This window comes from Prionailurus bengalensis, chromosome B4 (genome assembly GCF_016509475.1).
Source record: "Prionailurus bengalensis isolate Pbe53 chromosome B4, Fcat_Pben_1.1_paternal_pri, whole genome shotgun sequence".
NCBI lineage: Eukaryota > Metazoa > Chordata > Mammalia > Carnivora > Felidae > Prionailurus > Prionailurus bengalensis.
Genome location: NC_057358.1, coordinates 107,460,173 through 107,532,261, shown reverse-complemented (window position 1 = coordinate 107,532,261; position 72,089 = coordinate 107,460,173). Strand labels below are relative to the sequence as shown.

The 72,089-nt window shown below is 35.9% G+C and overlaps 1 protein-coding gene and 1 non-coding gene across 3 annotated transcripts; both read left to right on the top strand.

Annotated features, from left to right (window-relative positions):
• The first annotated feature begins 29,189 nt into the window (after positions 1-29,189).
• Positions 29,190-68,548, top strand: SLC6A15 (solute carrier family 6 member 15). 2 transcript variants are annotated; one of them, XM_043561705.1, is made up of 12 exons: positions 29,190-29,707; positions 46,663-47,131; positions 51,369-51,526; positions 51,879-52,005; positions 52,756-52,937; positions 54,315-54,425; positions 57,721-57,962; positions 58,066-58,258; positions 59,335-59,527; positions 62,196-62,355; positions 65,701-65,863; positions 67,192-68,548. In XM_043561705.1, the coding sequence occupies exons 2-12, from the start codon at positions 46,843-46,845 to the stop codon at positions 67,561-67,563; spliced, it is 2,190 nt and encodes a 729-aa protein (XP_043417640.1). In that variant the 5' UTR covers positions 29,190-29,707; positions 46,663-46,842; the 3' UTR covers positions 67,564-68,548. The 2 variants fall into 2 exon arrangements, with proteins under 2 accessions (XP_043417640.1, XP_043417641.1); XM_043561706.1 differs by lacking the exon at positions 29,190-29,707 and adding an exon at positions 30,323-30,430.
• LOC122474191 lies at positions 64,455-64,615 on the top strand. The gene has a single exon (XR_006294871.1). It is a non-coding gene; the product is annotated as a U1 spliceosomal RNA (small nuclear RNA).
• Positions 68,549-72,089: the final 3,541 nt, after the last annotated feature.

Here is a 72,089-nt window from a genome sequence, read left to right as displayed (position 1 = left end):
TTCTTCTCCGAAAATATTTTTAAAAAAAAGAAATTCATCATCTGTCAGTGCAATATAAAATTATATCTAGTCTATCACATTTAATGCCATAATCACTGAAATATTCTTTATAATTGACCCCAGAAGCTACACAAAGATTTTCCTCCTTGATTTAATTATAACCACAGGAAAGGCTCTATCTAGAGTAAGGAGATAGCATCTATGTTTATATCAAATTCCCACTGGAGATAAAGTAGATCAAAGTCCTTCAAAATGGGTGGAACATTGTATTTCTGGAATGGTGCAGTAAAGACAATGGAAATCTATTTCTCCATAAGAGCAATTAGAAAACTATAGGTAATTATTAAAAATCACGTTTTCAATGATTCACTAAAGGCTTGCAGTAATCTGAGGAGTATTTACTCAAGAGAAATTACAGAATCTTGATGAAAAACAGCAAGCTTTGCAGCATTTTATCTTTCCCTTTCCCAACTCCATGGTAGCCTTGAAAACCAACAGCTTCCCAACTATGATAGCTGTTAAAACCAACAGCTTGACAAACATTGGAAGTTGGGAGACCAGGTTTGGGGCACCTCAAAAATCCCTGAGAACAGTCACAAGTTGACCTGGAAAAACTCTAATCATAGGACATGGGGAAGAAATCTCTTCTTTCTCTTCTTCTTCTTTTTCCCCCCTGAGAGAGAGGGGGGAGGTGAGAGAGAGAGAGAGAGAGAGAGAGAGAGAGAGAGAGAGAGAAAATGACGTGGGAGGGGCAGAGAGAGAGAGAATCCCAAACAGGCTCCATACCATCAGCACAGAGCCCGATGCAGGGCTCGAACTCACGAACTGAAAACATGACCTGCACTGAAACTGAGAGTAAGATGTTTAACCCACTGAGCCATCCAGGCACCTGGGAAGAAATCTTAAAATGTATATTTTAAGATTAGGGCTCATCATAAATTAGGCCTCCTCTACTTAGTCTTCCATGTAACTAAGGTATTGTCTTAAAGTCCACCTTACTCTTCTAACTCTTCCTAGGATGGAAAAGGTCGTGTCCTGCGTAAGCATACCTTTCACATCACATCTCTGTCAGGTAAGTCAGCTCACCAAGGAAGAACGCCCATACTGAGGAGAGATATCAGCTGGGATATGTAATTAGTGATGTCTTCTAGTTTTCCTGGTCGTGTCTGGTCATGTTGTTGGCAATACTACAGTCCTTCCAGCTTGTGGGAAGTCCTGAGGGTGGGCCTACCAAGTTATATCCCTCTCCAGCTCACTCTGATGTTCTCATTTCCTTAACTTACAAAACTACCAAATTTGGCTCTAATAAACCATGACATTGGGATCTAAAATGTGAATATCAGATGTATTTTCTAAAAATGTACCTTCACCCATCTTTCTATGTCTTATGCAGTTTATCTGTAGTCACTAAGCCTCACCCACAGACAGTGCATTACAGCTTTCATCTGTAATGGCCATCTGGTCTCTGACTTGCCCAGAGAGACAAAGGGCCATGGTCTAACAAGAACCTACAAATCATATCCAGATCTGAACCAATCCTGATTCCCAAAACACTCACTGGGTAGATTAATAGTATTGTGATTAACTTAGACCAGTGATTCTCATTTACGGCTACACAATAGAGACCTGAGAAGCAAAAGCTACTAATCAGAGGCCATAGAAGTGAGCCTCTAGCATCAGTAGTTTTAAGAACCCTTCCTGTTCATTCTAATGTGCTGGCAGCATTGAGGACAAGTGCTTAGACTAATCAGATCACAGAACTGGAGCTGAGATGAGTCTTACAAACCACTGGGCTAACATTTTGGAAAGAAAGTTATGGATAATTAGAGGTTACCACAATGTCCAATACTGTAATATTGTTGTGAAAACATATCCTTGCTTTAATAGTATGTATTTACCCGGAGAAATGTTTGAAAAACCAAATAAAATGCTACTTTCAATTTCTTTCTCATCAGTAATTCCTACTGCATTTTGTTCAACTACATTGTTCTTAAATTTTCATTTATAAAATGTTGTTTATTTATTTTGAGAGACAGAGAGAGTGTGTGTGCAAGCACGGGAGGGGTAGAGAGAGAGAGAGGGAGAGAGAATCCCCAGCAGGTTCCATGCTGTCAGCACAGAGCCCAACGCAGGGCTCAGTCTCAGGAACTGTGAGATCATGGCCTGAACCAAAATCAAGAGTCAGAGGCTTAACCAATGGAGCCACCCAGGTGCCCCATTACAGTTTCAATTTTTAATCTTATGTTCTCTGAGTAGCCTTACACACAGAGAGTAATACAGTATTCATGTGTTCTAGGACATCTGATTTGTGGATGAAATATTTGTGGAGTTGTTTAGGAAAGTCACCATTGTTTTTCTTTGCATAAGTAAAGTTTTGGAAAAATTATGTTTATAATTTATGAACTACCTATATATGTATAATTATGGGTACTTCATTAAATAATAGAATAATGCCTATTTCTACTATAGTCAAACATCATTTTTATCTTCAATATTTATTAAAAACACTTCAGTTCAAATCTGAAAAAAATGGTTATTGTGTGCTTAAACAGTGTAAATGGTGAAGCAAACATCTGTTAAAATAATATTGTGTAAATTTCATATTAAATGAAATAGTTAATTGCAAAGTTTTCACTTTACTGTCCTTATTTTTAGGTAATATAAGTAAGTAGAGTAATTTAAGTGGAAATTTATTTTCTATTTTAAGAGGCAAATTTGTGAAATGCATATTTTAAGAATACAGTTTATGATAGAAAAAATACTTTTAGCTATAGACCAAAGCATATTGAATAGAAATAACTTTGAATATCTAAATCTTAATTCCATTCTCTGTTTTATCATAAAGAGTTAGGAAATTAACATTTTTGATTATCCGTCAGTATTTTCTGGCCATAAAATGCAAGCAATTTCATAGATGGGAATATAAAAAAAGAAGATTCCACTATTTTGAAGATCTATCTGTCATCGATCTATTTATCTGTTTTTATTGTTTATTTTTTTATTTATTTAAATTTTAGTGCAGGCATTAGCTTCAGGAGAAGTCAGTGACTCTTCACTTACATGCAACACCCAGTGCTCATCACAAGTACCCTTCTTAGTACCCATCTAGCCCATCTCCCACCCACCTCCTTCCATCAACCCTCATTTTTTTCTCTATTGTTAAGAGTCTCTTGTGGCTTGCTTCCCTCTCTCCTCTTTCCCCTTTTCATATGTTTACCATTTTTGTTTCTTAAATTTCATGTGTGAGTGAAATCATGTGGTATTTTCCTTTCTCTGACTGACTTATTTTGCTTAGCATAATACATTCTAGTTCCATCCACATCGTGGCGAATGGCAATGTTTCATTCTTTTTGATGGTTGAGTAATAATCCATTATATATATATATATATATATATATATATACACACATATACACACACACCACATCTTCTTTATTCATTAATCAGCCAATGGACATTTGGGCTCTCTCTCTAGTTTGGCTATTAATTTAATTTCTCAGAACTGTTAAAATTAATTGAAGTTAAATTTTTGTCACATTAAGGTGAGATTGTTCTTTTAACAGTGTGGAAACATTTCCACTGTGTGTGTATGTCTGTGTGTGTGTCTGTGTGTGTAATTTAAAATTTTTTATTTATTATTTCTCTCTGTCTTTTTTTCATCAAATTATCCACTTTTTGGAAACAAATACCTTTCTATTTGACTTTCTACTCACAAGTTTCATCTGGTAATTAGTTAAGTCATATTCAAAATCATCAGCATCACAGTTTTTAAATAAGTTTCTGAAAATATTATTTTCAAGATGCATGTCATGTAGCATAGCTTAGAGTCAGAAGAACTTAGCATTTATTAATTATATTATACTTTCAAAGAAATCTAGACATTTTATGTAAAAAACAATTCATTTATCTTCTGCTTATCTAAATTATCTTATTCTAAATAGATAAGTTAATTTATAAATTGTGGTTTCTTGACATAGCTCAAGGACTTAAAACCACTTTCCACAAAATGTGTTCTTTTAAAAACTTATATATTTCTATTTCTAGAATTGTTCTATTACCTGAATTTTAGATGGGACAGAAAAAAAAGGGGGGGATTTGCGTAAATCATTTTCACTTCCATCAAAGAAATACAGAGGTATTGCATTTGGACCCTACAATCCTAGAGGTTAGGGACTCCAAGTTTATTCTCAATTTTTTTCTCCAATTTTGTTCTCAATATCCATTATGGTTTATGGTTATCCCCAAAATACTTAAGGGAGGAAGAAAGGGGGGGGAATGTATAGGGCAGTGGAGAAAGGGAAGGAAGAAAAAGACAGAGAAGGAAAGAAGGAAGGCAGGGAGGCAGACAGCAAAGAGAGAAGGAAACAAGGAAGGAACTTAATTACTTCTCCACACGTGCCCGTGCTTTCCTTCAGGCCTGAAATATTCCCACTCATCTATACGTATTAGTATCCTATTTATTGCTCAAGATCATGTTCCAATTTGACTAATTCTTTGATTCTTCTGATCATTCTCAAGTGGCTGCAGTTGCTTTTTGCACATCTTGTCTAAGCTTACCTCTGTGTAGACTTCATTCCCAGGCAACCTCTCTCAGCTATTAGCACCTTTGGGCTTACATCTATGAAGCTTACATTCCTAGAGAGAGAGCGAGAGAGAGCATCTCTCTCCCTCTCTCTCAGCACTTATATCAAACCCTAAAAAGAACACCAATTAGCTAGAGAAATGAAATCTTTTTTTTTTTTTTTTTTTGTTATTGGCCTGGATCACATGCTCACCACTGTAATGGGAGAGGTAGGGCTCCTCAATGGGCCACTTTATCAGAATTTCGTGGTATAAGAAATGAGCATTTTTCTCAAAGGAATTGATGCTAACTACAAACAAAACATAAGACACACACTATGTACTTCATTCCTGTAAATTCAAAAAAAAATTCAATGTAGGGCATATAGAAGGGAATGAATAAATATGAGCTTAATAGGTAAATAAAGAAAGGTATTTCTATTACATAAGTGATTGCTGTGCAATATTAAGTATACACTAAGCTGAAAAAAGGAGGCATGTCTTAGAAGAAAGTACACCACACCATAAGAATATTTGACTATTCTATTCATTTAAAAATCTTAATTTTGTTTCACATAAGTGTCGTGTAATAGGAATATAGTTAAGTTCATTTTACCCAACTATGGTTTTCTTTATCTTTTCTAACATTTAACTGAAATTTTTGAGCTTGTACAAATTTTCCTGGAAGCATGATTTGTATTTTAAAAGAAATGTGTACCATATTTGATGGCTTGGGTTATAACTTAACTAAAATAAAAAGAAAATACATTTATAAAATTTTTAAAAAGTACCAGGACAATATGGCAAACACATTAATTGCTCCATTTTAAACCTATATTAACTTTACTGCAATACTATTTTTTATTTCTTCATGTGGTCAATCACTTTTAATGTAATATATAATATAAATGGTATAAACATGAAAATCACTGTAGAGATAAAATGATTTCATGTGGTTTTATACATGATAATTTGATCATTTGTGTTTTTTGATTATACAAAGTATTCTATTAGCACTAATCTCCTTAACAATGGACTTTTAACTTAAGTTATTAAAGAATGGCCTAATTTCTAAAGTGAAAATTATAACCATATTTGACGATCTTATGAGGTTATATCAGGAAGGATATTATGCATTCACTGTTTCCAATGCCTCTGGTTACTGCCAGCATCTGTGTATAGACCCAACACATTTGGCTGCTGAGAAAATACAACACTGGAGTAAAGAGCCAACAGTGGGCTATTTAACTATGCTTGGAAAGCTTGGCTACAAATAATTGTGGCAAAAACCACTAGGTAGTAGTGTTAACAAATCCATCCTTTTCAGAGGTATTGAACTTGGCAACAAATTTGTAGCAATTTTTATCCCTCCCTCTGCTCCTGCTTAATTATCAATTACCTAATTTGCTTCCATCAAACATCATTTACAGTCTTTAATTTCTAATAGACAACACATACCCCTACCAGAGTGACATCTATGTATGTGCAGAAATGTTTATGGAGAATTATGTTGGGTATATCGGAAGACCCGCACATTTTTCAATACTGACTTAAGGGCTGGTAACAAAGCTGGATTTATAATGCCCATCTTTTACTATTGTATTGCCCAGATAAATAACATCTCTATGTCACTAGCCTCTTTTTTTAAAATTCTATCTATAATTATCTGTATATAAAATCATATTCAGTGTCCAGTTTTAGGCAATAATATTGTTGGGAAATGGGATTGTAAAATTAGTATAGCATCTGGGTTTAGAATACAAAGTGAGGAACACAGAATATGCAGAGATTGCTTTTGAAATTGGGTGGTGGATGATGACAATTACAGACGCAAATACAAATTTTGGAGATCATTATATTAACACAGGAAAGGAAACAAAATCACAGAATCCAGACGTTGTTTAGTACTAATATGTTGATCAGTGAAACTGGCTTTTTAACACAGTCTTCTGTTTTCTTTTCCTAGCCACACGTCCAAAATCACAAAACATTGCTTTCAATTCCAAACACCAATGTGACCATGTTTAAGGGTAAAAAGATGTGCTGATGTTTGCTATACCTTGATTGTAGATTCATACATGTCTTCAAAAGTAGGTTGAAGTCATAATTGCTACCGACTTTGTAGTTTCCAAACTGAACCAGTGTAAGATAAATTGTCTCTTAAAGTTTATACTAGACCTACACCCCTGTCAGACTCGTCTAGTGGATATTGTCATCCAGCTATAGATTTTGTATGTCACTTTCTTTGTATTATAAACTAACTTTATTATTTGTATTAAAATTAATCTGTAATTTAGGAATATTAAGATTTTGCCCCCGATTTTTTAAAATATGAGGGCAGTAAGGAATTCTTCCTTTCAACTTATCTCCCTACCCCCAGACAAATCACTACAATAACTAAAGAAACCTCTGACCTAGAAATCAACGTTCTAATTTAATCAGACTATTTCGCTGGTATGATCTGATGACTACAAAACTAATTCTCAGTAGCAGATGAATTACTTTAATAGTAATGGTTCACATATTGTCAGGCAACAAATATGGGATCATTTCTCAAGAGGTAAATATCTGAAAACCCGGACCAATGGGCCAATGTGTTAAGTCAGTGAGATTAGAGAAATATGATGCACTGAAATAAGTCTATACACAAAGAGCAGTAGAATCAACTTTTGTTGTAATATCACTGGGTTTTTTTATATTTCCCTTCCCACCTGAAATAATAACAATCTAGGCAATTCAGGTGTCAATCTTTCTTACGAATAGAAAGTTAATATGTACCTTTTATTTTATTTTTTAAATTTTTTAATGTTCATTTATTTTTGAAAGAGAGAGAGAGACAGGGCGTGAGTTGGGAAGGGGCAGAGAGAGAGGGAGACACAGAATCGGAAACAGGTTCCAGGCTCTGAGCTCTTAGCACAGAGCCCAAGGCAGGGCTCAAACTCAGGAATCCTGAGATCCTGACTTGAGCCAAAGTTGGGCGCTTAACTGACTGAGCCACCCAGGCACCCCTAATATACACCTTTTAGAGTAACAAATTTTCTTTGCCAGCTTGGGTACTCCATCACTTGGAAACTGAATTTCGTGGGGTACCTAGCAATTACTTCACTTGGAAACAAAGATACATACTTTCCTGACTTGGGAGTTGTGAATGAAAGTTAGATAAATGTTGATAGTTTTGAAAAGTGATTCCAGATGAAGATATAATAGAAGAGAGTTAGCTGTGTATAACATATTTCAAAATTGTAAGCTTGAAAAGTAGTTACAGGGAGATCACATTCTCTAAGGTATAATTTCTGTTTTAAAGAGTAACCTTAGGGGTGCCTGGGTGGCTCAGTCAGTTAAGCAGGCAACTCTTGATTCCGGCTCAAGTCATGATCTCACAGTTCTTTGAGCCAAAGCCTGCTTGGGGCTCTCTTTCTCCTCTCTCTCTGCTTCTACCCCACTTGTTCCCTGTCTGTCTCTCTCTCTCTCTCTCTTTTTCTCAGAAATAAAATATAAACTTGGGGCTCCCAGGTGGCTCAGTTGATTGGGCATACAACTTCAGCTTAGGCAATGATCTCACAATTCCTGGGTTCAAGCCCTACTTTGGGCTCTGTGCACAGCTCAGAGCCTGGAGCCAGCTTTGGATTCTGTGTCTCCCTCTCTCTCTCTGTCCCTCCCCCACTTATGCTCTGACTCTCTCTCAAAAATAAATAAACATTAAAAATTTTTAAAAATAAAAATAAATTTAGGGGCGCCTGGGTGGCGCAGCCGGTTAAGCGTCCGACTTCAGCCAGGTCACGATCTCGCGGTCCGTGAGTTCGAGCCCCGCATCGGGCTCTGGGCTGATGGCTCAGAGCCTGGAGCCTGTTTCCGATTCTGTGTCTCCCTCTCTCTCTGCCCCTTCCCCGTTCATGCTCTGTCTCTCTCTGTCCCAAAAATAAATAAACGTTAAAAAAAAAAAATTTAAAAAATAAAAAATAAAAAAAAAAAATTAAAAAAAAATAAAGAGTAACCTTAATGTACTAATGTGTTTTTTTTTCTATGAATCTAACATAAAATCATGAATTTGTTTAGGTCAGGAGATTCTGGTAAACTAGCTCTTATTTAGAGGTAAATGATAAACGTAGATGCTTTAAAAACATTTCTATTGGCACCAACAACAACTTAGAAATGGCCAAGTTATACTTAGTTTAATTACTTAGTATTTATTGATCAGCTAGTGTATGCCAGTATTGTGAGAGATAATGGAAATATAAATGAATGTTATACCCTTTGTTCTCAAGGTGCTCCAGCCAGGTAGACACAGGGAAATCATCAAACATTTAAAATGCGTTGTGATGAGGGGTGCCTGGGTGGTTCAGTCGTTTAAGGGCCCAAATCTTGATTTTGGCTCAGGTCATAATTTCACTGTTGAGTGCTGGCTCTGAATCCAGCAAAGAGCCCCCTTCCCATCCTCTGTCTCCCTCTCACCTCCCCACTAGTGTGTTCATGCCTGAACTCTCTCTCTCTCAAAAAAAAAAAAAAAAAAAAAAAAAAAGCATTTAAAGTACATTATGATGAATGTAAAAGAAAAACTTAAATGCAATTCCAGGGGTGAAAGTAGAAATGCGTGACTGTGGCCTCAGAGAAGGCTTCGTAAAATAGGGACATAAGTAAGTTTTAAAAGATAAACAGAGTTTACTAGGGAAAAAGTTGTGATTTTATGCTAGGCAAGAAAAACAGCATAAGCAAAGATTCGAAAAAACATGGTTTGTTTTGGAGGAAGCTATAAGGTTTTCCATACTGTTGAACCGAAAAGGAGCACAATCCTTGGAAAAGTGAGCTGGTTGATCTTAGAAAAGCAAAGTGTGATAGAGGAATAAGAGACATAAAGGCTGAGGTTTGAGTTAGGACAGGCCTGTGGTCACTGGTAGGAGGAGGAGGAATTGGAGGGTTTTAAGCACACAGACATACTTAGGTGTGCATTCCAGAAATGCCATATTGATATCGGCATGGAAGGTTTGGTTTACAAGTGCATATTCTTATGTAAATTTAAGGCAAAGAAGTTATCACAAAATCAAAATAATAAAATGCTCAGAATATGGTACCCATGGGGCTAAATTTTAGTGAACATTGGCTCCTTGTTTCCAGTGGGGAGAAATTTTCATTCTATTTCTTCTATGGAATTTTTGCTTACATGTTGGAAATTAGTATGTTATAGTCTAATTTTGCTTTTTATGTCCCCCCCTCTCTTAATAGTTAATGATTTTTTTTTTCTCTTTTAAAACAAGGACCATGTTGAGGCACCTGGGTGGCTCAGTCGTTTGAGTGTCCTACTTTGGCTCGGGTCATGATCTGAAGGTTTGTGGGTTCGAGCCCCACATCAGACTGCCTGCTGTCAGCTCAGAGCCTTCTTTGGATCTTCTGTTCCCCTCTCTCTCTGTCCCTCCTGCCCCCCTACCCTCCGGCTTGTGTTCTCTAAAAAAAAATTTTTTTTAATAAAACAAGGACCATGTCTTGTCTTATATTTGCACTCTGTTAAATAATATATTGAGTCATGAAAATCAGTAACTACTGAATAAATGCATCAATCAATCAAACAATTAATCAAAGTTCTAGTCAGCTGCCAGTATGCAGCAGTTGAACACAACACCTACTTTTGTTCTTCTGAAAGACATGCTCAGAATTTGACCAAGTAGTGATTCTTTACTGCTGCTTTGGCATCTATTCTATATCCCTCCCTTGTATTCACAGGTAGGCAAAGAACCAATGTTTGTGAATTTATAAATATTTTTATGAAAATAAACGAGATTAGTTACAAAGTTATTTACTATACTAGTATTCCAATATGGGTTTGGGGGGGGGATTGGTAGAAGAGAAAGGAGTAGAGTTTTAGTTAACATAAGGATGTGTTTCATATAATTCGGTTCATATCCTTAAGCATATACCCATGATGTACGTCCTGATGGGAAAAAAAATGGAAGTTCCAGCACCAGTGAAAGGGGAATAGGAACAGAACAGGTATCAGAAGTCTATTTTCATCAAAAAGAAGAAGCTATTCAGTTTCTTCATTCCATAAACTTACATAAGGTGTCTCTTCTCTGAAAGTGGCCCAAAGCCCAAACTTTGATCTACCTGTTAGAAAAACAAACTAATGATTTATCTAATATACCATCACAAGAGATATTTCTTTTTGAATAGTAAATAGCAAAATAATTAGACTTTAACTTTGAACTTCTGAATTTGATCAATAATAGTGAAGAGAAGTTCATTGATACTTTTTCTATGATTTCTTGCCCTTTCTACATGCATTGGTGCAAGTGTTTTAGCCTTTCTAGCAAAAGTTTATAATTGGAAATGAAATAATATTTTTAAAAAATAAACAAAATCCAAACGCAATATAGGTAACTTCCATTTTAGTAAAAATTGACCTTTTCAGGGGGAAAAAAAAAACCTCTTGTATTTCCTATTTGTTTACATAGTCATTTGATTATTTACCCTACACATTTTTATGAAGTTCCCACTATGAATCCTGCATTGCTCTAGCTTGAGATACATCAGCTGGAAATACAAAGAATCTTAACCTTATGAGCGTAAAGAAAAGAAAAACAATAAATATAACAAATAATTATAGTTAACTAGAACACAATAAATGCTATGGAAAAAGAATAATTAGGGAGAATTGAGAGTGCTGGAGGGCAGGATGCAATTTAAAACAGAATGATCAAGGATACTTGAACAGAGTTGGAGATGAGGACATTGACTTGCAGATATTTGGTGTGAAGTGTTCCAAGCAGAGGGAACAGCCATTGCTAAGTCCCTCCTAAGGGTGGAACGTGTTTAGTGTATTCGAGAGCAGGAAGGAAGCCAACATGGTAGGAGCTGAGTGAGCAAAGGGGATGAACAAGAATTGCACATAAGCTCGTGCAATGTGTTCAGGGATGGAGAGCAGATCATGGAGAACCTTGTAGGACATTTTGTGGAATTTGACTGTACTCTGAATGAAATTGCACATTTTTAAGAATGAGAGGGACAAGTTATGACTTATATTTCAAAGTACTATTTCAGCTACTATTAGAAATGAAGTGTAGAGGGATAGAGCAAGATTAAGTCAACCAGGTAGGAGGCTATTTGAGTAGCATAGACGAGAGATAGAAGGTGGTTCACACCAGGGAGATGGAAGGATAGAAGACAGAAGTAGCCAGTTTCTGGAAATATTTTGAAGGTTTATCCATATTTTAATTTGATTTCATTTGTTTGATTTGTTTAATTTGTTCTTATATAAACTCAGCTAGACGTGAAAGTCTTAAAAGGCTCATGTAATGCTAAAATACTCTCTCAAAATTTTGCACTTACTGTTCCTTTCAAGTATATTTGTATTATCTCACATGTGGATGGTGAGTTGCTTGAGGATATGACACAAATTTTAAGTATAACTCTGCCTTAATTGTACTAAGTACTCAGTAAATATTCTTGGATTAGTTTTCTTAAATGAAGATTTGAGAAAGCTTAATAAAAAATGTCCACTTTTGTGTAGTTCCCTGGCTTATCAAGTCTTCTGTCATTAAAAACAAAAAAACAAAACTATTGGGGCGCCTGGGTGGCTCTGTCAGTTAAGCATCCGACTTCAGCTCAGGTCATGATCTCACAGTCTGTGAGTTCAAGCCCAGCGTTGGGCTCTGTGCTGACAGCTCAGAGGCTGGAGCCTGCTTCAGATTCTGTGTCTCCCTCTCTCTCTGCCCCTCCCTGCTCATGCTCTGTCTCTCTCTGTCTCAAAAATAAATAAAAACATCAAAATTTTTTTTTTTTTTTTAAAAACATGTGAGAGGGGCGCCTGGGTGGCGCAGTCGGTTAAGCGTCCGACTTCAGCCAGGTCACGATCTCGCGGTCTGTGAGTTCGAGCCCCGCATCAGGCTCTGGGCTGATGGCTCAGGGCCTGGAGCCTGTTTCCGATTCTGTGTCTCCCTCTCTCTCTGCCCCTCCCCCGTTCATTCTCTGTCTCTCTCTGTCCCAAAAATAAATAAACGTTGAAAAAAAAATTTAAAAAAAAAAAAAAACATGTGAGATCTTAGGATATGTTTTATGGCAATAGATACTTATTATTTTATAAAGTATTGTGATTACAAAGGTTAATTCACTTAATCTTTTCATCAATTGTAATATGCTTATGGCGACAGAATTTAATATTCTTTGTATTCTTCATGTAAATATGCAATCAATAAGGAGACCTACCAGTGAAAAAGAAACATGGAAAAAAAAAGAGTAAAATATTAGTTTAAGTCCAAATTTGCCCCATGAAAGAGATGTATATTTATGTTCATGAGAAGTTCCTGGTAGCAGTTAACACAGCATGCTTGGATATAGTTCTTTTCATAAAGATATGAAAATTAGTGCAATAAATATAATTTATTGGTCTTTACTGATTTTAAAGTTTTTTTTTATTCTTGGGGCACCTGGGTGGCTCAGTCGGTTAGGTGTCTGAGTCTTGATTTCCACTCAGGTCGAGATCTCATAGTTCATGAGATCAAGCCCCGCATCAGGCTCTACACTGACAGTGTGGAGCCTGCTTGGTATTCTCTCTCTCTCCCTCTCTCTCTGCCCTGTCCTGTTGGTACTCTCTCAAATTCAAAATAAATAAACATTTTTTAAAAATTAAATAAATAAGGTTACATTATTCTTTAGTACAAAACAGACAGAAATGTCCAAAAACTTATAATTTAAGCCACATAACAAGATGAATGATATAATATTGCTTTCAATTCTGACAACAAATGGAAAATGCATACCCTGTTTTTACCCTCTATGTAGGGCAATATGCATTTTAACCTGGATCTGGGAAAATACACATTATTCTAAAGTAAAAAAATATTCAACACAAAGTATAATTTGAATTTATAAGATGAAAATTAAGATAATCTATTTTTTCTTTTTTGTCATTTTGATCTAAAGCCCATCATATTAGTGAAGGTGACTAATCCAAGAATTTGAAGGATGTAGACAATTATGCAGAAAGTACATTTGACATAATGTCTAACCAATAGAGAAGCAAAACTCTTGCTTGGATTATTGGGATAACAACACTTTACCTATAGAAGCTCAGCTTACATATTCCTTTACATTCCTATTTAAATTTCAATGTGATTAAAACCAGAATTATTCGTGTTAAAAAAGATGACAACATTTGTAACTATACATTATAGATTGGAGATATTTAGGGCATGGGACAAAATGATTAATAACAAGTTTTTGTAGAACTTCATGTAACAAAAGTAATTCTGTTTAAAAATACTTGTGAAGCATCTGCTTTTTCAAACTCTGAGTTCATTGGATAATTTCATCACTTTTTTCTTCTGAAAAGTCACCTTAGTAGCCTTCACAGAATGGATAATAACATTATGCAAATCATAAAGCTATTTTAGCAACATTCTTGTGTGGTTGGTATGTGTATGTGTGTGAATGTATGTATGTGTGTTACAATTTGAAAGCAAAATAATCTGAGAAGTTTTATAGATAAAGATATGTTAATCTTTGACTATTTTACTATCTAGTGGAAAATAATTCAAGTGGAGCCACATGGCGATGTTTCCAAACCCTTAACTCTCTCAGGAATAAAGGATATACAGACTTTGAAATAAAATCCTAAACGCCCACTGATTCCAGCTTATTATGAAAAGTGTTTAATGCACATTTACATCTGGTGGCAAGCCAATTCATTAAGCTCATATGATTCTTATATTAAGTTTCTGTGATCCCTTATCTACAATACTTTAATCTGAGAATAAGTCAATTTAGTTGCCAGACGTACACATTTGTCAGGTAAGCTTTCCTTATAACTTCCCATCTTCGCTGGGAATGGAAATCACCCACGAAAGAAATGCTCCAAAATTTGGATCTGTACCTTCCACTCTAATTGCATAGAACATCTTTCATGCCTGCAGATATTTTTACATCTAAGACAGCCTGCAGCTCTGCTTGGCAACATGAAACTTGTTTCACAAATTTTTCAGCAGCTGGTATGATAATGAGCCAGTCTTTATGTAAATCAGTGATCTTTCTAATCAATTTTTAACTACAAAATGAATTTTTTTTTTAATTTTCGAGTAAATTTTTTAATGGCAAAATGCTTCATAAAATCTATTTATTTAGCTTGCTTTTCATTCAGTCTCTAATTTGAATAAATGTTGCCATGAAACAGAAAAAAAATTTCTGCCAGAACTATTGTTGTTTTTTAATTTTTTTAAATGTTTATTTATTTCTGAGAGAGAGAGAGAGAGACAGAGCACAAGCGGGAGGGGCAGAGAGAGAGGGAGACACAGAATCCGAAGCAGGCTCCAGGCCCTGAGCTGTCAGCATAGAGCCCTACGTGGGGCTCAAACTCACAAACCGTGAGATCATGACCAGAGCCAAAGTCAGTAGCTCAACCGACTGAGCCACCCAGGTGCCCTTAGAACTATTGTTTTTAAAGGTGTGATAGGCTAAAGGTACACTTTACTTTTCCTTTTAACAAATAGTATTATAAAATAATACATTTTTACTAATTAAATGTAGTGAGTTTGGCATATTCTTGCAGTAACCACTTTAAAGGCAGTATATTCACATCAATCATTTTTTAGAAAGGCAAAGTACAAAATAAAAATGCTACTTTTGATGCTGCAGCAAATTATTCTTTTTAATTTTATGAGCCAATATTTTTCAAATCACAAACTAAGCAACTATTAAATGTACCCAGTTATTTACCAAGTGCAAGTTACTTTATTATTATGCCATGAAATGACCATTCTTTTGAGAATGAAGTGTAATACTACATATAGGCTCTTTGTTCTCTGACTGTATTTTTGTGTACATGGACCTACTTTCCTGATTTAATACCCTGGAGTACAGTAGAGTCCTCAGAGAGGATGGGAAAATGTACTCAACCTTTACCACAGAACAGGGAATAAAGTTTATTGTTACATTTATATTTTACCTAAACAGTATATATATCTTTCTGCAAAACACGATGGGTTGTACCTTTTATCCACTTATTTCTAAGGTGACTAGGGATAACTTTTGACTTTCAAAATTCAAAGGTAAAGATTTATCTTTGATTCAATACCATAGACATCTCAAATATCCACTGAGCATGTTATGAAACACCAATATTCTAAATTAAAGTATAGAGGAACATTTTATTCTCACCAATTTGAATAATTAAATACATTCCTAATATTCAAAGATGAGGTTTTAAAAAAGAGCATGGTTTGAATGATATTTTTGGTAGGCATTATTTTTTAAATCTGCATTTTGACTTTGTAGATTTGGATGTGGAATAATATAAAGCTTGCTGCAGAGCAAAGTGTGTTTGAGTTGAAAACCAAAACAAATAATTATTTTTGGAATGACACTACCATTTGCTTTTCTTTTTTTCCCAGATTCAAGATCCATTTCTTTTTCTTTATCATTTAGTTAATTAATTAATTAATTTAATTTTTGAGAGAGAGAGCATCGACAGGGGAGGGGCAGAGAGAGAGGGAGACAAAGAATGTTAAGCAGACTCCATGTTCAGTGGGAAACCCAACATGGGGCTCAGTATCACAACCATGAGATTATGATCTGAGTTGAAATCAAGAAGTAGACGCTTAACCAACTGAGCCACCCAGGTGCCCCCAAATCCACCTCTTGTCCAAATGCTTTTTTCTCCAGCTCTGAAACCTAGAATTTAGAAGACTGCCTATAAGAAGCTAGAGTCTTAATATATATTTAGCAGTTAAATTAGTAAAAATGGTTTCTTTCCTTGTCATTGTAATAACAATGCAGTCTTTAGTTTTCAATGACTTTCAGTTATGTATGTGCTATTTTGGTGTATAGAAATGCATATTTTTGTTTTTGTAAGCTTTATGCAGACCGATTTGCCTGATGAACATAGATGCAAAAACCCTCAACAAAATACTAGCAAATTGAATCCAGCAGCACATTAAAAGGATCATGTACCATAATCCATGGTGATTTGTAGTGCCTGGGTGGCTCAGTGGGTTAAGTGTATGACTTCAGCTCAGGTCATGATCTCACGGTTCATGGGTTCAATCCCCAGGATGGGCTCTGTGCTGACAGCTCAGAGCCTGGAGCCTGCTTCGGATTGTGTGTCTCCCTCTCTGCCCCTCCCCAACTGGCACTCTGTCTCTGTCTCTCTCTGTATCTGTCTCTGTCTCTCTCTCTCAAAAATAAACATTAAAAAATTTTTAAAAAAACAGTGATTTATCCTTGGGATGCAAGAATGTTTCAACAAATGCAAATCGATGAAGGTGATACACTATAGAACAAAGGATAAAAATCATATCACATCATCTTCTCAATAGATGCAGAAAAAGCCCTTGACAAAATTCAACATTCATTCATGACAAAAAACTCTCAACAAATTAGGTATAGAAAGAACATACCTCAACATAATAAAGAGCATGTATGACAAATCAACAGTTAACATCATATTCAATGGTAAAAATATGAGTTTTCCTCTAAGATGAGGAACAAGACAAGAATGCTCTCTCATACTACTTCCACTCGATATAGTACTGGAAGTTCAGGTCAAAGCAATTAGACAAGAAAAAGAAATAAAAGGCATCCAAATAGGAAAGGAAGAAGTTAAGGTCTCTCTCTCTCTTTTTTTTTTTTAATTATTTTTTATCTATCTATCTATTTATTTATTTATTTTTATTTGAGAGAGAATACATGAGTGACCTGGGGAGAGGGGCACAGGGAGAGATAGAGAGAGGGAGAGGGAGAGAGGGAGAGGGAGAGAGAGAGAGGGAGAGACAGAGAGAGAGAGAGAGAGAGAGAGAGAGAATCTTAAGTAGGCTCCAGGCTGAACGCAGAGCCTGACACTGGTCTCTGTCCCATGACCTGAGCTCAAATCGAGAGCTGGATGCTCAACTGACTGAGCTACCCAGGTGCCCCAAGTTGTCACTATTTTTAAATGATCTTATATAAAGAAAACCCTAAAGATTCCACCAAAGAACTATTAGAATTAATAAATATATTCAGTAAAGTTATGGGATACAAAATCAACATACAAAAATCAGTTGCATTTATATAAACTAGTAACAAACTATACAAAAAAGTAATTAAGAAAACAATCCCATTTACAATAGCATTAAAATATTTAGGAATCAATTTAACCAAGGAAGAGAACAATCTGTTCAATGAAAACTGTGAAACATTGATGAAAGAAATTAAAGAAGCATACATAAATGAAAAGATATTCCATGATCATGGATTGGAATTGGAATTAATAGTGTTAAAATGTTGACACCATACAATGCATTCTTTAAGATGAATTACTGTTACCTCCGTCTTGGAAGTTAAGAAAACTGATGCAGAGTCAGAGTTTAAAAGCCACTCACTTCCCTGTGTTGACAAAAAGAAAGTCAACCTCAAAGTAAGCTAGTAAATGCTTCATTTGTTGTCTTACTAAGGAGTATAGCCCAGATACAGTCTTTCAGATCGCTTTGCAGAACTTCTCTGAAGCTCAGTAGCTGTAAGGAAAAGAAGTAAGTGTACGTGCTCACAAGCAGTTCTCCAAATATTTGGATGTCACAAGGTATAATTTGTTCAGTTTTAACAATTAAGGTTTACTGATTTCTACATAGACACGTGAAAGACCCTTAGGTCATCTTAATACGTTATGTTTCTATCGTATCTGATTGTCCAAAACATTGCTTGCATGCCTCCACTTAACTGATTTTCCAGTTCTTCCTGTTTTCAATATCTCCCTGAGGTCAGTTGAGATGGTCACAGAAGACTGACATCAGTCACCTACGCAGTTTTAGTGCACACCTGCAAGCATTTTTTTAGAGAAAGAGAGGTCAATGCTCAGAAAGCCTATAGGTCCCAACTCAGGCAAAATGATATATACTTTCTATAGCAAGACTTAATAGAAATGGAATGACTAATAAACTGCCTTCTTCATTATAATGACTCAAGGACTGGGCTGGGCGAGGCTCCACCTACAGATGGAAGGTCTTTAAGGCATACCATTGGGCAAGATTGGAATTGCCAAGGACAGAGAAGTGGAACTACCTGGGGGACAGCTAGATAGGGCAATATATGGGTGCAAAACCAGAGAGAAGTTTAACTACAGAAAATACTTTAGATTACTTAAGTGCTTGGGTTTTATTAGATTAATTTCTCATAATCTTCACTCCTTTCCTTAACCTTATGGGAGAAATACACCTCTCTGTCCCATTATATGGGTTTGGCCAAATGATTTGCTTTGGCTGATAGAATGTGGGAAGTTTTGAGAGTGTTCCATTTCTAATTCTGGCTTTAAGAGGAATCCAGTTTCTATTGGAACTTTTTTGCACTTCTGCATTTCTACCATGAGAAGACCATGCCTTGGAAGTTAATGGTCTAAGGTAGGTGTGAGACATGTGGAGCAACCTTGAATAAAGCTTAGAACCAATGCTGCCAAATCAGTCTAGATAACGTAACCTCCCCAAAGATATGTGATGAGGATAGTGATTGTAGTTTTAAGCCACCGAGTTTGGGAACGATTTGCTTTTTGCAATATTAATGTGGCAATAACTGTCTTCCTCAGTGCTTCTCACTTATTCTTGAATTAGCACTATCTTTCAAATGAATTGGTCCAGCCTCTCTCATTTACTCCTGTCATGCTATTATTTTGAATTATGACCATTAATCTTCTTTTCATAATCAGAAGTTGACAGGGCTGTACAAATAGGTAGGGAGAGATCATCAAATGGTGGTCCCCAGCATTATCAAATACAGAGAGAATCCGAAGTTGAGAAAAAAGCAGAATTTCATTTAACGTAAGAATCTACTTTGCTGGGTGTGAAATGCAATTTTCAAGTATTCCTCATAAGAGAAGTATGTGAAAATAACTAAGAGATTAAAATATGACAATTAGACTTAGAGTAAGGGTGTGTGAAAATAATAGAAGAGAAAAATTGCTGTTAAGAATTTTTATTAGACTATAGAGTCTCATCTGACTCACTCATGTTTTATACATTTTCCCTGATCCTTATAGGCATAACATTAAACTAACATATTATTAAATATGATTGCACACTGCTGTTCCTTGAAAGATATGCTATTATACCTCCCTCTACTTTTAAGTTCTGCAAATTAGTTTGGCTTAAGTCCAAAGCAGCACCAATACTTATGCATTATTTAATTTAAAAGCCCTGAAATCAATTTTTAATCCTCAAATATTGTTATTTTCAAAGGAAATATGATCTTCTTGGCTTTATTTCCTACAACAAACAAAACTATTCTAAGAAATTATTTGACAGAACTTGTAAATGTAATTGGACTGTGGTATACTAGCTTAGAATTAAAATTGCCCTCTGTTTATTGCAGAGTAGTTTACACAAGTTTTTTTTTTTTTTTTCATGTAAAAACCTGGGCTAGGTAAACTCTGTTACATTTAGAACTTTTTATGATAAAGTACTCGGTATTGTAACAGAATTACTGTGTTCTCTGGAAGGCATGTCTTCAAAAACATATTCCACTTTCAGCTTCTTAGACCTAACGTGATTGTCTTTTAAATTCCTGGGGCGCCTGGGTGGCGCAGTCGGTTAAGCGTCCGACTTCAGCCAGGTCATGATCTCGCAGTCCGTGAGTTCAAGCCCCGCGTCAGGCTCTGGGCTGATGGCTCAGAGCCTGGAGCCTGTTTCCGATTCTGTGTCTCCCTCTCTCTGACCCTCCCCCGTTCATGCTCTGTCTCTCTCTGTCCCAAAAATAAATAAACGCTGAAAAAAAAAAAATAAATAAATAAATAAATAAATAAATAAATAAATAAATTCTTTATTGTGGTGAAGCACAATATCAACTTTCCAATTATTCAAGTTGTGGCTAATAGTAAGCCCTTACTCTCCTTTGGGAAACTAAGTCTATTAACCACAAAATGCCTTGGAATTGTTCTTTTCAGTGTTTCTCAGTGATGTTTTTTCCCTTTCCTGGCATTGTTCTAGAAGACCTTTAGCACTTGTTAAAACACTGCAAAGACCATTGTGATGCTTGCACAGACTTAGCACTTGCAAATGTTTACTGGAGAGAGTGAATGAACGAATGAATTATTCTTTCTCCAAAAATCTGTTATGATTCGCTCCCCCTTTTTTTATGTCCTTAGGCCATACATCTTTAGTACTACGATCAAATAGATCACCAGGACATGACTTAATTACCTTTGCAATCTCATCTCTTAACCATATCAGACACATATTTCATTTTCCTCTCAGGAATAAACTTCATTCTCACAACTATGTGCTTTTGTTCATATCATTCTCTTAATCTGAAATAGGTTTCCCTAAATTTCCTATCTGGAAAAATCCCATTTTTCTTGCACGTCTCATTTTCACTCTATTTCATAATAATTAAGAGACTAAACATATATCTGCTGGAAGGCATAGGAATTTCACTCCTAGGAATTTACCTAAGAGAAATGAAAATATATATCAATGAAAACAAGTGTGAAAGAATATTTATAGCAAACGTATTCCTAATAGCCAAGACTGGAAGTAGGCCAGGTATCCATCAATAGACGTATGGATAAACACTGTATATTTATATTCACACGAAATAATGCTACTGAGTAATAAAAACGAATGAACTACTCCCACAACATGGGTGCATTTTAAAAGTATATTTCTGAATGAAGACATAATAAAATATTACTACTGTATGATTTCATTTATATGAAGCTTTAGGGAAGTAAAATCTGAGCTAACTGCAGTTGTCCAAAAGTAATATGAGTAAAAAAGAAATAACTTATTGTAAGCAACTGCAATTCTTGGGTGGTTAGTTATACAACAAGGTTACTAATACCAGCATAGCTAGGAAACATATTTTTCAAGTATAAAATAATGTTATGCCCAACTCTCGATTTGAAATTTGGTTGAAATAAAGAATAGGCTCTGAAAAATTTCTTTTCCAAAATGACGAAAAAGGAAGAAGGCAACCTAAATAGGCAGATTTTTTAGAAGCCCTTGGAAAAAACCATGAATTACCTCTGAAAGATTACGAGGCCCAGATGGTTTCACAAGCTAATTCATTTCAGTCTTTTAAAGAAGAGATACTTCCAAGAAGGTATATACACATGAGTAAAATGTAAAATCTACCCAATTCATTTTGTAAAGTCGGCACAGAAAAAAACACCAAAAATATCACACACACACACGCACACACACACCTCATTTATGGTTAGAAATGTTATATGGTAGATTGGCTGTTTTCAATTTGACCCCATCATCACTTCCCTAAGGTGGGCACTACATTTCTAAGAATTTCCTTCTTTCAAGACTCTGAGGGTTTTCAAGTAGGAGAAACACATGTGTAACTTGGAAAACAGAAGTGAAGTGGCAATCCCCACTCTCAGGTCGCCCAGCCAGATGCTGCGGCTTCTTGGAATTCCTTGTGAGTTTGGAAACTTCCAGCAGCTACATTGCTTCAGGCTGAATTGTTAGTGAGTGTTTCTCTAATTCTCTGGCTCTAGTGATCTAGACCTTTACTCCCCTGCCCCAATGCCTTGCACGTTTATAACGGCTCTGCTCTGCTGACCAAAATAAGACTAATAAAAATGTTCATACCAGAGTCGTTCTAAGGGAATGGAATCGTATGGAGGGTAGTCTGGAATTGATTCTAGAATTTGCTTCTGTTTAAGGGTTTTGCAAAACCCCCTGCAATGGGTAGAAGGGATTCTGATACTCTCTAATATTAGGAAAGAGACTAAACACAGTGACAAAACTGAGTCTGAGAAGTCTTAGTATGGACTCAAGCTATAGGGGTTACAAATTTACAATATTTGAACCTCAAATATTCGGTATTTGATTTAGATTTCAACTGTTTTTGCTCTGTACTTACTTGCCCATGAATGATGTGGCTCCTTTCTAAATACAAGCTTCTCCCTTTATCTCTCATTACCATATAGTGAGTAACTTTTCCTGTGTTTGTCTTGGGGTTCTTCACACAACAGAGACTGTCATAATCATGTCTTTATTTTACAAAGTTACCATTGGAAGGCCTGGAAAATTCTCTATAGAAGATTGTTATAATGCAACTTTACTTACCCTTCCTGCAGCTTGAGAAACAGGTATTGTGGGGAAAATGCTGGGTTAGCCATTGGCCTCTCTGTGAGGAGGGGTGGCCCATATGTCAGACCCTGGCTAGGTCACCAATTGTTGGTTTGAAACTTCAGGAGCTCCCCAGGTGAAATCTGAAACTAGGCTGCCATACACAGAGTACAAGGAGAGACCCAAGAAACAGGCAGACTATTCCAGATTGGTAGGGGGGCAGGTTTAATAAGCAAGGAAGCTTACACATGAAGCTTGCCTAAGACTGCTACAAGATAAGTAAATCTCTAAGTTGCCCACCAGAATTTTTTAAAAATAATTTTCATATTTTTTTTAAGTTTATTTACTTATTTTGAGAGAGAGAGCGAGAGAGCGAGCACAAGTGGGGAAGGGGCAGAGAAAGGAGGAGAGAGAGAGAATCCCAAGCAGGCTCCGCACCACCACTGCAGAGCCCAATGCGTGGCTCAAATTCGGGAACCGCAAGATCACAACCCGAGCCAAATCAGAAGCTTAACTGACTGAGCCACTCAGGCGCCCCTGCCCACCAGAATTTTAAAACTTTCTATAGAGGCTTTAGTGGTTCAGTATATGCTCCAGATGGTCTCAACAACACACTACTCTCTCAAGGTTGAATTCTTGAGATGTCTCCAGCTATGGGAACACATTCTAAGGACAGGGTTGTAGGTAAGGAGACTCTGATTGCCTGGGTCCAGTTCATGGGTCAACCAGCAGTCACATACTCTCAATGACCTCTTTTAACACCTACTTTCTAGAATCCAATAACCATGTTGCCTAGAGAAGTTATTTTCATTCTATGCTTTATAGGGCTTCTTCTATTAGCCCATATTTTTGGCTACTTAGAATGTTTTTATTCATTCATACCCCTTTTCTGTTAATAGTGTCTTCTTTCACTGGAAGAAGTCTTGTCTGCTCAATATGATCATTATGGAACTATGAATCTCATTCCCAGAGCTATGTTAGTTGGTTCAGATATAAGAACATGATCCAGAATAACTAAACAAAAATAAACAAAACACACAGTTTCTTAAAAATCTATTTGGAGTAGAATTATACAATCATATGGACATTAACGTTTATGCTACATATTTGAACACTTAAAATCCATAATTAATAAGCTTAATCTAATAAATAAAATATATACTCTTTTGAGTTCAATATAAAGTATTTTTTAAAAAATGAACAAATACTAGACTACAAAAGACATCTCAAAAATTCCAAAAGAATTGACAATACAAAGATCAAGGTATCTCACTACAGTCTCCACATAAATGATTAGTAGTAAAATTAATTTTAAAGATGTGCTTATAAATTATGCAGGTAAGAATTGAAATTACTTAAAAAGATCACTTAATTAATTTGTAGTTTGTAACTAATGTTGTACATATGGAGTAAATTATAATGTTGAAGCAATGTAATATAGTTGTTCAAATCCAAAAACTAGAGAAGACAACTAGAAGAAATATATAAATACAATGAGAAAAGAATTCACAAGAAAGCAAAAAGTACATTCCTAACAATATCAAAAGTTGATTATTTGAAAAAACTAAGAGATAAAAGTTTAGCAAGATTGATAGAAAAGAAAGAGATAAAGTAAAAATAGTGCTATGGAGAAGTGCATGTATTTACAATGCATGTATAATGTAGGATTTAAAATAAAATAGTACTGGGGCGCCTGGGTGGCGCAGTCGGTTAAGCGTCCGACTCCAGCCAGGTCACGATCTCGTGGTCCGTGAGTTCGAGCCCCGCGTCCGCGTCGGGCTCTGGGCTGATGGCTCGGAGCCTGGAGCCTGTTTCCGATTCTGTGTCTCCCTCTCTCTCTGCCCCTCCCCTGTTCATGCTCTGTCTCTCTCTGTCCCAAAAATAAATAAATGTTGAAAAAAAAAATTTTTTTTAAATAATAAAATAGTACTAACAAATTTATTGAAACACACTAAAAAACTAGGTGAAATGAACAATTTAAAAGAAAGGAATTACCAAATTTACTCAATTATGGAAGAGTTAACTGAAATGAACCAACAGAAAAATTCAGTTAACAATAAAGTGTCTCTATTTACCATCTTCTTCCTACTCTCCTCAATTTCCCAGATGAGTAATAAACAATTTCTATCTTATGTAAGAGTATTTGAGAGACTAAGAGTGTAAACTCTGTATCTTGTTTTACAATGCTAGAATAACCTTGATTTAAAAAAAATGTAAGGTGAAGAATAAACAAATCACAAATAACTTCATTTTTTATATAGATGAAAAACTCTAAATATGAAAAAGTTGGATTTATCGATTTAAATAAAAAAATAGTAGTAAGGCAAGAATTTGCTATCTCTGGGTCTCCTCTCTGTTCCTCAAACATGCTAGGTAAACTCCTCTTAGGGCCTTTTCACTGACTGACTCTTCTGCCTGAACATAAGCAAGGCCAACTTATGCGAGTGCTTCAAACCACTGCTCTAATAAGATCTCAGTGAGACTTAACCCTGATCACTCAGTTTAAAATTGACGCTCACCCTCCTCCCCCTGAATCTCCTAACCCCCTTAGCCTATGTTACCTTTTTAAAAATTTTATAGCACTTAGCTCTTTTAAACATATAATTTATTTATTATGTTTACTGTAAATTGTTTGCCTTTCCTTGCCCCACCCCACTAGATTATAAATTTTATGAAGGTAGAGATATTTGTCTCTTTTGTTTATTGATATACTTCAAGCACCTAGGATTATCTATACCTGCTATATAATAAGTACCCAATAAATATTCGTTGGATGAAATAGTTCATGATTTGAAAACTCAGTATGTTATTATCAGAAATAGTATATGCCAAAACACACTTCAATATGAAGAATATTTCTCAGTTATCACACATTACTCAGCTGTACCAGTGGAAGAAATATTGAAATATTTTCATACTGCTGGAAATATAGCTATGCCTAAGTCCCCCAAGTGCTTCCTTTCTGCTACTTCAGTCACCCTGGCTCCCTTCCTGGGATACTGGTCCTCTCTAGGCTTAATTTCCTTTGGTTAGTGACAATTACAGTTATTAGTTACAGAAAATTAAATACTTTTAATATCACCATTTTTTAAAATAAAACATGGAAAAAAAAAGGTAATTGAATGAAATCACCTAAGGAGAGTATGGAGAGAAAAGAAAAAAAAAAAAAAAAAAAAAAAAAGAAAGACATAAGGACCAAGGACAGAGCCCCAAAGCCATTAACATTTAGAAAGAGAATATAAATAAGATGAATAGAGTTATGAAAGATGTAGGGAAAAAAAATTGCAAGCATTTATTTTCATAAAAGTCGAAAGAAAAAAACTTGTTATTTGTCCTATTTTCCTCAAATGATTGTTGAAACAATATTGTTGTGAGTTTGTAAACCATACCAACTGATTTGATTGCTTTGACATTTGTCAACTTAGTTACCCCATCCTCTACCTATAGAGAGATCAGTTAATCTAGTAACCTTGCTTGTGCCTCTTAGCTCTTCATCAGCCAAGAAAATGTAGGAGGACTAGAATATTCACCAGATATTTTGGGATTGTGCAGACTTTGGTGTCATAAATATTTGAAACTATGTATCAAATAACTTTTAGTATGGGAAATAATATAATAAATTTTTATCAGAATAAAAAATAATTTCCACAATATACTACATACATAATAAGAAAATGAATTAACATAAACTTATAGTGTAAATTGATTTAAATATTTTCTTTTAGTACTGTAATTTTTAAATCTTTTTTTTTTTTCGTAAATATTTGCATTGTATTTCTGAGCACTGGTGCTATATCTTCAAGAGTTTTTTTTTTTTATGTTTATTTTTGGAGAGGGGAGGGGCTGAGAGAGAGAGAGAGGGTGCGTGCCCTTGAACAGGGGAGAGGGAGACAAAGAGGGAGAGAATTCCAAGCAGGCTCCATGCTGTCAGCTCAGAGCCAGATGTGGGGCTCTATCTTGTGAACTGTGAGATCATGACCTGAGCTGAAATCAAGAGTTGGATACTTACTCAACTGAGCCACCCAGGTGGCCATATCTTTGGGGAGTTTTATATAATATTGTCATTTTGAAGGATTTGGTGCTTATAAGTAGGTATCAAATTCAGAAAGTGATCTAGATAGGGGTGGGTATTTATTTACAGGATCTAACAGATGCCTTCTAACTGTAAACATGGACAACCAAAGTCTCATCTTTTTTTCTTTTGCAATGTGTGGCTAATAACTATATCTACTGCTTAGGGTTGGTATAAGAATTAAGAAAAATATGGCATTTAAATTATTCTGTACATTGCAAATGTACATACTTAACCTCAGATCAATACTTGCTAATATTAAATACAGTGTGGCCAAAAAGACTAATCTCCCTTTACTTGTAGGTTCAAATCTTCTAATCTTTCCCTTCTGCCTCTTCTCTCACAAAACACCATGTGGTCATTTGTCTTCCTGTGTGACAAAGAAAGCATTAAATAATTGTTAGCTAAAAGATATTAGCAAGTGGGTATTAAATCACTGAAGTGTCTTTATTGTTAAAATTTAGAAATACTTTTTACCTCTTTGACTAGAGTTTCTAGGTTCTCCTTTGGAATCTTTCCACTTCTCACTCCACTTCTCATTTTATTTTTTTAATCAATTAATTTCTTTTTGAGAGAGAGAGGGAGAGCATGAGCAGAGGAGGGACAGAGAGAGAAGGAGAGAGAATCCCAAGCAGGCTTCGCACTGTCAGCTCAGAGCCCGACTAGGGGTGAGAACTCACAAACTGTGAAATCACAACCTGAGCTGAAATACAAGAGTCAGATGCTTAACCGACTGAGCCACCCAGGCACCCCTCCACTTCTTATTTTCAAAGGTGCCTAGCTCTTGTGTTAATTCTAGATTTCCCTCCTGTTAAAATTTATTCATTCACTAAAGGTTTACAAGGTAGCATTAAAAAACATTAACTCTGAAGCCAACCAGATCTTGGTTAAAATCTCCATTCTGTCATTGAAATAGCTGTGTGGCTTTTCGCAATTTTTTTTCTCTTGAGTATCACCTCTGTCTAATCTCTAAAATCACTTCATTAATTAATTGAGAAGATTAAATGAGCTAGTTTAAACTCCAGGTACTTAGTGGGAAACTTAATACCTGCTTTCTCTTATTCTCATTGGCTTCAAGACATGAATTAGTATTAGTCATTTTTGAGGGTACCACTCCACAAATATTTTGTGACTTGTAGCTTTGCACATGTATCTGAGGTAGATGTCAATTGTTAGTGAAAAAAAATGTGAGGAGGGAATAGTTGTAGGCAAATGGGCCTTCTTTGTACTTATATAAACCATTCTTGTAAGCATACAAAAACTTTCCCACAGATAAGCCTAATCCTGATTATGGGGGACATAGCCCTACTTATTTTCTTAAATTCTTCTCAGTTGTTATTGGTATTATTTCTACTGTGCATCAATTTCAGAATATAAAAAAATTATATATATTAACAGAAATATTTGCCTCTCACCAGTATGTGAAGTAAAAAGCAAATTATACAAGATGTTCCATAAGAGGTTTATTGGAATTGGTTTTATTTTTTTCCAATGGGACATCTGTCAGAGTATTTATTTACCCATGGCAGAGGGGCATCCAGGGAATCAGATCTAATTTAATATTTAAAAATATTTTAAAGGTGGGATTGGAAGAGACTGAGAAAAAGCTCTCTTGGCTGCAATAAAAGCTAAGGATTAGTAGCAGTGTTCTGACCTGAAATTTAGGTCTTGTGATTTCTTTCCAGGAGATTTCTCACTGCATGAAAACCTGTCTGAAATGGCCTTGTTATTTAATTCAATCTTAATTGGATACAAACCGTCAAAATCTGAGGGATTGTTGAAAGCCCCCAAAGTGCACAAAGGTATTTTTTTAATGGTAACATTAATCGTTTGGAAGTGAAAAAATGTCCTTCATCAAGTCACTGAACCTTTCCACTATAATTGGTTGTAGGCTTATTCTGCATTTCTTTCCATTTTGAAAGTTTCAAGGACATAAAATTTAATCTCTAGAGCATATGCCCTGTTTAGGGGAAGGTTCAGCCATTTTCAAAAGAAAGCTAAGCTTTGTGCTCATTGAGGTATATTTTAGAGATTCTCCACGTGGCTTAATTATGAGTACGTCTTGTTTGCTACAAGAAGTGAGTCAGCCTTCGTGTTGTAATGAGACCCCCTAGAGGAAGAGTCGGATGCTAAGGGACCAACACAGGGTGAGGACCAGCTCCCTAAAACAGCTTTCCTAACCTGGCCAGAATCCCTGAGCGCTATCAGGCCAACGTTGGGTGGAGAAGCAAATGCCCAGGTTGCTTTTCTTTTGCAAGAGATGTAAATGACCGGCTTGGGGGACACAGCTAGGGAAAAGGGTTCTTTGGGTCACCCACTTCTTCTAGTCCCGTCAGTGACTCTAAGAGAACATTGGAGGGTGTGAGGCAGGACCATTTCTATTGTTATCCTCTTTGAGACAAAGGCGCGGGGCGGGCAACTGGTGCCTGTCCTTTGCGTTGGATGGGTTAAGGGAGGCTGGGATGGCAGGGGGGCGGAGGAGTGGGGGGGGGGGGGGGGGGGGGAATCCGTTCATTTTTGCTTCGGAGCGGACTTGCTCGGTCGGTGCCGCCCCGGCCGGCCCATCCCGGGGCGCAGGGTGGACGCGGCTGGGCAGCCGCAGCGGCCTCTGCGTCAAGGAGCGGCGGGGCGGGGAGGTGCGGCGCCCAGCCGGACGACCTGGCTCCCTTCCCCCGCGGCGCCCGCAGCCTCCCCCTCTCCCCCGCAGCGGGTCGGCGGCCGCAGCGCGGGCGGGCCGGGCACGTGGGCGCCTCCGTCACACCCTCACTCACACCCTCACACACACCCGCGCGCACGCACCCGCATCTCGTGCTCCTTCCCTGGCCGACACACCGGCGCTCGCGAGTCCCTCGCAGCCAGCCCGCAGGGCAGCGACACCCCCACCCCCCCGGCTCCAGCCCAGCCCCAGGGCCCGCCCGAGGCCAGCGGCTGCTTCTCTCTGGACAGCTCCTTCGCGGCCTCTGTCGCAGCCACTTGGACCCGACCCTTTGCCACTGCCGCTGCTGTCGGGACGTGGGAGAAGCGAGAGGCGCCCGGTGGAGACACGGGAACGGTAATGACACGCTCCTACAGCTAAGAGCACGGTTTTAGGCAGGGCGGGGCTCCCCGTTAGCCACCCCGGAGCCCGGGGACAGGGGCGCGAGCGGACTTGATGGATGGATCCCGGGAAGGACTCGAGCTGGGTCCTGGGGTGAAGGGAGGGCGGGGGCGGGCGGCTCTAAAGATTTTGAGGGTGAAGTTGGGCTCGGCGCGCGACCCTCCAGGCTGTGTCTTGCACCTGTGCACAATGGGGGGAGGAGGCGAGAGCCGCTAGTAGGGGAAGCACATGGGTTGAAACGTTCCGCCATCCTTCCTTCTCGTGGTGGAAATCGCCTACAGCATCCCCGAGAAACTAGTAGCTTCCAAGTCCAGTGAGGGCTGGACGTGGGGGCGGGGGGTCCGACTGGGGCAAGCCCGGAGGAAAGTTGGTAGGGTCTGGACGGAGCTAGGCGCTTCCGAGGTTCTAGGGGAGTTAGCAGCCGATCCCCGTGTGGGTGGGCGGCGGGGCGGGGAGAGGAGCCAGGCTCATTTCTCATTCGCTTCTTGTTGCTTTTGGCCACTGCCGAACGCGATCCCCCGAGGCTGTGTGTTTTCACGTGACCCCCGTTCCCCCTAGCCTGAGGCATCCTGGATTAAGGGTCCTAAAGCGGGCCTTTCGCCGCACAGGGCACGTGGCTCCAGAAGAAAGCACAGCCTGTGTGTTTTTCTGCGCATCCAGGAATTTGAGCGTGTGGCGGTGAGATGGTGGTGCGGGGATGTGAAGGAGAGGATGGGCGGAACGGGAAACCCAGACCATTTCTACACCATTCGCTCGGCTCGTGTGTGCGTGGCCTGGGCAGAGGACGGTTTGGAGTACAGGGAGGGGCTTCCGGATCAAAACATGCAGGCATACCAGCCTCGTAAAAACGAACGAATCGCAACGCCGAGCCGAGACATCCCGGGGACAGGCGTGGACCCACCCTGTCGCAGAGGCCGCAAGAACGGGAATTCTTTTCCGTTAAGCCGAGGAGCGGCGTTTGCCGCGCGTGGGAGAGGGAAGCCCCCAGGCTCGCGCTCCTTGGCGTCTCGCTCCCTTCCCTCCTTCCATCCTCTTCCTTCCCAGGGAAAGGTTGGAGTAAGACGGGGCGGGGTCCGCACTCCGGCGCGGTGACGTCAGCAGTGTTTGGGTGCTTATGCAAATGAGGCTGCGTTCGTTGCTCCCAGTCGGGTCGTTCCCTTCCAGGTCTTAAAGGTAGACCCAGCCTTTCTTAGCCTGCATCGTTTGTATGGTTCACTGCCCGAAAGCACCAAGAGGACTGGAGGGTTCGCTTTGTGTACTGCGTTTAAGAGCCTCATCACCCAGTTTTAAAAACTGTTTATGCCTGGTTGCTTTCCGGGGATACAGGAAACAAACTGTTTGCTTTAGAAAGTATCGTTCTCTGACGAAGCAACCTTGTAGAGGTTCTTACCCCCCCTTCCCCCGCCGCATTTCTTTTCCGCAACAACAGTGTTGACATTCAGACCTACTTTTGTCTTTCACGCCTCCTACTAGTTTTGACTTATGTAGTAAGTACTTAATAAGTACTTGATGCAATGAATTTTCCTTGAAGAGTGTCTCATTATATTCGGCATATTCGATCATCAGAATCATACTTTATTTTTGTGTGCGTACCCTTTGTATCCACATGATCAATGATCCGTGTTGATTTATTGGAGTGAAATATATTATTGAATTCATTGGACATTTTCATCCAAATGAAACATGTAATGTGTTCTTTTTTTCCAGGAAGGCAGCAATTAACACTATTCTGAAAGGAAGACAGTCTCTTATGTTGACAAGTTTTCTTTTCTCTGATTGTATGTTGTTTCTTGATTCCAGAATTACTGTGTACCTCCAATATATGTTAACTCAAGAGATAGTATTTTAATGGCATTAAGAAAGCTATTTATATGTGTTTCTAGAAAATAAGTGCTATGTCATCCAAATAATAACATAAGTAAGAAATACCGTCTTGGTCTGTTGAGGCTGCCAATAGCAAAATACCATACCCTGGGAGCTTTATAAACAATAGAAATTTATTTCTCATGGTTTTGGAGGCTTAGAATTCAAGGTACCAGCAGATTTGGTGTCTGGTGAGAGCCTGCTCTCTGGTTCATAGATGGCAACTTTCACTGTGTCCTCACATGTTGGAAGGAGCTAGTTAGCTCTCTGAAGTTACTTTTATTACCCCAAAAAGCCTCATCTCCTAATACAATCATCCTGGTATTAGAATTTCAACATATGAATTTGGAATGGAGGACACAAACATTCAAATCATAGCAAATAGTAGAAGAATTTTTAAATTGGCTAATAGCTATTTGAGATACTAATAATCAAATGAAATGCCTTACTGGTCAATTGACAACTTAAGTTAGAATAATTACTAAAACCTAAACTTTATGTTTATAATCATTAATTTACCCAGTGATCAGTGTTCAAATTTTGCTGTGTGCATGTTAGAAAATACAGTTGTCCTGTCATAAAATAAAACTTGTGTATAAATAGGTAAGAAATTTGTATTGTGTTGAACTCTGGGTTTATTTCCCAGGTAATTAAAAAGACATTGACTTAGAATGATAGACCTGAAAGAGACCTTGCTGATTATCAAAAGCTCTGAAAACTTTTGCTTCTCAATTTACTTCTCCACTTCTTTTGGGTAATGTGTTAACTCTTTATTACTACATACATATGCATGATTGAATATATTAATATATTCTATGCAGAGTAATATTAAAATGGTTTCTGAGCAGATGCCATTAACAGAATTCCATGGGCGTAGTCTGATACATGAAAACATTTAAAGTTACACGGCAGGACTCTTTATATTTATTTCCAGTTTCCCTTATAACTTAAAATAAACCCTAACTACTCTTCTGGATGCATATGGTAAACTTTTAATGAATTTATCGACTTAAATATTAACTTTGACCAATAGTGATTTACTTATATTTCTCTGTGAATAACAAGCCCCAGAGACTGGGCTACAGGGTGGTTTTGAACGCACAGTATCACTTGTTGGAGAACTGTTTTCAGTCTTGAAGGTCACATTATTTCCTTGTGATTAATGCACTAAGGTATCCTTTCACATAAGATTCATTGATTGTTATCTTTGAATGAAATGCTTACACTGGGAGTTGTTTCACTGGTCAGATTGACAAAGATAAAAAAAAATGACTCACTGTTCAAGAGGGCAGAGGGAAACAGGCAGTCTCATACATGCTAGTTGTAGTACAAGTTGAGACAACTTTTATAAAGAGCCACTTGTCAGTATTTACCTAAATTATAGAAGCACATAACCTCTTATCAAGTAGTTCCTCTTCTAACAACGTATTCTGTAGATATGCAAATGCCAGATATACAAAGTCAGTTGCTTGAACATTGATTCAGATTGTCAGAAATAACCTAATAGATCATGCCATGGTCTATCATATAATTATTAAGACAAAACAAAACAAACAAAAGGCAAAAACGAGCAATTGTAATGAGAGCAAAAGTTTTTGAAGAATTTTTAAGTGAAAAACGAAAAGGCAGAGTTATACATATAGTGACAGTTGTGTAAAAAAAAACAGGTTGGGTGGGTGGAAGAACACACCTATTAGCTTGAATATATACCAATACCTGTGGAAGACTTTGGTGACTTACAGGGAGATGGGGGTGAAACTGATATGCTGAGGGAAAGAATGGGAATACTTTTCACTTTATGCCATTTGATACTATGTAACTGTATTACTTATTCCAAGTATAGATTAAAATATATTCTAAGGTGAAAACAATAGTTGGGGTGCCTGGCTGTCTCAGTTGGTAGAACATGTCGTGAGTTCAAGCCCCATGGCGCTGGGTGTGGAGCCTATCCAGGCATCAGATGCTGCCAAATGAGTAAGGTATAAAAGCCAATGAGTATTTTGGCTCCATGATTTTTTTAGTATCTGAATTTACAAGAAAGTATCTACTTTCAACATGATTAATAGTAAAATTATATTAGAGCAGCAGATGAGATTTAGTGGAATCATTAAATTTAGCCAGTTTTATTAGCATAAAAATACAAAGAAAATTGTTTTTAGTGAGTTGAGTAGGGTTTTAAAACAATTTTTATTTTAGATGGATATAGATTCACATGTAGTTGCTCAAAGATAATACAGAGAGCTCTATGTGCTCTTCACCCAATTTCCTGAAAATGTAACATCTTGAAAAACTGTTTTACAACATCATAATCAGAATATTGACATTGATAAAGTCAAGTTATGGAACAGTTCCATCACTGTAAGGATCCCTGTGTTACCCTTTATAACTACAACCACATCACTCTGTTCTTCATATTTATTATTTTGCATTTCAAGAATGTTATCAAAATGGAATCATATAATATGCAACATTTTGAAGTTGGCTTTTTCCACTCAGCATAATTGTCTATAGATTCACCCAAGTTGTGTATGTCACTAGTTTGTTTATTTTTATTTTTGAGTAGTATTCCATGGTATGGATTTACCAAAGTTTGTTTAACCATTCACCCATTAAATGACATCTGGGTTGTTTCCAGGTTAGGGTTATTATGAATAAAGCTGCTATGGATACTCATTTACAAGTTTTATGGAAGATAAATTCTCATTTCTCCAGCATAAATGCCCAGGAGTGCAATTTCTGGGTTATATGATCGTTGCTTGTTTAGTTTATTCTCACCAGCAAAGTATGAATGATCCAATTTCTGTGTATCCTTGCCAGAATTTTGTCATCCCTATATTTTAGTTGTTTTGAGAGGTATGCAATGACATCTCATTGTAGTTTTAATTAGCATTTCCCTAATGGCTAATAATGTTGAACCTCATTTCATGTGCTCATTTGCCATCCACGCATTGTATTCAGTGAAATGCCCCTGTATGTATTTTACCCATATTTTTAATTGTTGAGTTTTATGAATTTCTTATAGGTCCTAAATACAGACCCTTTCCCAGATATGTGGTCTGCAAATATTTTTCTTCCAGTCTTTAGCTTATTTTTTTGTCCTCTTAATGGGTTCTTTCACAGAGTAAAAGTTTTACGTTTTGAAGTCCAGTTTACCAAATTTTGCTCTGATGGATTTTGCTATTGATGACATATCTAAGAGCTCTTTGCTTAGCTCTAGATTGCAAAGATTTTCTCCAATGATTTATTTAAGACATCTTTATAGTTTTATATTTTACATTTAAACATTTTTTTCTGGCATTATCTGCTTATAGTTTTAGTATCAGAGTAATACTAGCTTCACTGGCTTCATAAAATGAATTCTGAAGTGTTCCATTACTTCTATCGTCTAGAAGAGATTGTGCAGAGTTGGTGTTGATTCTTCTTTAAATGTCTGATAGGGTTCCCCATTGAATCCAGGTAGGTCTAGAGATTGCTTTTGTGAGAGTTTAAAAATAATGCATTTAAGTTCCTTAATAGATATAGAGCTATTACATGATCTGTTTGATATTGGGTAAGTTGTGGTGGTTCGTGTTTTTTCAAGGAATTTGTCCACTTTATCTAAGTTGTTAACTTATGTGTATAGAGTGTTTTGCTACTCTTCCCTTATGATCAGTTTGATGTCTGCAGGTTTTGTTATTATAATTCCTGTTTCATTTCTGATATATAACTGCCTTAAACATAAGGCTGACCACATGGAACTTTACATGAGAATAACTAAATGTGTCTTTTAAGATTAATATTTATCTTACGGTTAAAAGAAAATCACTGCATGGGTTTAAACTCTAAGTTACATCCCTTTTGCATGGGTCTAGCCCTTTGTGAACAGTTCCTTGGACAATATTTTAAATTTAAGTAGAGTTAAATATTTATACTTCCAGTTAAATTCAGTGAATATTCAGTTTATCTCCCCCATAGGCAAATGTTTAAATTATCTGTTGCTACATCGCAAACTGCACCCCCCCACACACACACCATTTTTTTTTTTTTCAATAGATTTGAAACAATGATTTATTTAGCCTCCTTAGCGTCTGTTACCTTTCTGGTATTATCATAACTTAAAACAATAATGAATTATTATTTCTTATTATTTTGTGTGTTGTCTGGGCTCAGCTGAGTACTTCATCTGTTCCATTTGGTATGTGCTGGCAGCTGGACTGGGGCTAGAATGTCAGTGCCTTTGTTCTTGTGCCTAGGGCTTCAGCTTAAATGGCCTAACAATTGGTGGCTGACTGAGACTTTCTCTCTCTCTTTCCATGTGAGATTTCTAGCAGGGCATATGGACTTTTATATACAGTGTCTGAATTCCAGAAGAGTGAAAGCAGAAACTTTCAAGCTTCTTCAGGCCTAGCCTTGGAACTTGCAGTGTCACTTCTGCCTTCTACTGGTCCAAGCAGGTTCAGTTACTTCCAGAATTCAAACTCAAGTTTAGGTACAGCCCAGAATTAAGAGAAGAGGAAATAGGCTCTGTTTCCTAATGGGAGGAGTAGCAGGCAGACATGCACAGCATTGAGAGGAACTAAAAACACTCTTTTTGCAAACAATCTACTATGGGAAATAAGTAAGAAAGATCATACTTGATATTTTATGATGGTCATGAATAAAACATGGTGATGAATAAAACATTTGCCTCCAAATTCATTTTTCATGATAGGACAATACAACTATATAAATAAGTGTGATATAATATTCTATGCCTGTAGTCAGCTAAAAAATATGTCTACCTACTAATTCTTGGTACTTGTGAATGTCACCATATATGGAAAAAGAGTCTTGGCAGACATAATCCTCTAATGAAGAGATTATCCTGGTATGTACAGATGGGTGCTACATGTCACCACAATGTCCTCTTACATGAAAGAGTCAAAGGGGATTAGATACACACAGAAGAGGAGGAGACAGTGTGAGGATGGAGGTAGTAATAGGAGGGATGTGGCTATAAGTTAAGGCATGCTGGCAGTCTCCAGAAGCTAGAAAAGGCAAGGAACAGACTATTCCCTAGATTTCTTGAGGGAGGGACCTTCCCATGCCTTGATTTTGGTTTATTGAAATTACTTTGTATCTCTGATTTCCAGATCTTTGAAGAATTCATTTGTGCTATTTGAAGCCACTAAATTTGAAGTAATTTGTTACAGCATTCTTAGGAAATGAATATAGTGTCTAAATCTGAGGTGTTTTCAATATGTAATTTAAGTGTTTAGAAGAACTTTTGTCTAGTTTTAAAATGTTTAAGAGATTTATTAAAATACTTAAGTGAGATTTAAACTCTGTCCTTGATTCATAGAAATCAACAAAAAATATATTTCAATTTATCGAAATTACCTTATAATTTTGCAATAATTGCCAGGTCACAGGAAGTTACAAAAGGGGTCCTTGTGTACCCTTCACCTGGGCTCTCTCATTTCACAATCTTGTATAAATGTACGGTACAATATCAAAGCCAGTGTATTGATATTAGGATAGCCGGAGAGTTTGTCAGGGTCCCTGCCTGTGTGTGTATATATGTGTATGGTTTTTTGCAGTTTTATCAAATGTGTAGCTTCCTGTGATCCTTAACCACAATGAAGACACTAAACTGTACCATCTCACAAGATTCCTTTGTCCTTTATAGCACACCCACCGGCCCTTCTCTCCCTGACTGCTAGCAACCACTGTTCTGTGGTTCATCTACGTAATTATGTTATCTTACAAATGTTATATAAGTGAATAATTGTGCAATATGTATCCTTTTAATATTGGCTTTTCCCCCATGCAGCATCATCTCCTTGAGGTTCATCCAAGTTATCGCATGTATCAATAATTCTTTCCTTTTTATTGCTGATATTGGATGACACGGATGTACTACAACTTGTTTAACCACTCACTCATTGATGGACATTTAGGTAGTTTTCAGTTTGGAGCTATTATAAATAAAGTTGATACGAACATTTATGTGCAAGTTATTGCTTGAAAATAAGTTTTTATTTCTCTGGGATATATGTCTAAGAGTGCAAATTGCTGGTCAGTGTGATAACTCTATTATTAGTGCTAAAAGAAACTGCCAGCTATTTTTTAGAGTGGCTGTCCTATTTTATGCTTCTATCAGCTACATATGATTGGTCTAGCCTCTTTTCATGCCTACCGACTTTTGGTTTCTTTACTTTTTAAAATTTGTTTTCAATTTTAGCCATCCTGATTGGTGTGTTATAGTCCACCTTTTTGGGGGCAAAATATAAAAAGTTTAAGTTCGATTTTGTATTGTCGTTTGCAAAAAATTGTTTCTCTTCTTTTGATTGGTTCTGTGGTTTTTGTCATCTTTTTGCTTAGTGCAAACATTTTATGTAAAGGGGATATAATTTGGAAAAGAAATGCTTAGGTTGATTTCTGTATTGTTGAAATTTTCTGTATTACTTATGAAGATCACTAATTCTGTGTGTTGTAGAATCTCTTATTTTTCTTCTCTCACAATTATTCCATAACTATAAACGTCTCAAGATGTGCCATTTTTTTCTTGGGTGTTGCAATTGGTTTCACATTTTGTTTTTATTTGAATAGTCTTTACTTTTTATCCTATATATCAAGAATTAGAAAAGTAAATTTCATTTGGATCCACAGTAAATGTCAGACTCGGTGTTCATAATTGGTTCGTATTTAAAGAAAATTTTATTCAGTAAAATTTGTAATTGCCCAAGTTGGGGAGATAATTCGCTGTTGTTCTAGTTCTTTATTTATTTTTCTTTATTTATTTTTTTTTAAATTTTTTTTCAATGTTTATTTATTTTTGGGACAGAGAGAGACAGAGCATGAATGGGGGAGGGGCAGAGAGAGAGGGAGACGCAGAATCGGAAACAGGCTCCAGGCTCTGAGCCATCAGCCCAGAGCCTGACGCGGGGCTCGAACTCCCGGATCGCGAGATCGTGACCTGGCTGAAGTCGGACGCTTAACCGACTGCGCCACCCAGGCGCCCCTCTAGTTCTTTATTAATAGAATATTAAGCTTGTGGCAAGTACCAGTAATTAGCCAGTGCGCACATGTCTGTTTGAGTCCTCTCGTGTCTCTAAGATGCAAGTGCCTGCCTGTTATTTTAAGTCTGCATATTTTCACTGGAAACGTTAATTAGAGTTTAATTAAGTTACAAAAGAGGTTGTAACAATAGTTTAGGAGCTAAAAAGTCTTGAAAGATAGGGTAAGAATTGCACAATACTTTGAGTTAATTATATAGTGAAGTGAAAATATTAGTAAGACTAATTAAGACAAATTCTGAGAATATTGTCTATTCTATTAACAATATCAGGAATTAAAAATGTGGTATGACTACAAAGCCTACAGCTATTAAAAAACTGCAGAATATTATGAATCACTTTCTGCAAACAAATTTGACAATTTAAATGAGATGGACAAATTCTTTGAAAAATACAAGTCACCAAAAATAACACATGAAAAAGAAAGTCTCGGTAGCTGTATATCAATGAAATAAATAGAATTTTTAATTAAAAATATTCTCTGAAAGAAAACTCCAGGCCCAGATGGCTTTATGGGTGAGTGCTGCCAAACATGTAAGGAAGAAATAAAACTAATTCTACGTATATTCTCTCAGAAAATAAATGAGAGGCCATTTTAAAACTCCATTTATAAGTCTACCAAAATCATAAAAGCAAAATCCAAGAGAAAAAATTATTGATCCATGTTCCCATAAAGTTGAAAAAATCTTTACCAAAATATTTGCAAACTGATTCCAGTAACATATTAAAAAGGTAATACATCTTGACCAGTGGGTTTGTTTCATAATGAAAGATTGGTCTAAATTACAAAAACAATTGATGTTATTATATTGATAGATTAAGAAGTTATATGATTATCCTAATAGAGGTAAAAAATTATGCACCAAAATTAAATAGTGACTCAGGATTAAAAAAAATAATAATGACCCTCACTGAACTAGGAATAAAAAGAAACTGTCCTAAACTGACAAAAGTCATCTATGAAAAAAAAAATCCATAACTAACATTGTACTTAGTAAAATATTGAGTACTTTCCAATTAGCATCAGGGCATAGATGAAGATGTCCGTTCTTAATACTTCTGTTCAAAATTTTAGTGGATGTCACAGCCAGTATGGTAAGTCAAGAAAAAGAAATTAAAGGTAAACAATGAGAGACCCAAACTGTCTTTATTTACCTTTAACATATTGTGTATATAAAAATTCTAAGGGATCTTAAAACAACATCAGCTCAATTTCAGCATTGTTGCAGGATAAGAAACTTGTATTTAAAATGAACTTTTTCCAGAGAGAAATTAAAGAAGATATAAATAAATGAAGACATATACCAAATTCGTAGATTGGAAAATTCTATGTTTTAAGATGTCAGTGCTCCCCAAATGGGTTTATAGAATCAATGAAATCCCGGTCAGAATTATAGCAAGCTGGTTTTTTTGGTTGTTTTTTTGGGGTTCTTTTTTTTGTTTTGTTTTGTTTTTTTGGTGGAGGGGTGTAGAATTAACCAGCTGACTTCAAAATTTGTGTGGAAAGGCAAGGAAATAATCTCAAAAAAGAAAAAAGACATTAAAAATGCTTAGGGTTGAGAAGCACTGAGTTAGAAATTTATTATGTTGATATAAAAATGTTTTCAATCTTGTTTTAAGTGTTTTAGTCTTTTTTTTCTGCAAAATTACATACGAAGATAATTAAAGCAATACAAAGATAGGAGAATGAGAAAAATGTAAATGTAAGTCCAAATTTAAGTAATGTAACATCCCCAACATTTATTGTGATGAATAGAAAGACACCAGTTGTTTTAAATTTATAGTGTTGTATTATTCAGAGTTCTTTGTTTGAAAGTTGCAGAAACTGATGCTGGCTAAGAGGCAAAAATAAAGTAAAATAAGGAAGAAATACTGGCAAGGCTCAGGAGCTCAGGGGCTCAAAGGAACAATGGGGTGCTTGGCAATGAGATGGAAAAGGGCAAGAATGAAAACAGTTCTTAAAAATAGGAACCAGAATCCATGACTACAGTAGTAGTTACAGCCTGGGCATAATGCCTTTGGAATTGAGTGAGATGCCAACCTTTTGATCTCTTTGTTCCTCTCCTCAAGAATCAAAATCCAAAGAGAGGAATTCTAACTGGACAAGTGTAGATTATTTTCAAAGATGGTGGCAGTATTTTTCTCTTCTCTCTACTTGTGCTTTTGCAATCTGACTTTGTTGCTCATGCCATCAAAAAGTGGTGTTTATCCATTCTGTAATCAATCTGGACTTAGATGTGTGACTTGCTTTGGCCAGTGAAACATTAGCAAATGCTAAACAAACAGAGGCTTTACTAGCACCCACAGGTTGGGCTTACTTCTTTTGGCTAGAGTTGGAAGTCTGAGCTTATAATGTGAACAAGTTGGAGCTAGCATTTTGTAGAGACTACATATAGGAGAACCAAAGTGCTCTGACTTATAGACTGCCTCCTGTCAGAAGGTGAGTGAGGCCATCTTAGACCATCCTTCCCCACTTCAGTTGATAGATGACTGTAGTGGAGAAATGACCTGAGTCAAGACGAATGAAAGAACTGTTCATCTAAGCCTAGTTCAAATTGCAAACACACAGAATCATAAGCAACTAAAACATTTGTTTACTAAGTTTTGAGGTAATTTGTTATGCAGCAATAGAAAACTGTTACTAGACAACAAAGTGATGTTACAACAATTTAAACATATAGCATTGGCTCTGGACTTACCATTATTCTTAATAGAATAATTTGCAACAAGCCAGTTGTAACATAATACAACTGTAAGAGGAATGATAATCATAGTAATGAAAGAAGATGTATATTGAGTTCTCTCAACGTGCTGGCATGTACCCAAGCACTTTATTATTAGGTAACAGGGTAACTTAGCCAAGCTCATAGAACCATAAGTGATAGAAATAGGATTTGAACTCAATCTGATTCTAGAATCTAGATATAAGCGTTTGGCATCAATACATGTCTCTTCACAGCAAGAAATATTAATTTCTGCAAGATCCCATTAAAAGTAAATCAGGAGGATTATATGAAAATGTGAAGAGGTTGGGCATTATCATTTTTTTCAACTATGGGTTTCATATTTAGAAGGTACCCTGAGTTGCTTCCTGATATGAAAGATGAGAACATCCTCATACTTTTATTTCTTTCTGTCTTCTCCCATTTAATTCCCAATTTTTGTCAGTTATTTTTTAAATTTTAATTTATATTTTCCCCTAAACATAATTCATATAGATTTTAAAGTTTATTTCTTGTTTAAATTAACGTTCACTGCTATCCTTTAACATGCCTTCTCTATTACTGAGATACTTACTTTGTTTTCTCTCTTGGTTGGCCAAAGTTCACGATCATGTAACCTGTTTCTCTCCCTCCCCAATAGGGATCATCAGATCTCTTTTAGATAAGAATATTTGCTTGTGGCCTTTATAATTAGAATACAAAATAATTGATTACAAAAATTAGAAAGTAAGTATTTTTTCCTCTTAGTTTTGTTTAGTTTTAGAGGTTATTAAGTATACTGGGAAGTCTTTTTATTTCCCCTTTCTACTCTGCTTGAAGTCCCTAGGAATCTTTATGCCAGTATTTTTCAGTGTTGACCCTTCTGTATTATTATTATTTGAAAATATGAGTATAAGCAAAACTTCTGTTAGTATTTTATGTTATATTAATTCTATTTTCTTTCCTGGGTACACCAATTTTATGTTTGTTGTATCACCTTTATCTGACTTCCATTTCCATTAGCTTTTTCTCTGAATTACTTTAAAATATTTGACTCTTTTCATTCTTTTTGAGAAGTTTCCTTAAGTCTATTCTGATGTCTGTGGATGTACTTGTAGCAGCCTTTATTTGTTCCGAATATGCCTTTTATTCCTATAATGAATATTCCAATTTCTATATTTAGTATTCATCCACCTAACTTTTTATTTCTATTCATTTTTAATATCTTTTCTTTGATTTTTTTAAAGGGGAACTTTTTAATCTTTAATTTATTGAATCTCTGAGTTTGCTTTTTTTTTTTTAATAAGTAATCTACTTGAAACTCTTGAGCATTCTGTTTCCTGACATATATTTTCCACCTTTGTCTTTGCTTATATTTCTTCCCCTCTCAAATACTACCACTCCATCTCCATGGTTCCACATAAAACCCTTTCATTCTTAGTAATTGCTTATCTTTGAATGTGTAGAGTTCTATCTTGTCACACTATTTTATAAAGAAATTCATGTCATTCAAATGGAGCCTGGATTGAGTGGTCTAGGAAACTCCACATCTTCAATTCAGATTTATTCTCTGGAACAGTGGTTGTCAATTTTTTTCAAGATAGTGAGAAATATTTTAGGCTTTGCAGTACATACAAAGTGACTCTGCTGTTGCAGCACAAAATTACCTATGGAAAAGATGTAAATGTGTGGGCATGGCTATCTGTGTTCCATTAGAATTTTATTTATAAAATCAGACAGTGTGTTGTATTTGACCCATGGGCAATATTTTATTGATGTTGGATCTTGAATATCTGTTGCTCAGGGGTAGAGAGGAGGCCTTTTGCCAGTAGTGATGTAGACTGACAGTGCAACTCATAGGTGCAGTGAAGTGCAGTAAATGATAGCTTGATTCTGTCACAGGAATGGTTGGTGCTAGCTTGGCAGAAGCTGTGCAGTTCCTTGAAACTGATTATCCTACTTCCTGTGTGACCTGTAGAGTAGTGATACTTTATTACTCTCTACCTCACTTCCTTCCTGGACATTCTGGCTTCATTTCTTCTTTTCCCAGATGTAGCAATGACCAATATACTTTTGGCAGTAGTCAACCTGGCTTTTTATTCTCTTTTTAATCTATATATATGGCCTACTTTTATTAACTAGGATCTTCAGGTAAGCTTTGAGCATCATAAAAAATGATATAATTTAGAAAAGTTAGGTCTTGAAAATATGAAGCTAATTTACTTTCCTAATTGTTGTCTTACATACTGAGTTTTTACAAATCCATTCAGAAATTCAATTTATATCTTTACATTTGGTTTTATGCAGCCTCTGAAAGGAATGTCTCTGACTCAATGAGTATAAGTCCTTGGAGTAAAAAATCACCCCCCCCCCAAAAAACAACCAAATGTGTAATAGTGCAGAATACTTGTAGTTATCATAACAATATTATTCTGTCCTACTTCTTAGAGTTCATTCACTTCATAGACAAGTTTAAACCTTAAGAATGTGAGATGAGTAAGATAAAGCCATTCTCCAGGCAGAGCTTATGGCCTAGTGAAGAGAGCTCTAAATAAGTGAAACAACCTATTTAACATCCTTTTTAGTATGTTTAATATTATAAAGGTTGCCTAGGACTAATGTACTATATAATCTGTATATATAGTTAGATAGGTTTCATATATTAGATATATTTTAGGCATTTATAATATACCATTGTATTTAAATTTTGTTTATATTTGCCGATTTTTTTTCATGGAAAATATGAACTCTGGGTACTCTGATAGAAACGTTAAAAACATTTTTTTTTTAATGTTTATTTATTTTTGAGAGAGACACAGAGCACGAGTGAGGAAGAGGCAGGAAGAGATTGAGACATAGAATCCGAAGCAGGCTCCAGGCTCTGAGTTGTCAGCACAGAGCCTGATTCTGGGCTCGAACTCACAAGCTGTGAGATCATGATCTGAGCCTAAGCTGGACGCTCAACCAATTGAGCCACCCAGGCGCTCCTCTGATAGAAACTTTTAAATGTAAACTTTGCCAAAGGATATTGTTTGTACGTTGATATGATTATTCATTTAGTATTTTTTAAAAATTCAGCAGTGTTCAACATTGTTATTTTTCATTTCATTTTGTTTGTGTATTTTTTTTCCACAAAGACTTGGAAATACATAGAATAAATACCACAATTTCCGAGATAATTAATTTGGGAGAGGTTCATGAGTAACACTGTCTTAAATTTTTCTTTCTGATATGGTGGCTGTTTTTACTGTAGTAGTATTTCTAAACTTTGATACATTCCTTACCTTTTTATTTGTGTGGAAAAAGCGAAAAGAATAGCTGATAACCTTAGTTTATTGAGGAAACTAGGGCTGAGTGGGATAACTACGAGAAGTTATACAACTAAGAAATAAAAGAACTAGGACACAACTCCTAGTTTGTCAGATTAAAGCCAATACTCTTATCTATGTGTCAGTTAAATCACTGGGCCAACAATTTATCTTTAGGTAATTCAACAAATGTAGATCTTTACATAATTCTTGTCTCACAATTTCCTATACGTCAGATTGTTTCTTCAGCAAAAATTATTTGGATAATTAGCTTATTTCAGTTTTTCACTGGCTGTGTTTATTCATTTACTCAACTAATGTTTACTGAACTCTTGGTAAAAATAAAGCAAATTAAACAAACATAATCTCTAACCTCTTAAAACTATTTCCACATCAAAAATTTGTTGGTCTCTTTACGATAATTACCATGAGAAGTTTTTCACTTATTCTAGAGATGTATCTATTATTTAAAGTATTTTGGGAATGCTGTTTTTCAGAGCTTTCTTCACAGTCTAACTCTTAATCTTCACCAAATCCTAAATGAGTGTTTGCTCTTAGGGTATATATTTTAATTGGGAAACAACTGAACACCTCCAATAAAAGTTGTTTACCTAAAGGCAACCAGTAAAAGTTACATGGTCAAGTTAATGAATTCCTTTTTTTTTTTTCTTTTTCATTGAGTTACCTAGCCCCCTGTCTTGTTCATGAAGATTATAAATTAAAGTATGATGGGCTATTTCTCTGACTTTGAATGTAAATCTAATACAGTTCCATCAAAGAATTGGTTTTTTGTAGCAACAAATGGCAGACTTCTTGGGATATTATTTCTAAGTCTTTTGACCTAATTTTGACAAGAAGCATTAATATGTTTAAGCACTTTTTGAAATAGACAATCTGATTGGTCTGCAGACATACCCTATAGACTTACTTGGTCTATATTTGAACAGAGAAAAGGAAATGAGATATAACCTAAAATGAAATAAAGGGAAAATGCCAAAGTGGTGGTAGTATGTTTTGGGGGTCATTGGAGAGAATGTTTACACAAATAATAATTTTTGCCGCTTCCTGCATCTTTTTATCCTATTCCTTATGTTTGGTGTGTCCTCAACTCCATTTCTGCCCAACTATAATGCTGCTTTTATGCAATGTTTCTGATCTCTCCTATAGTAATGATGTTGGGTCATATAAATTATGCGATGTAGTGTAATTATTTGGAATGTACCTTTCGCTCTATCAAATATAAGCTCCTTTAAAGCAGATATTGTATAATTTGTGAATGTTTGTAGCCCTATTATAATTAATATCAAGTGGGTGAACAGATGAATACATGAACAGAAGAGATTCTATATAAGACAAATTTATAGGGATGACATGTAATTGTGTATGTAATTCTATGAGGAATAAAGTAAAGGATGTACTTTAGTCAGGAGAAAAGGAAGAATTAAAAAAAAAAGTCAAAAAATTTTAAGTACTAATGAATCCCATATACATTATGCATTGGAGTATATCTGAAATCAAAGTAGATTTATGTAAGAAGGAAGAAGTGAGTTACAAGAAAATGTGTCCAGAGATACCTGGGTGGCTCAGTTGCTTAGGCATCCGACTTCAGCTCAGGGCATGATCTCATGGTTTGCGAGTTTGAGCTCCACATCAGGCTCTGTACTGAAAGCTCAGAGCCTGGAACCTGCTTCAGGTTCTGTGTCTCCCTTTCTCTCTGTGCCTCCCCTGCTTGTGCTCGCTCTTTCTCTCTCTCTCTCTTTCTCTCTCTTTCTGTCTCAAAAAATAAATAAAATAAACATTAAAGGAAAATGTGCCTGAAGCACATGTGTACTTTACAATTTTTATACTTCTGGCAACATTAAACTATGAAGGGCCAAGGACAATCGTATGTCTTATACTTGGTAGAGAGAGTTTTCATCATAGAAACTAATAAGAGTTTTCAGTACTTTAAATATTTTTTCTCATTAAATATTATTGTTTTTCAACTTAAAATTTTACAGGTACCTATAGAATATTGGACATTCAGATCCAGGATCCATTAAGACTCTATCACCTTGAATCAAGGATTTAATTGATACCCTCCTCCATCTTTTATTCATATCAATTAACATTTTTCAAAAAAAAATTGACAAATTCACCATAAGGGAATTTTTAAAAAATAATACTACCCACATTTTCAAATGCCGAAGAATAGCAAGGTGGTAAAAAGAGAATTAGATGATGAAGTTATTGAGTCTGTCAAAGACCTTCTTTCCAATGAAGACTCAGCTGATGATGCTTTTAAGAAGAGTGAACTAATTGTTGATGTTCAGGAGGAAAAAGATATAGATGTTGAAGAGGAATCAGAAGTTGAAGATGAAAGACCAGCTTGGAACAGTAAACTACAATACATCCTGGCCCAAGTTGGATTTTCTGTGGGTTTAGGAAATGTGTGGCGATTCCCATACCTATGTCAGAAGAACGGAGGTGGTAAGTTTTGGGGGGGGTTTGTTTTGTTGTTCAGTGATACGTTGCTAAGTAAATTGTAATTGACTGTTTGAAATAGCTCCTGTTGTTACTGCAGTCTCATTATTTCAGAAAGTATGAATTCCATTGTAAAGCCAGGGAGACTCCTTTGTTGGAAGTGAGCTCACCTCTGTTTCCAGATTAGGTTTCCATAGAGGCAGATGGCTTGTTATGAATACTCAAAGAAAGATTTCTTAAGGGTAATACATTCTCAAATTCTTTCTGTGGATGTTATTAAACATCTCTAAATTACTGAACTTTCTAACAAATGTTACAGGCATTCCTTATGCCTGTCAGTTAATCTCTTTGGAGAAAAACCTAAAGTTTCTGATATAAGACGATACTGGTAAAACAAGTCACAAAGAATTTTTTCTACACAATTTATGAACTCTGAATTTGAAATAATTTCATTTTACCACACAAAAATTGTATTTAATTTAGAGTAATTATAGTGTTCAAATGCTGACCAAAACTTTGTAGATCCCAGTGGAAGGGATTTAACCAGATAATTAATGTATTGCTAGGCATTCTTCATCCTTAGATACCATATATATTTGATTCCTAATTCTATAGTATTTGGGGACAATGTTTAGTTTCAAAAAAAAACTTTAAAGAAATTAGCATCCTTGCTGGGTTCTACTCCTGAAGCCAAGACTACACTGTATGTTAACTAACTTGAATTTAAATTAAAAAAGAAATCAGCATCCATAACTTTAAACAAAAATAAATCCATCAACGTAATGGTCTAGCTTTTTGTATTTGTGCATGTAATAATAAGGGTTACTTAGCAAAAATTGTCTTAAAAATCAGTAAAAAACATATTCAAGGGAATGGCTTGTTCACGTAGGACACAAGCTCTATAGGGTACCAAAGTCAAATAATATTAAGTTAACTAACATTTGAGTTGAAACTTTATTATCTATATACATACATGGAAGCTGTGAAAATAAATGTGGTTAAAAACTAAATATTAACTAAATTTCATCATACAAAATGTAGAAAGATTATTTTGGTATTTGATTCCAATTTGTGATAGTTTAGTTGACTGGACAAAAATATGGTTTTATACTTTCTGTACAAATCAAATGAGATAATATAACCATTCATTTGTGAAATTTCTTTTTGGATTAAAAGATAAAAAGCTAAGGTGTTCTGATGACAAAATATATGTAAGATCTTACTTAGTTAATTCAACCAGGCACAAAACAACAGGTTTGGAAATAGTAGCCTGTTAGACAAATCTGCCTGAGAGGTAAGAATCGATACCTCTTGATGTCAGTGATGTGATGCACTACACATCACTCCACTGAAACCATATGCTCCGTAGCCAGTCATGAACATCACATAGGAATTATTTATCAAATCAGCTATAAGCAGCTGTGTACTACCCTGCTTTTTGTTTCTCCTGAGTCATCCCATTTGCCAAGACTAGAAGAAGATGAGTTCTGATCTTAAGCCTTTCACTTTATGAGCCTTACTGGCCATACTGTTGAGGAAGAAGGCTGTATTGCCTGAAGTCAGGTTGCCATCCATTTAACGCAAATTGTGTTTTGGTGGAGAACTCAAAAGATTTCATATTTAGAGATTAGTTATTAGACAGAATGGCTCCTCCTCCTTATTGTCATATGTAATAGGAGTCAAAACGTTCTTCCTACCATTGTTTCCTCTCTTCAAATAAAAAAAAAATACTGGACAGCGATATAAAATGCCAGTGGACTTTTTCATTTCAAAAGGGCTGTCAATACAAAAGGCTGTACCCAACATGCAGTATAGTATTGAGCCTTACAGGTATTTGAGTTGTATTTTCTGGCTGTTTAGTCAGATAACCTGAGACTAGTTGAATCTCATTCATCTGTCACTTGAGGCACTTTATGAATAATAGAACTAAAAAGTGGTAAACCCAGCATAAGTTGATTTGTTTGAAGATATTAAATTTAAAGTACAATGGGTAAGCTTAGTAAATAGTGTAATATAGAAGCTACCAGCTCACATTTTGAAGTCAATTTGGCCTTGAAGCCTGGCTGTTTCCCACAGTAGCCATATGACTTTTTCCAAGTTAACTTACTTCTGGTTTAGTTCCCACACTTGTAAAATGAGGGTAATAAGGGTACTTACCACATTGGATTCTTGTAAGGAAAAAATGAGTAACTACATGTAGCATGCTTAGAAATGTGCCTGGCAAATAGTAAATGCTCATTTATATCTTAGCTATGACTATTTTTAACATGGAGGTTAGTGTTAGAGTAATTTCGGTTAGAAGATAAAACTAAGTATCTAATAGCATGTCCTGCACACATAATTGAGGCACTATCGCCAGTGAATCCAGTTTTAATTCATTCTCTCCCTCTCTAGTCATGCACACATACGTGAATGCATTCACATTCTAGGATTAGGCGCATGTATTAAAATGCTCTTTCAGGGGCGCCAGGGTGGCTCAGTCGGTTAAGCGTCCGGCTTTGGCTCAGGTCATGATCTCCCGGTTCGTGAGTTCGAGCCCCGCGTCAGGCTCTGTGCTGACAGCTCAGAGCCTGGAGCCTGTTTCAGATTCTGTGTCTCCCTCTCTCTGACCCTCCCCCGTTCATGCTCTGCCTCTCTCTGTCTCAAAAATAAATAAACGTTAAAAAAAAATTTAAAAAAATAAATAAATAAAATGCTCTTTCAGTCCTTTGGGAAACATTTTCACGTCATTAGCACCTCAATGTTACTAATCATTTTAAAAATTAGATTTTTTTTTATTGTTCATTTTTAAGGGCACTTGTTGGGATGAGCACTGGGTGTTATATGTAAGTGATGAATCACTGGCTTCTACTCCTGAAACCAGTACTCCACTGTATGTTAATTAACTTGAACTTAAATAAATAAATTTTTAAAGAATTAGATTTTTGATAATTCTGTTTTATAAACTCATGAATCCATGCTTTACATTACATACCCATTTGTAGAATCAACTTAAGTCAGAAAGACTGAAAATCCATCATAAGAAAGTAAAGATTTTCTGTGGACCACTATATTAGGGAAATTCTTGTATGTGGTCATTATTTCAGAGATATATACTAAGATAAATAATTTGAAAAAAAGTAATGTTTACTTCTTCAGCAGAATAACCACCAGAACAATTTGAACAACTTCCAAAATCTATTCAATTCCACTAAATAGTCTTTTTTTTAATGGGAAAATACAACAAATGGATTCTTATTTTATTATTAATGCATTTGATGCATTGACACCACCAATTGCATGATTTACTTGACAGTATCTGGTTGGACAAAACTTCAGATAAGAAATTTGAATGTAGGAAGTCCATCCTAGGGGTTATTTAATGAATGATTTGCATATGTATTCTTATGTAGGAATGAATATGTTTCACATTTAACTTTATCAATTAATAGGATCTAATATTAACATTGTCAAACTTATTCACATTTTAAAATAACTAGTCATATGTCTTAATTTGAGATGTTGCTATAAAATAATTTTTAAGTATGAAAACCTTACTACAAGGATAATATATAAATTTGCACATGTATTTTACAATATATATTAAATATCTTAGTTTTTCAGTCAATGTCACCATCCCTTCACAGAATTTTGGAAAACAAAAAAATTCCTGAAATGTACCTTGTAAATGAAGTATATATGGGAAAAAATAACATTTGTCTGAGGTAGAAGTTCTTATTATTTTTCTATTTTTTTTTTTTTTTTCAATCTTGGCAGCCGCTTCTCCCCTGTTGTTATTTAGGGAGAAAAGTCAGCTGTAATACTAGAATATCTCGTTCACTCTAATTTATACGATTTGGAATGCATGATTTAGATGAGTTTGAATAAGATTTAATAAATCACTTGATGAGCAATGTGTGAATAAGATTTCTTGGAGTTTGTGAAACCTACTTGAGAAAATAATTTTAAGAAATCAATTATTTTTATGGAAAATGAAGTCATACCCTTTCAATAAGATGAAACTAAAAACTGTATTCTTACTTTAATCACAATTATTTTTTATCAGACGCCCTTTGTAGCAGTCAAGTTTGGGTTTCAAATACTAGAAAGTTTAAAATGATGAAATTTCATTTTCTTCAAAGTCCTTTAGAATTATACTATATAGAAGTTCAAATATTGTCTTTCATGAGATTTTCAAAATTAGTGCATTGTCTACTGTGACTATTAAAAATGTAATCTATTTTATTTGTCCTTGTTTCTGTAGGTGCATATCTTTTGCCGTATTTAATACTGCTTCTGGTAATAGGTATTCCCCTTTTTTTCCTGGAACTTTCTGTGGGTCAGAGAATTCGGCGAGGAAGCATTGGTGTATGGAATTACATAAGCCCTAAACTGGGTGGCATTGGATTTGCAAGTTGTGTAGTAAGTTTCCTGGTATGGTGTATGCCATATAATTTTTACAGGGTTTGTAATGGTACAGTTTTCATTTATATGAAATATTTGTGTATTTCTATTCAACTCTTTAATCGTGTTTTTAAAAAAACATCTTTGGAGTTTGCACTAATATGCAAACCAAGCTGTTAATATTAATACAGTTCAACCTTGATAATGCCTGTTAAGACCTATAGGAGTCATCTTTTTAGAAAAGATGATGTGTTTCAAGTAAAAATGAAATGAGGATTTTTAAAATGTTGAATGGGGTTTTATGCATTTCATCTTGTTCAAAGGAAGGGGCATGAGAGATGTAATGTAATTACACTGTTTTGTTTTGCAGGTGTGCTTTTTTGTGGCTCTCTACTACAATGTCATCATTGGCTGGAGTTTGTTTTATTTTTCTCAGTCTTTTCAGCAACCTCTACCTTGGGATCAATGTCCTTTGGTGAAAAATGCTTCACACACTTGTAAGACATGTACCATGTACTGTTTTTGTACATAAAGATCATAAAGTTGGGGCGCCTGGGTGGCGCAGTCGGTTAAGCGTCCGACTTCAGCCAGGTCACGATCTCGCGGTCCGTGGGTTCGAGCCCCGCGTCGGGCTCTGGGCTGATGGCTCAGAGCCTGGAGCCTGTTTCCGATTCTGTGTCTCCCTCTCTCTCTGCCCCTCCCCCGTTCATGCTCTGTCTCTCTCTGTCCCAAAAATAAATAAACGTTGAAAAAAAAATTAAAAAAAAAAAAAAAAGATCATAAAGTTGCTAAAAGTGTGACACTTTGAGATTTTTTTCCTTTTAAAATAATGTGGAAGGGGCACCTAGGAGGCTCAGTTGGTTGAGCATCCAGCTTCGGCTCAGGTCATGGTCTCGCAGTTTGTGAGTTTGAGCCCCACATCAGGCTCTGTGCTGACACCTTGCTCAGAGCCTAGAGCCTGCTTTGGATTCTGTGTCTCCCCTCTCTCTCCCCCTCCCCCGCTCATGCTCTGTGTCTCTCTGTCTCTCAATGATAAATAAACGTTAAAAAAAATTAAAGAAACCTCAACAAGGATACATGTCTGTGAATTTTGCACCATTGTGTTTTCATTGTGAATGTAAATACTTCTCGAGAATAGTAGTACTTTTCTATGAAATGTTAAGAACTGATTTATAGGCTTATTGGAGGAAAAAATGCCTCATTCCTCTTTCTAGTCTGAAATGACTGTATTACCTTTCTTTCTACAGTCGTGGAGCCAGAATGTGAAAAAAGTTCTGCCACCACCTATTACTGGTATAGAGAAGCCCTGAATATTTCCAGTTCCATTTCTGAAAGTGGGGGCTTAAACTGGAAGATGACCGTCTGCTTGCTGGCCGCCTGGGTTGTAGTTTGCTTGGCTATGATCAAAGGCATTCAATCTTCTGGAAAAGTTAGTATATTAGAGCCCCTCCTGATTATGCTAATCACCACTCCTGCATGCCCTCCACGCACCCCTCAAGCTCTGCTATAAATGTCTGGGCAAACTACAAGTACCATGTCATTCTAGGAAATACAGATTGGCAAAAAGTGGTGCTTTTAAAAATGTGTTTAAAGAAAGACCATAAAAATGTGTTTGATAGTGAAATCTGAAGTTACATAATCTCTCCTTATTTCATCAAAGATCTTTCCTGAAATTTGTGTCAATACTAAACAATCTTTACTTTTGCTATTCATTCACTTGACCCTCATGTTTTAGTTCACCAAAGATGGAGGTGAGACATAGATAACAGGAGAGCGAGTCATGAGGCTCAGGAGATGAGTGCCACAGACTGTGGGTGCAGCCCTGCTTTGTCCTGAAGCTGCAGAGAGGGGTCTGAGGCAGCTAGCAAGGTGTGGGGCTCACCTGGAGGAAGAATGATGGGGCAGGGAAGGGAGGTGCTGTAATGTGAGGCTTTGCAGGTCAGAGGGAGGAACTCACATTGTATTGCAGCTGTATTAGAAACCCTGGGAATGTGTTAAGCAGGAATAAGATACCCTGAGTGGTAGCCTGAAAACTAGGAGAATATTACCAGTGGTTCAGGACTACTTCTGAGTATTTGACTTTTGCACCTGGATGGATGGTTGGGCTATTTGTAGAGGTGGAGACGGGTGGGGACATCTGTGGGGGAAATTCAGAAGTTCTTTTCTGGACCTGAAAAGTTTTAGAGACCTGTTAGGCTTCTACATGGAGATGTCAAGGAAGCTGTAAATGTCTGGCTAGGACAATTGCTTTTCTATGGTTAAACATTTGCTTAACTTTAAACGTGAAAACTTGTGAAGTGGAAAGTACAACCTTGGCATTGCTAATTATTCAGTCTTGGGAGACTTAACAGGGGCCGCTCTTTACTCCAAAAGCTTTACAGACTTATAATGGGATTTTGATTAATGAAAAAATAAAGACTTTTTTGCTGTTTATTTTACCTAAAACAATATAAGTAAGGATTTATTAGGGTGTCAGTGGCCATTAATTTCTCTTAAATCTTGCTTGTTTTGTGAACTGTAAGAAATCAACTATAAGAAATCAAGTTAACAATAACTATGGACTATTTTAAAGAAGTGTAAGTAAGAGAGAGTCCTTATTTCTCATTATATCTCAAATAGGATCTTAAGTCACATTGCATTAAGACTAATAAGCCATTCTAATATGATGGCTATACAAGGTATTAATAGTATTATTAATCATGCTATAAAAACAGACTGCCAAAGTATAGAAGAGGACATATTATCTTAGCTATAGAAAGGAATGTAGATGTTAGTGTGTCTCACCTATATTTTTTTTTCTTTGTAGATCATGTATTTTAGTTCTCTTTTCCCATATGTGGTACTTATATGCTTCCTAATCAGAGCACTCCTTTTAAATGGTTCAATTGATGGCATCCGCCACATGTTTACCCCTAAGGTATGTACTGCATTTCTATTCAAGGCTTATGATCATAAAAGCATTATGTCCATTGTTAAAATGTTCCCACAGTTAGACTTAAGGGACAATTGTTCTAACATATGTACATTAGCCTTTTAAATTATAGCTGTTATGTTAACCAGCCTAGAAAAAAACAGGGCTTTTATATATCTATAATTATATCCATCTATTTCCAATTTTATATGTCCCATTTTAGTTCTAGAGTAAGACTCGCTATGTGAACTTCAAAAATTCCTCTTTTATAGTAAATTAACTTCCAGTTTTTTACACTGAGACATTTTAGGACTTTTCCATCTTTACTCTTCTTCCTTCTCTAAGTCTGTGGTTTTTAACCTTTTGTAATTGACTGCTTTGAAAAAACCGATAATAAGATCTTCTTACCAGAAAAACATAAGGAACATAATGATTTGCTTAATATCTAGAAGATTGACAGATTACCTAAAATCCATGAATGGGGGCTGAGGACGTTTCTGTGCTGTAAATCCTGTCTCGAGAAAATCAGTGTTCTTGTTTTGAGGTTTTGTACTTCCTAGAATAATACTTATAGTGGCAAGTTTGGGAAGTTTTCTGAATATACATTTCAGAAGAATTCTCATTAGGCTCCATAAATGGCTCAGAACTTATGTTCTTTTATTCATGTTAGAGCTGAACCCAATGCTGGGCCGTTTGAATCTGTTTAATGAATCCTTGTGGATTAAATATATTGATTTGGCAGGAAACAAAAACAAGTTTTGAGATGTACATAATTTTAGTAATGAAGTTATACCTCACTATTAGTTTGCTAACACTTTTATTGGCAGACACTGAGTTACAAAAATACCGTTTCAAAATTAGTTCAGAAATTGGAAGTTATCTGAAGGGTGAATGTGCAGCCAGCATCATGCTGTGGGATTTGGGCAGAAATTAGCTTCCCTGGAATTCTTTGTCAGTCCTGGCAGCTGCCTTGATACTATGTAAAAGAGGCTGTGTTCTTTGGGTATCAGGTTCCCAAGCTGGAACCTGGAATTCATTCTCTAGTAGCAAAAATGCTGCCATTGATATCTGATTTTCTTGACTAATTCAAAAGTCCTGGTTAGCATTTAGAATTTTTGGAACTCCTCAGTGAGTAACTACTGAAGATTTATAGATTTCAGCTGTATTATAATTTAAATCGGCTTCAAATGGGCCATACTTAATATCTAAAAACATTTATAGTGTAATGTTTAAAAAAAGAAAGCTTTTTGAGTTTAAAACAACAAACTTTGGTGTAAACTTCTGGAATATCACTTTTTATAAGTTGGCTATTGCTTGTGACATAATTCTGAATATTTGATTTAAATAAATATCTTAGAGTGCAAATACTTTGATAGGACACTTTTACATGCCTCCATATTTAAAACTGTAGCATTATGGGGCGCCTGGGTGGCGCAGTCGGTTAAGCGTCCGACTTCAGCCAGGTCACGATCTTGCGCTCCGTGAGTTCGAGCCCCGCGTCAGGCTCTGGGCTGATGGCTCAGAGCCTGGAGGCTGTTTCCGATTCTGTGTCTCCCTCTCTCTCTGCCCCTCCCCCATTCATGCTCTGTCTCTCTCTGTCCCAAAAATAAATAAACATTGAAAAAAAAAATTAAAAAAAAAAACAAAACTGTAGCATTATTAACATTTTAAACCAGGACTGGGGAATCACTATTAAAATATAGTTAATTCTTTCTTGAGTTCATTTTCCATTGACTGTGGATAGATGTGGGTGTGATAGTTACTCTGATAATGATAAGTTGTCAATTACTATTTAGTTTACATTGTTTGTCCAAGGGAGAAAGTAAAGGACACAAGTAATCTGAATAATATCTTTAGTAAATAGGTATTGCCTGCCATCTAGTGGGAAGAGTAGAGATAGATTGTTAAGTGTGTTTTAGATCAGTATTCATGATAGAATAGTAATGTAGCAACAATCAATAAGCAATATGAATATTTTAGTTAAGTCTTCATAAATTATACATATGATCATGATTATGTTTCATTAGAATATTATATTTACATTATATTTCAATAGTAATCACTAAAATTAATTGAACAATAAATCCTAATATTTGAGAAAATAGGCATTTTGGAATCTACTTGAGTTCGTATTTCAGCTCTGCTCCAGAACTGCTGTGTAACCTCAGGCAGATTCCTTAATCTTTCTATCATTCAGATAATAGTAGCAACAAATTTCATGAATTGTTCTGAATATTAAATGAGATAATCCATATAAAGTGCTTATCAGTGTGCCTACCAGTACAGTCCATAGTTGTCCAAAATGATTGAGCAGAGTGTGGTAGGTCAGGAATGTGACAGAGTGGTATATGCCTTGCTACCCCTTCTGCAGTTGAGGAAGCTGAAACTCAGAGAGAGCAGCCACTTACGGTAGATTGCACTGTTTTTAGATAATGAAATGGCAGAATCAGGATCTGAAACTGGAACTCATGTTCTTAGCCATGTTTGACATTGCTCCCAATGAGAAAAATTTTACTGCAATGGTAAAAAGAGATACAATACCAATTTAAACACTATTGTTACTGAAATCAAACTTAACTTTATTAACATCTGTGTCAGATATGGGTAATATTAATTGTTCCATTTGAAAGGTTTGATTGTTATATACAGTTATAATTGCCTAAGAAGTGAAGCTGAGTTACTTGAAGCATATATTCAGCACAGGTTTAGAACTTTAAAACTTTGGATATGAAAGTGTCTTAGAGATGATATAGTTACACTTCTTCCATTTTCAGGCAACTGTTGAAATGAATCAACAATACATATATGAACATGCAAAGTACAAATAGCTCTAACCAAACTCATAATCTGCTTATTATCTGCTTTCACTATTAGACTTCCACCAGAAAACACAAAACGTAGGGTATTAGTTAAGTAATTAGATTTTATTGATAAGTTATTTTGCTTTGGAAAGAAAACAAAGGCATAAGTAAGAAATGATTGAAGATAGTTAATTTGAAATAGTCCTTTTGATTTATTTGTCTTAAAGATATTTAAAAATTCCCTTATAGGTAGAAAACCTCCACGTAAGTAAAATTTCCATCTACATGTTTGTGTGTAGTCTTTCTTCATATTTCTTGTTTCGTTACTAAGTGAAAAATTCATTATTTCTACTTACGAACAGATTATCACCCCAGTTTAAATAACCTTAAATATATCATAAGTATCATTATGATATATTTAAATAGTAGAACTGATTCCATGTAGAGCATTCTTAAATACTATTTTGCAGCTGACTTCTGTTATGTTTAATTTTAAACAGCTTGAAATGATGCTGGAGCCCAAGGTCTGGAGAGAAGCTGCCACCCAGGTGTTCTTTGCCTTAGGGCTGGGGTTTGGTGGCGTCATCGCCTTTTCAAGCTACAACAAAAGAGACAACAATTGCCACTTCGATGCTGTCCTGGTGTCCTTCATTAATTTTTTTACATCTGTCCTGGCAACATTGGTGGTGTTTGCAGTTCTGGGCTTCAAAGCAAATGTCATAAATGAGAAATGCATCGCAGAGTATGGATATTCATTTCCTTTAGCTTTTGATGGCATAAGCATATGAAAAGCATAACCTCCCAAGCCCATAAATGTTCATTAATACGTTTTTTCTGTTTTCCAGAAATTCGAAAATGATCGTAAAATTTTTGAGAATGGGCAACATTAGTCAGGATATTATTCCTCATCATATCAACCTGTCAGCTGTTACTGCAGAAGATTATCATTTAGTTTATGACATCATTCAAAAAGTGAAAGAAGAAGAGTTTCCTGCTCTTCATCTCAATTCCTGTCAAATTGAGGATGAGCTAAATAAAGTTAGTAGGTTATATTTAAGGATTACGATAGTCATCAATCATTTAATTAATGCATTATCCACAAAACGTCTTTTAGGAAAATGACCTTTAAAATGCCTGTGGAAGATTATGCTGTTTCAAAACTGACATTTTTAATTTCAGAGAAGATATTTTCTTCTTTTTTTGTTTAAGTTTTTATTTTACTACCAGTTAACATGTGGAATTTAAGAAAGAAGACAAACAAAGTGGGAAAAAACAAGAGAGAAATCAAAAGAACATACTTTCTTAAATCATGAAGGATTGCTTTACTTTAAAAAGCAATCCCATTGGCTAAGCCATAATAATTTAAAATAAAATATAAACTTTCATCATAGAAAATGAAATTAGTCTGATACTTTTCCTGGTATAATATTTTAATACAAAATTTGAATTTTGACTATCATTTATATATTGCATAATTGCTTTGACACATGAATACTTGGCCATTTTAGTATTTATGTTTAACAAGTCCTGATTAAGTCCTTTTCTTCAGCCACTGTCGTTTATTTTAATAAACACGAAATAGGTGAACATTAATAAATATCATTGTATTGGTTGTTGCCTTTTCCCTGTATTGCCAAAAAGGAAAATATAACAGAGAGCTTGGCTACTAATCCTTTGCCATAAGACAGTTAACCATACATGAGACTAAGCATAAAGAATCATGTGCAGGAAATTATGGATGGAGCCATCATTTATATAAAAATCTTAAGTTCTGTAAAGAAAGATTTAATTACCAACTTACTTTTAAACGTTCTTTTTTTTTTTAATTCTGGTATATTGTTTTTATGAGATAACACAATTGACTAAGTTTGGTTGGAGACACAGTTTCTTAGGAGACAACAACACGATATCAGCCTATTTATTTCCAGTATTTCCAAACATTATTCAGTGTTTCCCTCCTCTTTGTAACTGATATATATATATATATATATATATATATATATATATGGCTATCTCCCTGATATATATATATATATATATATATATATATATATATATGGCTATCTCTTAATATTATTTGGTACTAATGTCACTATTTTATATATATTTTACAGGCTGTTCAGGGGACTGGTTTAGCTTTTATTGCCTTTACGGAAGCAATGACACATTTCCCTGCATCTCCCTTCTGGTCAGTGATGTTCTTCCTCATGCTCGTCAATCTGGGGCTTGGCAGCATGTTTGGAACCATTGAAGGGATCATCACACCTGTTGTGGACACTTTCAAAGTGAGGAAAGAAATTCTTACTGGTGAGTTTTTATGCATTTGACTTTTCATTGAACTGATACAGTCCATTTTAGGAAAGTTTTTTATTCATTCCTATCTATTAATATGTATATTATTATTTGTTATTTATGTATTTATATACTATGCAAATTATAGATTTAACATAGGTTGAATTGATTGTTAATGATTACTTATTATATCACTCTTTATTAATAGTAATGTCACTACCATGAATTACTGGCATTAGAATAAAGTCATAGAATGTTTATGCATAACTTTGTAAATAAGACAAATATTCTTTTTTTAATGTTTATTATTTTTGAGAGAGAGAGAGAGAGAGAGTGCAAGCAGAGGAGGGGCAGAGAGAGGGGGAGACACAGAATCTGAACCAGGCTCCAGGCGCTGAGCTGTCAGCAAAAAGCTCCATGTGGGACTCGAATTCACGAACTGTGAGATCATGACCTGAACCGAAGTCAGACGCTTAACTGACTGAGCCACCCAGGTGCCCCAACAAGACAAATATTTTTAAAGGTTCAGATCTGATATTCCTGTTCCAAAAAATGCATAGTTGAAATTGATAAATCTAAATTCAGTTCTCATATAAAATAGCCCTTATGGCCTACTAGTAGTTAATACTTCTAAGTAAGAAAGATAATAAAACAGTTTATCAATATTTATAGTTATTCTTAAGTCTAGTCTGCAAGCAGTTATTAAAATACCAGTTATGTACTGCATCATCCTTGCATTTGAAGAATGTAAAGGATATAAGAGAAATTAAAAAAGAGATACAGAGATATAGGAGAGCCTTGTCTCCAAAAATAATAGTACTGATAACTAAAACCAAGTTTGGGTAGATAAGACTTACACCAGGTAATATACTGATAGATAGCATAACAGTGATTTAACATGCTGTAAGAATAAGGAAGCAACAAAAGTCATCTAAATATATGATGGGACTATCAGTAAGAGTGATGGAAGTTAAATTGGAAGTTAAATTGGAAATTCATACTTACTGGGATTGTTAGAGAACCCTCATCTGATTGAACCCAAGGATGTCTGTTTTCTCCCCTCCCAAACTGCCATTACCTGCTCAATTATTTTTTTTTTAATTTTTTTTAACATTTATTTATTTTTGAGACAGAGAGAGACAGAGCATGAACAGGGGAGGGGCAGAGAGAGAGGGAGACACAGAATCTGAAACAGGCTCCAGGCTCTGAGCTGTCAGCACAGAGCCCGACGTGGGGCTCGAACTCACAGCCCTCACGGACTGCGAGATCATGACCTGAGCTGAAGTCGGCCGCTCAACCGACTGAGCCACCCAGGCGCCCCAACCTGCTCAATTATTTGCACTCACCTCTGCTAAAAGGTGGTTGAGAAGTAGAACATAGTCATCTTTTATTTTTGACAGGTCCTTTGCTGAGTGTGTGAGAGAATAGTCTAATGAAAATATGGGAATATTATATAGATTCCAGAAATCTAAGTTTTTTTAAAAAATTTATAAAGTTTTTTTATTGTTTACTTAAGACACACAGAGAGAGAGAGAGAGAGAGAGAGAGAGAAAACTGGGGAGAGACAGAGAAAGGGAGAGAGAATCCCAAGCAGGCTCCACACTGCCAGCATGGAGTCCAGTTCGGGGCTCAAACTTGCAAACCGTGAGATCATGACCTGAGCCGAAATCCAGAGTCAGATGTTTAACCGACTGAGCCACCCAGGCACCCCTCTCTAAGTTTTTATATTAACTGTAGGTGCTCAGAAGTTTTTGCCTCTTTCTTAGATACTACTCCAGAAACTCCTTTTCGAAGGTTCTTCTCTGTTACTTGGATAATGAGATTGCCCAACCCTGTCATAATTGTATTCTCAACTTATCTATTCATGCAATATCAAGATAGAGATTTGGGTTGGTGCTCAGGCAAGATCTGATCGGATTTCTTCAGTTATGCTTTAAAAATACTGTATTTCAGTCAAATATAAAAATATATATGTTATCACAATCTTATTATGAGCTATATTAGTCTCATTATTAATTTAAGACTTCCACAGAGCTTCCAAAACTATAAAACATTATTAAAATCAGAAAAGACCTATGAACATTTGCTGCCTGAAAAGGTCACTATGTTATTTTTTTATATATAATTTTTTTTAACATTTATTTTTGAGAGACAGAGAGAGACAGAGCATGAGTGGGGGAGGAGCAGAGAGAGAAGGAGACACTGTATCTGAAGCAGGCTCCAAGCTCTGAGCTGTCAGCACAGAGCCTGACACGGGTCTCAAACTCATGAACCCTGAGATCATGACCTGAACTGAAGCAGGGCGCTTAACCGACTGAGCTACCCAGGAGCCCTGAAAAGGTCACTTTGTTATTAATAAAGAGAAGTATATTACAGAGATTTATGCTTTTAAAATCTTCTCAGTTTTTCTGTCTTTTTTATTTGTGCTTGTAAGTAAGTTTCTGCAGAGTCAGGGCAATGAATTGAGTCTTACCATGTATTCCTATTAAATCTGGGCGTAGCTCCAGCTAACTAACTCCCAATGTATTATATTCCATAGTATCAAGAAAGGTGTTGCCTGTTTATATGATTGACAAGTTATAAAAGTGAAAACAAAACTGTTTGAACATGGTAATTCATAATTAAATTTAAAAGATGCCCGTGAATAAAAGCTTAATTTTTTTCATCTATTTCTTTTGTACAGTTATCTGTTGTCTTCTGGCATTTTGTATTGGCCTGATATTTGTGCAACGTTCTGGAAATTACTTCGTTACAATGTTTGATGATTATTCTGCTACACTGCCTCTGCTAATTGTAGTCATTTTGGAGAATATTGCTGTATCCTTTGTTTATGGCATAGATAAGTAAGTATCTATGCATTCATTTTTCATCTCTATTTTGGAAAGACCAATTGTCAATACCCATTTCATTTAGAAGAGGAGGGGAATGATTAGAGGGGAAAATGCTTTGCAACAACATCAGATCTTTTGCAGGCTCTTTTTTCATTCAATCCCTTGAATACAGTATATTCCCCTATTAGGTGATTAGATAGAATTGTGTAGATAGTAATATAATCTAGGATTCCGGAGCTTTGATTTAATTCTAGTTATCAAATAGTAACCTCCAAGATTAATGAGTAATGGCTATGGTCCAAGAACCAACAACTTTAAGTTGTTTGAAGTTATTATTGTTGTCCACATTTCACATTTCTCAGGCTTATGAGACGCTAAGTGACTAACTCATCACACACCTGGACAGAAGCACATCTGGGATTCATAGCTATTTCTGCTTAACTTTAAATCCTATCTTCCTAATTACTTCCTAATTACCTCTAAATTATATACCTGCTTAATGCCAAAAGTATATATACTTGGTGTGAAATGAGGCATTAGAGTAATTGCAGAAGAAAAGGGTTACTAGAGGCTTTGTACAATATTTTTTAAAGTTGTTGCCTCTAGTTAACATATATGGACTAAGGCACTAAGATCATTAGGTTATTGAAAGTATATGTAAAGTAAGAATGAGTGTGTTGCATGAAGACCAGAGTCCTCTCAAACAACGTTGAGAATATTATCAGTATTGAAGGAGTTTTGTGACAAAGGTTGGAAAATATTTTTATTATTGTCAAAAGCTCCAGGCAAGCATGGGGAGGGACTTTTAGTAGTCATGTACTATATAGCGATAGTAGTAATAGCTGTCTAACATGCATTAAAATCTGAATCCTCATAAAAATACCCTGTAGTAACTAATATCCATATTACAAATGGAAAATTGGCCTTATTTATACAGGAGAACACAGTATGTTGGTTATAGAGCCAGGACTTTAATTTAGACCTTAATTTCAAAACTAGGTATCTCTACCAAGCTACCCTCAACTCCTAACTTGCATTGTGTTGGCATTTGATGTTATTTTTGCACTGATCTGTGGATCAATTAAGATCATAATGTAGATTTCCATTTACACAGTATGCCATTTACAATAGGCATAGTACAAAATATCTCGTTTTAGTAGTGTCCCTAAATAATAATGGTTAACAACAGAAGGAGAAATGATACTCCTACTAATAGTAGTTATTAAACTTGTATCTACGAAATTCCTACTGTATGTGAGGCAGTGTGCTCTTCACGCATTGCCTATGAGGCTAACAATAACTTCACGATAGAAATTCTGTTTTTTTAAAATGCCAAAAAAAAAAAAAAATGCTCTGCCATCTTTTAGTGTATATCTTCGTGTATGAAAACGCAGGAAAATTCACTTCACTTGATTGTGGTGTAAAATCTTAGGAAAAAATACTTTTTTTTTTTTAAAGAGGAAAGGAGGTGAATAAATCCCTGCAGACAACAAAAACACACAAGCAAAATAGATGGAAAACTAACCATATTTCAAAAAGTTGAAATAAATTGTTTTCAGTGATAGAAGCTACAAAATATTTTAAAAATAAAGAATATGACAATTAGAGAAAAGGGATATTTGAAAACAAGGTGATAGAACTCAGGAAATAATTGTGAATAATAACAATAAAAAAACACTTCCAAAGTGATGATCAAATTAAAATGAACACAAAAACAATAAGCACAGTGACTAGTTCCACAAGAATTAGAAGCCAGAAAGGAGTCAATGTTTATTTTTTTAAACAAGAAGAAATAACAAAGGAGCAAAGCGAAGGAATAGAGACAGGAGTTATACAAAGATGACTCAACATGTGTACAATGAAGTCCTCTAAATGCAGTGGCTGGAACGTATCAAACTCTGTAATTCAAGAAACTTGCCTGAAATAAGCGACAACTTGAATGTTGAAAAGGCACATGATATATTTGGAAAAATGCCCATAATAGCCAACACTAGGACGTAGTCTAGGCTATTACTTCAAGACAAAAGAAAAAAAAAAAAACCCACAAAGATAGAAAGAAGGGAAAAAATAAAGGGCTATCCAGGCAAAAACAATAAGGAAACAAAACGATCATACTTAACCTGGCTGGGGAGATACCATGATCATGAAGGTCGTTTTTCCAGGGAGAGGCTTAGTGCACTCCGGTTGCGCTGACCGCTGTGATTTCCCCAAACGTGGGAAACTCAACTGCACAATTTGTAGTAATAGGGGACTGTGTTCACACTTTCTCCTTTAAAACAAACAAATAAACAAAACAATCAAAATTATGTATAAGAGAAAAATCAACAAACTTTTTTGTAACAATATTATATAGTTAAGAAATATTTACAGTTCTCAAGGAAAGAAAACATAAGCCAAAGATTTTAAATCCTGCAAAACTCACATTCAAGTGTAGTGACCACAGACAGTTGTGAACTTACAAGAAATTGGGGAATATAGCTACTATGATCTCTCTTTGAAGAATCTAATAGAGAACTATCTTTACAAAATCAAAAATTCTGCAGAAACATTGCTACAAGGACTGGTGGGTGGGCAGTAAATATCTCTAGATAAATACTAGGGGATATGGACTAGTATGTAATGATTATATGCTTTGACAATAGTAACATCATTTACCTAAAAGGGTGAACTTTATTTCATGTAAGTGATACCACAACAACCTTACTTAAAACAACATAAGCCTGATCATTACTAGGTCTAAGTGCTAATTTACAGGAAACAGGAGGATCATTTGTAGTTGTGAAGCAACACTTGGGGATGTGATCAGAAAAATCCAGACTGTAGGAGTACTATGAGATAAAGTGCCTAGTTGATTTAACAAATAGATTGGAAGAAACAAAAAAGAGCAGTAGGAGGAACCTAGAGATGAAAAATGGACTTGAGAAATACATCAGTCAGTCACAGTGTGTGGACCTTCTTTCAATTCAAACAGACTATGAAAAGAAGTGAAAGTTTAGATTATATAAAGACTGACTGAATATTGAATGATATTAATGTATTATTGCTAAGTAAAAAAAGAGACTAGGAATTTTTAATGTATTTCAAATATTGTGTTTATAGAGTAGAAAGTCACCAGTAGGAGACTTTTCAGTAATTGGTTTAAGAAGGCTTTTGCTAAATGAAAATCACAGTACTTAACTGGTTCCATTTTACTTTATACATGTTCTTAATTTGTAAGTAATCTTCCAATATGATTTTTTGATTCAGTATAAAATGTCGTAGGGTATCATCGATGAAACCTCTGTAAAACTATTGGCACATTTTTAAGGCATAGAAATAATTACCTGAGGCATAATTAAATACTTTCTTTTTATTTAGGTTTATGGAAGACCTGAAAGATATGCTGGGCTTTGCTCCCAACAGATATTACTACTATATGTGGAAATATATTTCTCCTCTAATGCTATTATCACTGCTAATAGCTAGTGTTGTGAATATGGGATTAAGTCCTCCTGGCTATAATGCATGGATTGAAGATAAGGTAAAATACAAAATAAGGAAGCTATGAAAAATATACATAAAATATTATTTTAGGGGTTTTTGTCTTTTGCTTTCTTCACAGTATATTTTGCTGTTTAATAAATGGTGTTGTTTTTATGTAGGGATCTTGAGATTTATATTTTGTTTGACCCCAAACATGTATGATTTTGCTGTACATTGTAGTTTGTTTGTTTTTTTAATACATGAGAAACACTGATTTGGTCCTCATTAAAGTAACTGTGTTTATGACACCACAGATGAACCAATAATTATGGGGCCTTTGACTCTAGAAAACATACTGCCTAAACCACGAGGAATATTTTTTCCTACATAAATTTATTAAATCATATCCCAGATACTATATAATAAGAGAATATTCAGTGGCCGTGTACACATAATTTAGGTAAATACTGAAGGAAAGTTTTGTTATAATTGCTTTATATTAGCAAAGACTATTTCAATTTCTGTTTTCAAGGTGCAAATTAGCTACATAATAATAAAGGTACATATTAGCTGTTATAAAACCAAAATCCTTATTTTTCAGAGATATTTCTGACCTTTAACTCTTCTATTGTCAGTAATTATATAACAACAATTAAATTCATGACTGGGGCATAAACAAGTCTGTTAACTCTTACAAAAATCTTGGGGCCAAAATTTAGATTTTTAGGGGTGCCTGGGTGGCTTGGTCGGTTAAGTGTCTGACTCTTGATTTCAGTTTATGTCATAGTCTCACGGTTGTGAGATCCAGCCCCGTGTTGGGTTCTACGGTGAGCGTGGAGCCTGATTGGGCTTCTCTCTCTCCTTCTCTCTCTGCCCCTCCTCTGCTCGTGCTTTCCCTCTCTCAAAATAAATAAATAAACTTTTAAAAAGAAAAAAAAAAACCCACAAAATTTAGATTTTCAGTTTTTAGAAAGACAGGTGGCACATGTAACATGTAACTATCCCCAAACTTAATGACCAAGAGCAATGCTGATTTATTATTTCTCAGGGTTCTGCAGTTGAGCCGGGCAATTCTTCTTTAGGTTTTTCCTGAGCTAACTCATACAGTTGATTAAATTTGGAGGGTTGGTCTCTGTCCATGTAATCTTTCATTCTTGCCTTCTTCCTAGCATTATTGACTGAGGACAGCATTCTAAGAAACAGAGGCAGAAACTGTAAGGCTTGTAATGCCTAGCCTTGAAAGTTGATTGATGTCACTTTTGTTGGTCAAAGCACATCCGAAGACTCTTTGCTTACAAACCCAAGATCAATACAGGTTGTTTTTTTTTTTTTTTCCACATATTTTTAGAGCAAGATAACCAATAATGGGTTTTTTGACTTTCACAGGCATCTGAAGAATTTCTGAGCTATCCAACCTGGGGAATGGTTGTCTGTATCTTGCTGATGGTCCTGGCAATACTCCCTGTCCCAGCTGTCTTCATCATTCGTCGCTGCAACCTGATAGACAATAGCTCTGGCAATTTAGCATCTGTGACCTATAAGAGAGGAAGGGTCCTGAAAGAGCCTGTAAACTTAGAGGGAGATGATGCAAGCCTCATTCATGGAAAGATACCCAGCGAGATGTCATCTCCAAATTTTGGTAAAAATATTTATCGAAAACAGAGTGGATCACCAACTCTGGATACTGCTCCCAATGGACGATATGGAATAGGGTACTTAATGGCAGATATGCCGGATATGCCAGAATCCGATTTGTAGCCAGGGGGAAAATGTCAGCGGGTTCTATTTGGTTCATTTGTATGAATGAACATGGGCTCTACTAAGAGAAGCATTGGGCTTCACTTATCAGAGGGTGATCTCAGGTGTTCCTTGGCTGTGATCTTTAATCCTAAGTATATGTAAATTCAACTAGAGCATTCCTTCAGATTCTTTGGTTTACATTTGCGCAGAAAGAGTTACAGATAAAGCTTATAGTGACTGAGGTCCATGTGTGTCAGAATTTTTAAAAATACTTTTGGTGTTTTTTCAAGCATTTCTATCTCAAAAAAAAAAAAACAGGTGTTACCTCAGTTTGTAATGATTTCTGGTTTAATAGTATTGGCAATTCAAAAATGGTATAATTTAAAATGTATAAGTTTGCCTTCAGGGTAAATCCCAGTATTACAAAAACATTTCTGTAAGTTGGTGCCTCTAAGCACATTTCCATGAACATATTGTGTAGATAGGCTGTACTTATTTTGGTAGCATTGATACCTTCTTAGACAATTAACTGAAGAAGACTGCAAATATTTTCTTATGTAATAGCTGTATAGAGCAATAGTATCAAAGAATAAGAAGGCACTAATGCTGGATGACAGTTTAGATTCAGAGGTGACTGGGGATCATGTGCTCGATGGCTGTATATTTTGTGTAAAATATATGTGTGAAAGTGATCTAAGAAGGAGTCACTCAGCGCTCTCAAGAATTATGCAGATTCTGCATTTTCCTATGCCGTGTGCCTAAAAACCTACTTGATATTTATTGTGGTTTCAAGATTACTCATAGTATATTTATATATACTTGCAATGTATATATGTATATTAGTACTCTAAGTACTGATTTGAAAACTTGAAGCAAGATGGCATTTTATTTCATATCTTTCTGTTTTGCTTCTGTTTTATGCAAATATAAATCCTTTTTTAAGTGATTGTTAAGATTGTATGGCATTACATTTTAAGCTACAAATAAATGAAGTTAAAAATGATGTTTGTTTTCCACATTGATTTTTCTTGTATCACCTATACTGGATTATCTTGCATTTCAGTCAGGATTTAGGCATTTCATAATAAGTAATCATCACATTCCAAGAGGGATTAATAAATTGATTAATACAGCTACCACCACTTTAGAGACTAGGGAGAAATAGAATGCTATGGTTAAATGGTGTTCTGATGCAGTCTCACAATTCTTGAAAAAGTAGTCTCCTAGGAAACCATGTGTACACTTGACCGCTTGCAGGGTCAGTATTGTCTCTGAAGTGTAAGAAATTGTGACTTTAAAAAAAAATTTTTTTTTAACGTTTATTCATCTTTGAGAGACAGACAGAGACAGAGCATGAGTGGGGCAGGGGCACAGAGAGGGAGACACAGAATCTGAAATAGGCTCCAGGCTCTGAGCTGTCAGCACAGAGCCCGACACAGGGCTCGAACTCATGGACCGTGAGATCATGACCTGATCCAAAGTCAGACACTCAACAGACTGAGCCACCCAGGCGCCCCTAGTTGTGACTTTTTTTAATGAGACTGTTGCATATATGAATTTCGATGAAGCAGAGCTCCACTGAGTACCATCTCACTAAAAGGCTTTTATTTATAGCTGTCCTACCACTAGATTAGTCGCATTTATAAAATAACGATGAATACAACAGCAAAATAGGAGAGGTAGGGCACATACCATATCTATTATTTATGGCCAAATATTTTTGGTCTGCTATAGACTATGTTATCAGACCACGTCGTAGCATTTAAAATATAATTCCGCCGGTGACCAAAACTTTTGGTTTTGTTTTTACATTTTCGTAAATATTATATTTTGTATCACTTTAAAATTTAGGAATATTTTATAGGTAGGCAATGTATGCACATTATAAAGAACTCAAAATTGATACCAGTTCAGTGTAAATTTCCCTTCCAACAGTTCTCCTAGTCACCTGATTCCATTCTTCAAGGCACCACCATCACCAGTTTCTTATGTATCCTTTTGGAGATGCTCTATGTAGAGCTTAAATAACAGCATTCTGTGTTCTGTTTTCTGGATCTTATTTCAGTGAATAATTTATTCTGGACAGTGTTTCATGTGAAAGCACATAGATCTGCCTGATTATTTCAGAAGCTGAAGTAATAAATTTTGTTTATTTTTATGTTGAAGCAATAGTTTTTATAAGCTTCCCCAATATTAAAGAATTTGTACCAAATACTTACTTTACCTGCTGGCCTTTACTTTGTCGTGACTATAGATTGTCAAATAGCACCATCCCCCTTTGCTCCCCCCCCTCTTGCCATAGGCCATTTATCTACAGTTTGGATTCCTGCCTTCCGCTGGCGAATAGATCTCTTCTCTTCTATTCACCCAGTAATGTGAAGAATGCAGGAATCCTGTAGAACGGAAGAGAATCTGAACTGTTTCTAATGCCCCCACTTAGCAAATGAGGCAACTAGACAGTGAAGAGAGCAAGGTCTTCTCTCATTTCTGCTGCTTTTATTCCGTCAGTTCTTCAGCTGTTCGTTCATTTACTCATTTGCCCACTTTTTCTTGAGCATCTCTTCAAGCATCTAATTTGTTCTTAGTACTAAGCCAAGGCACTACTCTAATTAACATGAACTGTTTATCTTGATCCTATTTTCTCCTGTTTGTCTGGGAGACCCCTTTCCCACGCTTTCCCGGACAGCACAGTATTTAATCAATAAGCGGTAGTATGTATGAGTTATCCTTCTCTGTGCTCTAAAATTTGAGGTTTACTTGTTTTCGTATTACTTTCACTATGTTTGTAAGCTCTGGCCTGAATTGTACTCGGATGTAACATAGTCAAGGTTGTCTATTTTTAAATGGAAAGGAGGCTGGGGAGTGGAACAGTAAGGCTAATAGAACGTTCAATGTGGGGCAAAAAGAAGGGGAGAAAATGTACTCACTGTTAGGTGTTGGAATCATAAGGAGGGAGTCTAATAGTTTGATGCGACAAAGTCTTGGGATGTAATTTTCTGAAAGTATATTTGCATTTCCATGTGGTTATGTCTATGTGCATTTTTTAAAGGAGGAAGATACATTATAGAATCTTCAAATGGGCAAGTGATCCCAGAAAGTTTAAGAGTAAGATGCAGTGCTTCTTAACTGTAATTATGCCTTACAGTTACTAAAGACACTATTTCCAACCTATTGAATGTGAGTTCTTTCTGGATTGGATGCGGGACAATGACTGTTTTTTTGGTTTTTGTTTTTAAACTTATTCCAGTGTGCATTCTTGGTTAGGAACCGTGGATATGAAGAAGATGAGAAGAAGGACAAGTAAATGTGAATTCTAATTGTCTTCACTCAAACAGAATAAAAATGAAGATGCTATAGCTGTGATAACTGGGGAGAAAAATAATTTAGGTGGATAGAAGTTGGAATTCATAATTTGAAAAATAATTTGAAAAGTAAAATATCTTTCTCCTTTTGAGTTTATTCCAGTCACTGTTGCCTGAACACTCCCCAGAAATGATCCATATCTATGTCGATTGAATGTGAATAAAATCAATACTGATTATATCAATTATATGGATTTTCCCCCCAAATTTTACTTATAAATTTTTGGGGCCATAAAGTTTTGATAAAAAGAAAAAAAAATGTAAAACTCTAGAAAACTATTGGAAATATTAAAGATAAAACTTTCCATAAGCTAGTCATTACTGAGTATAGCATACTTTACCTTTGTAACTACCACTGAAGTAAAAGGTTTCATATGTTGTTTTGCCTCAAATGACTGACTCCCAAATTGGCTCATTGTGTCTAGTTACTGGACATATGTCCCCATCTGAAACATTGCCTAAAGGATGCCTATCATGTGGAGGTTTTCTTTAAAGGAGAAAAAAGGCTGGGACATTATCTTGTCCTAAATTCAGTGCCCTTTGGGCTCTGCTATTGCTTTAACACACCAGTCACTCCTAGCACTCCCATTAGAATACACACACACAGGGGCGCCTGGGTGGCTTTGTTGGTTAAGCGTCCGACTTCGGCTCAGGTCATGATCTCATGGTCCGTGAGTTCGAGCCCCTCGTCGGGCTCTGTGCTGACAGCGCAGAGCCTGGAGCCTGCTTCGGATTCTGTGTCTCCCTCTCTCTCTGCCCCTCCCCTGTTCATGCTCTGCCTCTCTCTGTCTCAAAAATAAATAAACGTTTAAAAAGAATACACACACACATACCACCACTGCAACCACCAATAATAAATAACACAATCAAAACACCTGATTTATATGACTGGGCAAAAACATGCCCTGTGGTACCCAGGCAGTGCCACGTGAGGTACCATGTACGTATAAAGAACCATGCCGCATAGATGAATTAATGGTGGTATCCCTGCTGCTTTTCTTTCCCCCTATTTGCCTTTTCAGGCTATATTCAGTTGCACAGTAAGGAAGATAAAGGTTTTTAGAGAAGAGTGGTAATAATGTTTCTGAAAATACAATTTTCTTAAGAAAAATCCATTAAAAGAGTGGCAAAAACATCATTTTACTGTTCTTTCTTTTTTTTTAATGTTTATTATTTTGAGAG

Coding starts and splice junctions, on each gene's coding strand:
- SLC6A15 (XM_043561705.1), top strand. CDS start 46,843: ATGCCGAAGAATAGCAAGGTGGTAAAAAGAGAATTAGATGATGAAGTT. Junction 58,259..59,334: donor TTGAGGATGAGCTAAATAAA/GTTAGTAGGTTA, acceptor TATATTTTACAG/GCTGTTCAGGGGACTGGTTT. Junction 62,356..65,700: donor TTTGTTTATGGCATAGATAA/GTAAGTATCTAT, acceptor CTTTTTATTTAG/GTTTATGGAAGACCTGAAAG.